This window comes from Cyprinodon tularosa, unplaced genomic scaffold, assembly GCF_016077235.1.
Source record: "Cyprinodon tularosa strain WSP-4 unplaced genomic scaffold, ASM1607723v1 ctg151, whole genome shotgun sequence".
NCBI classification, from domain to species: domain Eukaryota; kingdom Metazoa; phylum Chordata; class Actinopteri; order Cyprinodontiformes; family Cyprinodontidae; genus Cyprinodon; species Cyprinodon tularosa.
In genome coordinates this window covers 1,062,631-1,123,578 of record NW_024038343.1, presented here as the reverse complement: position 1 = coordinate 1,123,578, position 60,948 = coordinate 1,062,631, and the positions used below count along the sequence as shown (strand labels likewise).

Below are 60,948 nucleotides of genomic sequence, written 5' to 3'. Positions count from 1 at the left end.
GAAAGCTATAAGACAGCAGCAAAGATAATTGTGTTTTCATTATTAACTTTTTTTGAACTTTTTAATATAAATATTAAAAAGAAAGACAAAAAAGTTATAAAACTTAAACGAAATCTTTAAGTTCAAATCTACAAGTTTAAGTTTATATGTTTATATATTTATATTATATCATATTATATTATTATTATTTATTTTATATTATCTTGTGTGGTTTGTTGTATATATATCTATAAAAAATGTTTGCATCTGGAGAGGTAACAAGTAATTTCCCTCTGGGATTATGAAAGTATTTCCGATTCTCAACTCCTCCCGACCAGTAAGTGGAGCACTAGTTCTGTACTTTATTTACCAGGCGGTTGCCAGGTCCTAGAAGATGTGTGCACGAGGAATATGGAGTGATTTTTCTGCCAAAACGTTGTACAAAAATGCATGTTGCGCACACACATAAAGCATGTTGCAAATGCGTAAAGCATGTTTCACACAAACAAATCTTATCAGTCACAAATAAACATGTTGCACTCAAATAAATGTTATTGTTCACAAATAAAACTTGTTTTACAAACTCTCCTCAAATGTCACACACAAATAAAACTTTTTTTCCAAACTGTCCTTAAATGTTGCACACACACAAAAATTTGTTTTACAAACAAATTTTGGGGAAACGCAGCTTGACGTACTGTAACACCGACACGTTTCAGTTGTTTCGATTGTATGGCGTCTCCTGCTGTCGGTTAGTCAGAATGACAATTCTCCATGTATCACATGACTTCTGGCAGAAACTTACCGCGGATGTGAAGAATTGTCTCGTACGCGAGGAGAAGCTGTTTTGCATGCGAGCAGAGATCATTTTGTACTCGAGGACAATTTACAAATTATATTTGCAGTGCAATGTTAGAGTCCGGTTTGTAAAACAAATGTTTGTGTGTGTGCAACATTTAAGGACAGTTTAAAAAAAAAAGTTTTATTTGTGTGTGACATTAGAGGAGAGTTTGTAACACAAATTTTATTTGTGAACAATAACAGTTATTTGAGTGCAACATGTTTATTTGTGAGTGATAAGATTTGTTTGCTTTATGCATTTGCAGCATGCTTTATGTGTGTGCTTTATGTTTGTACACAACGTTTTGGCAGAAAAATCACTCCATACAGGAACAAGTAAAAGAATAAACCTGCTTTCTGTAAAATGCTTTCTGTAGTTTCGTTATTTATTTCATAAACTTTCCATCTGGCACCAATAACATATTTTTGAACTGAAATGATTTTTTATGCATGTGTCTATCAGAAGCTGTTGATGCTGTTAAATATAGAATAGTTTATGTGCTTTGTGCAGGATTGAACACCATATTATCCTTGCCAAGAATTAAGGTTTCTTGCATGCAAATTAATGTTAGGAGTTGTAGGGAGAGGTAGAGGCTTTTCCAGGGCACCACACTTTATTTGCTTAAGTTGCAAAAAACAAATAAAAAATCTGTCCCAATAGACCTCAATTAAATCCGAGTTGATGTTGTGTAAATTTATAAAGCAATCTATAATTATAAGTTAGTTTTCTTCATGTAAAAAAGCTTTTCCCCATAGGCTACATCTTTCTGTTAGGAAATGTTGTTCTTGATCCTTCGAAGAGATTTAAGTGTGACCTGTGCGTTACTTCCAGGTCAGTGCCTTCTGCAAGTCTTCAGCGCCCAACAATGTATCCCTTTACATGAGAGGGAAGAGCTGGCGCTTAAGCAAGTCCCTCTGGAGGCTCTTCAAAACACCGTTACCATGGTCACAAACTTGACCGAATAGAGAAGTGAGTGGCGCGTTTGTGTGTACACACTGTATCTGAATGGAACCCAGGAGGGAATGAAGACAGGACTGTGTGTGAGATGAAAGGAGAGGAGAGGAGAGGAGTGCAGGTGGACTATGTCTGAGTGTTTTGAATATTATCAAACAATGATGCAAAGTTATTATAGATCATTTAAGAGGCCATACTCACTGATACTGAGCCTACCCGTGCGCACCGCCTGCATCCGGGCGTGATTGACTGCCCGCAGCTATCTGATCCACTGAAAGGCATTGACAACCAATAGGAAGCAGAGCGCCGCTTGTTTCCATGGGAGGCCCCGGGAGGCGATGCCAAGCCGCCCAGAACAAGCACAGAGAGCGGGGAGACACTCAGACAGCAGCCGGGACCGGTGCAGATCCTGCCGGCGGCTCCGTGGCTTTCTGTGCCTGGATGAAAACGACGCGAAGGCGCCAGGTGGGTGCATATCCCCCCCCCCCTTCCTTCTTCACCTCTCATCCACTGAAGTTTATATTGAATTAGGAGGCATTTTGGTGCGCCCTCTATAGCTCCGTGCGCTCCTTTTTACGCGCTGTTTGTTGTCTGACAACTTTAGTTTGTTACAGTATTACATCGTGAAGAAAACTGCGTTTTAGAGTAGAGTTAATGTAATTCATAATATATATTTCTTTTGGTTTCTATGCTCTCCTTTTACAGCGCCTGAAAGGAGTGGGACAGGATACAGACTGGAGGTCTTGGAAAATGGATGGAAATCATGACCAGCAGGTGCCTTATTGTAACTCCATAGTGAGTAATCACAACTTCACCCAAAACAGTTTATATAAAAAGAATTTCCTTTGTCTACTAATTCAAACAGTTAATTAACGCAATCTTGACTTATTATTTGAATCTGTCTTTTATAGTTTACATTGGATTTATGATCTTTTGATTTCTTTTTGATTGCTGTGTAATCTATCATGGATTAAACTTTCTTTTAAAACTTTTATTTCTTAACAAAATAAAGCTATATGCTATCTATGCTTATGGTAATAAGCAGGTTTTTATTTCAGTTAGAATTTCAGCTGCACTTTATCAAAGAAAAACGACAATCAACAACAATAATGATTAAAAAAACCTAATTATTTCCACACATGTCTTGTCACCTTAAAAGTAGAAATCTAAAACTGGAAGAAATTGTTTTTATTTACATAGAAATGTAAAGATGGATTGGGTTTTTCTATAATAAACAGTTTTTATACTTTTACAATGCATTGTTATGGGGAGACTGTATTGGTCACTGCAGCATTGTTTCAATCTAATCAATGCAACACTTTCTTACTGCATTTTCATTGTAATCTTAGAAAATATTTCATAGATTTGCACTTAGACATAGAAATATGCAAATTAAATGCAGCCCATTTGTTTAGGAGGGAAAGTTAGCAAATTATAAAACATCACTATAAGTGATATCAGAATATCATAATGGTAAACTGCAATAAATGTTATCCTTTCAATCCCACTAAGCAATGATAATCATGGGATTTCAGGAATGGTCAAAACATAAACAATTGTGATTTTTCTTTTCCCCTCATTTGTCAGCTTTAGAAGTAAGTGGAGCTGCAATGAATGGCCTATTCAGCTCCACTGGTGATAGAGCCTGTGTTTTTGCACAGAATAGAAAGAACGATATTTTTTTTTCCCCCCAGAAGCTGCAAAGGAAGACATCGAGCTATGGAAGTCCAGCAAACGAAAGAAAAAGAAAATTCATTAAGTCCGACCTGGCTCTGGACACTGAAGGTAGGTGCAGGACGGAGGGAGAAGTTAATTTCACGGCTTCTAAACATTTAGCAAAATTCAATTGGCTTGTGGCCACCTGCACTGCTAACTACAGAATCTCAATTACAGCACAGCGGCCTGTGATGATCCTCACAAGCCTCTGTCAGTGGTCAGAGACACAAATTGACTTGTTATTAGCAGCACACTCGGAGCTCTAGCAGTATATCAGCCAGTCATAATGAACCAAGTTGTTTCTGACTCTTCTCTTTGGCTTTGAATGTTTTTCTTTTGTAATTCTTTTTACCATTTCTCCTCTCAGAGCTCTTCCAAGACCTCAGTCAGCTGCAGGAGACTTGGTTGGCAGAAGGTGAGATTTTTTTTTTTATCTCAAGTAAAAGAATGAACGATGGTTAAGAGAATGGGAGAGGTTGTGCAGTGGTGGTGGTGATAAGGGGGAGGAAAGCAGCTTGGAGTTACATGCTTTGCGTTGCAGTCCAATTAAAAGCCTGTGTGGAAGAGGCACCTTGTGTGTCATGCATACATTAGAGACTGTGAGCGAGGGGTCTTGAGGGAGACCAAGGAGGCTCTACCCAGAGAGTGTCATCACAGATTACCAGGAGAAAGCTCTCCGACGCTCACTGTCGCTCCTGTTTTTGGCAGCAGCCAACACGCTGCGCGCCAGCCGCCACCAGAGCTCCGCTGCAGCCCACCAACTCTCTCCTTCTCTCTCTTTCTCTCTCAACCCTCTCTCTCTCTCCTCTGCCCTCCCCTCTTCTCTCCCGGTTGCTTCCTCTCAGCACTTGTCTCTTTATCTTCTACAGCTGTACTTTACTATCACCTTGTCTTCTTGAATTTCATTTCTTGGTGGAAAAAAAAAATGGATCTATAATTTTTTTTTCTTGAAAACTTCCAAAACAATCCAATCTCGCTGAGAAACGACAAGTTTTTATGCTTTTTACTTCCACCCATTTCTTTTCTTTTTGAATACTTTTTTTCTGATGGCAAGACTTGCTCACTGTGGTCTAACTGAGACGGGATGCTTCAGGATTTAAGCGCGAGCGTCCTCTTTCCATCGTGTCTGCAGCACAGAACTTTTGGTAAAAATGTCTTTCTCCCTGTGTTTAATGTTAGTTTTTCTCTCTCCTCTTTAATGCAACTTCCTTTACTCTTCCATGTAATGCAAAAGTTTAAGACAAAGTTTGGTTTTTAAAACTTAAACTGTAAAAATAATTTGTAGTATGAGAGTTTTAGTTCTTGGCTAAAGCCAACAGTTTTTTTGTAAAAAAAAAAAAAATGGCAAAACATTTTTATAAAAAAATTTAAGCTGTTCTTCAGCAATATTTCTCCTACAGTACATAAAAAAAATGTTTTTTTTTTAGATTGTGTCATACTATGTAATTTATCGCATTCAAAGTTAAAATACATTAATATGGATATTTGTAACTTAAAAATGTTATTTAAAAAATGACAAAAGAAACGTTCAATTCTAAAAATGTTTCTCAGGTTTAAATTAATTTAAAGTGATTAAGACTATATAACATGTGTATATAACATGTTAATATAGAATGTTATATACTAAGCTTACTATTTAAATATGCCTTTAGCTTTGATATTTTTTAAAGTTACGTGGATTTAATTGTATTTGTATATTTGAACTTTATAAAATACCAAGTTAACCTCAAAGCTTTGTTTCGGGACAGTTTTCGTCTCCTGACAAAAGGGACTCAATCATTTATGGACACCATCTATTCTTCAACACCTTCCAAATCACTCACCGCCAGAGTAGTCTGAATCTTTTAAAAAATGGGAAATATTCTTTTGTTACAGATCCGGGAATATTTAAACAACTCTGAACGGCCGTGAAGCGCAATAAGGTGTTATGAGTAAAAATGTAAAAGAAGTGTTTTAAATATTTTAGTATCTAAAGTGATGAAAAAGGAGACAGTGGCTGGGGGGATTCCTCTTTTAAGGATTACAGTTCTGCCTGTCATGGATCAATGTGATGATGTACGATTCAAGATTGTGGATTTAATGAATGACTTCCTGTCCATTAAGATGAAAAGGAATACCTTCTCATTTCTGAGATTTATTGGTTCAGGTAATTGGACGAAGAGGAAGAATTATTTGAGACAGGTTAAATTTCCGACTCCAAAGACGGAGATGTTGAAGGTTTGTCAAATGACGGCTAAATGTCTTATCCCCACCCCCCACCCCACCTGGTCCAAACTATTGTAGACGGCCTCTTTAACACATTTAGGTGCCTTTTATTAGAAAGAAATAATTATATCAAAAACTACATTTTACAGTTTTAAATTCTAAAAGATTCTTCTAACTAAAATTAGTTTAAGTTAATTCTCCCTAGGTTTAAAAACTCAAAAAATTGTTTGAGGATTCACTTTTTTAGAAATTTGTAGCCCTTTTCTTGCTCTGTGGCGATTTGGTTTTGTGAATGGCAGCAGATTTCCAGCTCTGCCGTTCTCCCCGGGAGTTTGTTGCTAGGATCAGCTGGCCCATTCACAGACTGGGGCCGCTGACTCACCCATTCTGTACTTCCTTTAAAACCGGAGACAGCACCACCTGCTTTTGCCCTTTTTTATGTGGTTTTAGATTCTTTAATCTGTGTCTCAAGTCTTCTTCTAAGCCCTAAAGCTTTTGATTAATGTGTTATTTGATGCTGGTTTGAGAGTCTATTGGCGTTTAAATAATCAAACTGAAAACCTTTTGACTGAATAGGGTATATTTTTTTTAAGAAAGGGGACAAAGATTTTTCTCCATCTATAATTTTTTTCCTTTATTTTTAAATTTGTGGAGCAATTTGTAATCTTTATCCGTTAATTGTTTACTCTCTTTGATTCGCACCTCTGATGAGAGGAAAAAACACACCCCTGACCAAATCAAGAGTGATAAAAGTCTAGAAATCTTTCATTTTTATTCAGAAAACCTCTAGACACGTCAAGACAAGTTATTGGTCTTGTGATAATGAGGATTCACCTCTTTGTGTGTATAAATAGAAGTGCTAATGACACATTTATTATGTCTTTTTTGCTGTGGAGAGTCCAACTTGAGGGATGTAGAGAAGCTGTCACAGAGTGTAAATACGCTGGAGATAGATATGTGCATGCCTAATTGGACCTGGAGTGGAGCAGGCTTCATTATTTTAGTATTAGTCCGGGTGCAGGGGGGGGGGTGTTTGAAGTGCAGGTGAGGCATTCGGTGGTTTGGAACAGACCTAACTCGGTAGGTACAGGTGGATTCACCAGTAGGGAGGAAGCCAATTAGATACTGTTAACAATGGGTGATTGGCTGCTAGCAAACAGTAAAAACCCGAGGATATGGGGCAGTCAATGGACGGGGTGTCCTCTGGAAGAGGAATCAGGAGGTTGAGAATGAGCCAGATGAAAAAAAAGTAAAAATCCTTTCGTAAGAATGTATGTGTAGGTTAAATTTAATAATCAACAACATTTACACAGAAGTTTGGAAAAATTACTTTTAAAATGATTTCTTTAAAAAAGGCACATCTTTAAAAAAAAATTATAATAATAATTTAAACTATAATATTTTAGAAGAAAATCAAATTCTGTTATTAAGTAAAATTGATTATATTGTATTATAATAAATACTGAATTTTTAAGAAAAGAAAAAAAAAACTCATAATTTATTCTTTGATTTTGATAAAACAATATTCTTTTACTGTTCTCTAAACAATTATTATGGCCAAAATAAATAAAACTGCAATTAAATAATTTATTTTGGTGTTTTTCAGTGAGTCAGAAGTTACTTCTTAAAAAAAAACACGGATTAAATGTGGATTTATGAGGATTTAGACACAGTTAAAAAAAAAAACTGTCAACAGGGTGGAAAATGTATCTTGAAAAGATAAAAACATTTATTTTAAAAATTTGCAAAGAAAATTAAATTCTATGAGAAATCAGGCAACCAGTTCTAACTTTTTTTTTAGAAAAAAAAACCTCATGAAGTGGTGACACACATGCACAACATGCGAGGATAAAATATTTGTTTCTGTACAGATTGGTGTATGAGACTGAACAAAAAATCTCTCTGCTTCTTGTTTTCCGTTTGTTTCTTCAGCTCAAGTTCCAGACAATGATGAGCAGTTTGTTCCAGACTTCCAGACAGAAAACTGTAAGTAAAAGACCTCAATGCTTTGTCTTTTTGTGACTTTTTAACGTCTGTTCAAATCTGTCTCTTCTTGGCGTTGTCTCTCTTCACTTTTGCTTTTAAATACAATCAATCTATGGAGATCTGCTGTAGCCTTGCAGGTCTACAGACAGGTGTATGGAAACCAGTTTATCATGATTTGTTTACCTCGCTTTCTTAGTCCTCGTGAGCCTCTCTTTGCTGCTGTTATTTATTTGCATAAGGAAAACATCAAAATACCGAAGCAGACTTTTTTAGCTGATATTTTTATCTCCAACTGGTCTGAACGCCTTTTAAGTGATGATTTCTGTTTTTTAAATCTCCCACTGTAACCTTTCCTCAAAGGGCTTCTGCATAAACCATCCAGTGTGGTTACATTTTCTAAATCAGGCAGTGTAAAATTAGTTTCTACATTTATCTTTTTTAGTGGAGGGTCGGTTTGTGTTGCACACCCACTCGCTCTCTTCAACAGAATAAAGACAGCCGTTACCCTTTTTTTTTTCCTGTTTACATAATTTATCCAACAGAATATACATTTATGTTTCTAATAATAGGGCAGAAATGTTGTTAATGTCTGAGCTGAGCTTGGTTCTCATATACAGTCTTAAGGAGAATAGAGGATGTTATATATGTTACCTGGTTGTGAACATCGGTTGCACATGGTGGCTGGTGACTTGGCACGGTCTGTCTCTGGAGGAAGTAAAGCCAAGGTGGGGACAGAAATTGAGTGAGTGGAGCTCAGTGGGACTCGGATTGAGCACATGTCTTTCAGATGAGCCAAAATACACATGAAACTGTGAGGAAAAAACACAAAAGTGTGTGTCCACGCCATGGTTTTCATCACCCTTTAACCTCAAGTGCAACAGCTGAACAAAAGCTAGAATGCTCTCAGATGAACATGCAGCAGACAGAAGACATGTAGCGTCTGGTCAAAGGTTTAGATCATGGTTAAGTAGGACCATAATGGAAATAAACAGTAAGAAAGATTTGGAAAATATTTTTGTTAAGTTCTTTATTTAAGATTGAAATAAATGGCCACTTTAAACTTTGTTTTGTATAATGATTTGCATAAAAATGTAAAGAAATCGCGAAAAACAGATTAAATTGCATTATGGTAATTTATGATTGCCCTCACACAAATTACTACTAGTCAGGTCAGCATTTGTGAATTAAGCAGCTTTACTTAAAAAATAAATACATCTAAATAGTGTGTCTAAATAAGCCAGTGATGAATTCCACTGTGAAGAAGCTGTGATGTTTAGAAAAGCCCAGAACCAGAGGTCACTAAGACTGTCCCGTTGTCCTTCAGAGGTAGCCGGGGTGGGTGGTCATCATGGCAGGAGGCTGCTGACCATCTGAATTGTCCTGTTGGCAAACCTGCAGCAGACTGGAGAGGCACTAACAGATGGCTGGAGGGTGAGGGCACTGTGGTTGGGCGCTTGAGTAGGCATCCCAGCCGGCAGCGCTCCCATATGGGTTTCACCGATCTGAGAGACGAAGGCACGGTCGCTGAGGTAGAGGTGGTAGTAGGAGAGGAGCTAAATACAGGAAACTATAGGAGAAAACATATTTTCATTGACATTATTAGATTCCTGCCTTATCCAAATATACCAAAAGACTTTTTTGCATGATTGTTTTTTTTCTTTCCCCATCTTCATTTTGATTTAATTAGCATATTTTATATTTTCTATAATCCAACATTAACAGTAACAAAGTTGTGTTCAAAAACGCATTGCTTTTTTAATACTTATTAAGAACGTTAAATAAAAAAGCGGTTTAAAGGTAAGAGATAAATAGCAGTCTGTATACGTCACTTTATTATCTTTAAACAAGGTTGCAGCGTTTCTAAAGCTGTTTCGAGGAAGCAATTCAGTGTGATTGTCCCAAATTACGCTAACTTTGGTGAGTCGGGCCTGAAAAAGGCAATAAAGCATCAACTTTAACCATAAATAGATGTCAAGTGCTTGAACTATTAAGGTACAAAATGCTTATTCAAAAATAAAGAAGAAATAGTTTTATATTGATTTAAGCAAGATTTAATTATCTCTGTCTCCGAGGTTAAAGTTTTCTCCTTTAAATATGTTTTCACAAAAGTTTTAACTATTTATCTTAAACAAAGCTTAAATTTAATGTGTCTTGAATTAAAAAGTCATCAGCAGAATTGTAATATTCAGTTGGTAAATGAACCGATTATTTGGTTTAGCATATATGGTTTCTTAGCCCTTCACAAAGCATAATCAAACTGTGAATAGATTTAATAGTTTAAATGGAATATTTAAAATCCTTGAATCTAAGTTATACGGACATTGGTACTCCGACAATAGTTTGCTTAGGATCACCTTCCCTAGTTTGAAACATAAAGAAAATACTGCTACTCTCTAAGGGGGGAAAAAGGGTTATAATAAAAAATCTGCCAGCTTTTTTTTTGTTATTTTTAAATGTTTTCTATTTTGGTTTTGCCTTCTTCATACATTCAAAATTAGTAGCTAATGCTATTTATCTTTGCTAGTGTGTTTTTAAAGTTTTTACTTAACCTGCTACATGGCTTAAAGCACATTAGCGATCCTAAGGGAAAGAAAAGGTTATCTTGGCTGAGGAAAAAGACTAATTTTTCATTGTTTTTTTTTACATTTTACATTCAAGGCTGAGCATATTCATCATAAAACAGAAATCTTTGAAAAAAAAACAAAGTAAAAAAATTTTTTTTACATTTTAGCATACATAACAATTCTGTTTTTTTATGTCTAATGAGGCAAAGGTTAAATGTGTCTTTTATCTGTGGAAACAGATATGACTTAACCCCTTCTCATTAAATTTTTTAAAAATGAACTAAAATGTTAACAATTCAGCTTTGTTTTCGACATACGTATTAAGTCGTGTTAAATGTATAGTGGAGGAGGTTCTATTTCTGGCTAATTCATAAAAATATGTGGTCCTCCTAATTGTCAATCGTTCTGGTGATATGTTTACATAAGGCCGTCCTACCTGCTCGTCCCCATTTTGACTTACCAGTGGTGAGTCTGACATGCTGGAAAAATTCCAAATCTTCTTTTGAAAAGTAAGCTTGTATGAGCGACGCTAACAGCAATTTTTAAACAGAGCGTGCACGAGGAGAAATGGGCTCGTGCACGATCTTGCACGCGTTTAATAAGCGTTCCCTCTCGGGAGCAGGTACAGGGTGCATTTTTTGTGGAGAGGGCGGGTCTTTTAAAAATTATGCGAAAATTCTCCATTATACCTTTAAGCTTTCACCTTGTCAAAAGCACTGGTAAAGCAATGAAAATATATAGAGAGGGATAACACCACTTTGAAAGTTGCGACTTTCAAAGTGGTGCTTACATGCAGAACACAATCCACTTATATCTTTAATTGTTATAGAACAGTTATGAAAAGCATTAAGTGTATTGTCAAGAAATATTTATATCACAATGGATACATTTTGCAGTAAAGCAAAACGTAACTGGACGACTTACAAAAGAAAAAAAATAGCTGCATTGACACTGCATACTAAACTTATATAATGCATGTAAAATTTTAGTTGTGTTGGTGTTTTTTTTAACCTCTAATTTCATGTCCTAACCTCCCATGAATAACCGGGACAGCTTTCCTCAATGTCAACTTTCTGCTCTCCACCGATTAAGCAGCATGTGTAGATTGTCATAAGGCTGAAGGAGAATAAGGAGACATTTCTTTGTCTCAAACTCCAACACAGATGCTTACTATTAGCATAACTTAGCAGGGAATGAAGGAGTAGAGGAGGTGTAAAATGAGGCCACACGTTACCAGCAGATCTAAGCTTCCATCATTTAACAGCAAAGGCGAGCACCTACAGTAGGTGAAAATGGAATGGAAGGGTTTTTGCTGTTGCCAAAAGACCTGTATTTTTTTATGAATGGACTGGAGAAATATCTGCCAAATGTAGGCTCTTTATCTGCCAAAATTCACAATTTGTTCTTAAGAGTTCACAGCACATTGGGCCAACAGATCTTTGGCTGTGTTTAGAAAAAAAGAAAATGCACAAGTTTTCTCTATATGAACAATAACTGGGATTTTTAATTTGAATATTTTTTTTCCACAATCGTTATGCGACTAGCTGTACAGCAAAGACTACTTAATGTTTAAGTCAATGGCACAAAAACATTTGCATTAAAAATAGACCTGATAATTGCTCTAACTACCTCTTCTTAACAGCCCTCCATCTTGATTAATCAATACGGAGATAATGAGAGCAATCAAGCCATGATGGGCATGACATTCTGGACTAAAAAGGAAGTCTCTGTTTTAGTCAGAGGCAATGCCCTAGCTATTGATTTGTGTACCTTGGCACCCAACTGACGAAATCTATTGTGACATTTCCATTTCTAATTTAAGACGCTGCGCTGCTGCACATGTGAAGCCAATGTTAAGACCTGGTGTGACACTTAAAGTCAAACGTTTCCTTAGGGACTTTTACGCATTAAATGAGTAACTTAGGCACTTAATTTTAAATCAGTGTGAAATAAAGAAATGAAAACTATATTTTTGCTTCTGCTGAATTGCAATAAGGTTTTTTTTCTAACTTAAAAAAAGACATTTTTATTGTAGTTAGTAATAGATAAGATCAACTCGCTCAAGTAGTTGCCCCTTGTCACATGATTCACTTCTTATTTTGGGTGAAGCACAAGTGATACATTAAAAAGGGGCCACTAAAACTGAGAGGGTGTTTGACACAATATGAACACACATTGTTTTTGCTTAAAAATATCATGTCAGACAACATAAATAATGATACAACGTCACTACTGTCAGATGAGTGACGCTGAATAGTAAACCTGTGAAGGATTGAGACCAAAGCTTCTTCTTTCTCTGCTAAAATGGACAAAAAGTATAAAAAAATAGACCAAGATTTTATAGCAGAAGATCAATAAAACCTTAGAGTATCCGCAAAATCCATCTCGATTATAACCCTTTGATTGTTTACTATTGTAGGTGGTTTACTACGCTTTTAGCATGGATATACTTGATGTCACATCTGCAGAAACAGAGCAGGAATTAAGTCAGCATTAGGGAAAATTATGTTTTCATCGTAGAGTCAGATAAAAAAGCTAATTTACAAATATTTACATAATTTCTCTTTAAATGATCAAGATTTACGTATTAGGTCAGTGTTTTGTTCAATCATCAAATATGTTATTTTTTTCTTTTTCATTTTATAACAATTATGTTTGTTATTTTGCTATGTAATTTATTCAGAAATTTTTTTATATATATTGTTGTTTTTATTAATTAAACCATGTGTTAATTGTGTCAATTTTTTTCAAGCCTTTACAGCTCATGTGGAGCTATTTTGTTTATCCACTTTATCAGAGCAATGCTCAACTGGCATCTTATGTTTCCTAATTTAAAGTTTAAAGTTTGGCTTTTATCTGTCCTTTTCATGATGTTTGGACTCCTTAAACCTTAAGGTGGAGGCCTTTGTGGGAGAACGAAGTGGCGTATTGAAAATGAAAGGTTAGTTAGTGTTGGATAAAAGCTAAAGTGTCTAAAAATCTCTTTGATCAGATTCCAGAAAATGTTTTCTGAACATTACTGTTTGGCAATCCCCTCCCCCAACTGTTGCTACACACTGTTTATCAGCTGCATCCTGTGTTTAAGAAAGTCAAATTTAGCAGTTAAGAAATATATTAGGTCACAAAAATATAATCAGTAATTGTGTGGAAGCCAAAGGTCTTCCACTAAGTGAATTATGTCTTTGTTGCATTTTTTCTAGGCTAATATTGTGAAATTATAATGTTTGTTAGTAATGTTATCATAGTCTGGGAATCTCAAACAGATCTAATCGTGGTTGCTAATCAACGTAGCAATGACTTTAGTCTTGACATGGGGGCTAAGATGTTGTTTGGACTCCAGAGGGTCTAAACAAGCCTCTGCTTTGCCTGTAGCGTCAAAGGTCTCCCCTCAGGAAGTGTCTTTTTGACCTCCAATCGATGACCTGGAAAGGTCAGGCCCCCAGCGAGGGCTGCGAACAACCCCTGAGGCCTGCCATGCGATGCCCGTGTGCCCTGGCCCCCAGGGGCCAGTGAAGTGTTGGCTGATAGCAGATGTCAGTCAGTTGTAAGCAAACCTGAAACAGCTGCCAGATTCCAGTCTTTTATATGGGGCAAACATTTTAGTTCTGCAGCTTCACCGACTGTTGACAAACTGTCTCTGTCTCTTTGTATTTATGGCTTCTGATGAATTTCCTTTTAACTCAGGGATCCGCCATCTCAGTCTGAAACATCAGTGAAAAATGACCTCTAAACTGGGCCAGGCGGCTCTGATAGAGCACCGTGGGAAGGCTGTGCTGCTGCTTTGTGTTCAGCCGCGGTGAGACGGCGATCGGCCGGGCAACCTGAGCCTGACTTCATTCTGACTGACTGGCTTTTCTTCAGAGACGCAGTCAATTAGATTAGCGTTGATCATGACTCGAGATGATGGGATGTTAATCAGGACTGATAAGGCACTTAACAGCCTCTCAGATGCACCGAGCTCACGGCGAGGGCCATAGGTAGCAGGCTCATCCCCACCCCACCCAGCCCTTTGGATCAATGATCCCGTTGTTGTCGTCTGGAACGTATTGACAGCCTCCTGAAAGCTGATAAAGTATTTATAGGAGCTTGCTGCACACCCAGTTTTATGATTGTCATATTTCACTTACAGAGCCCCCACCAGGAAAAAGCCCAACAAATGAGATTTTAAGTGAGTTGTTTGTGTAAGCGATGGCCTGAGATGTCAAATGGAAGACAGATAGAATCGGTGTTGGTGCACATTCAGGCTGATGTCTACATTTCTTGAACTGTTTATCTACACCTAAGCAGCAGTCAATTTATTGTTTTATTTAATTCCGGGTTTTGTTTTTTTGTATGGAGCCTTTAATTTGCAAACACCTATGAGCGTTTATTTTTATCTGAATTGAGAATTTATTATGAGAATTGATTTACTTTAATATAAAGTAATAATTAAAAAAGAATTTGTTGAAAAATATTTGAAATGATCGTTAGACTCCAAGATAATCCAGGGATCTTCTTCTCTTTGTCTTGATGACACAGTGGCTTTCCACGGACTGCAGCTGAAGATCAAGAGGGAGCTGCATAGCCCATGCTCAGAGCTGAGCTCCAACTGCAGTCAGGAGCGGCCCTTCAAGCTCCAGTATGGAGAGAAGTGCCCGTACAGCATCAGGTGGCTGGTCTTTTTTCCACACTTAAATTATTCTTTGGGAAAACTTATTTCTTTGCAGTATTCTTACATCAAGATCCCAGTACCTAAAGACAAAGAAACAACAAAAAATAAAAAAAATGTTATAATTTCTATATATCAAGTTAGGCAACAATGAGGCATTGCCAGGTAACATATATACAAAACAGATATTTAAAAGTTACAGTAGCTTCAGCTTTGCAAAACATTTATTTCTTACTAATCCATAAGTTTATAGTCTAATAATGACGTCGAAAAAAATACAAATGACAGGAATTTTTATTGATTGAATGAGAAACAGGATGTTCTCTTTAAGTAGCTACACACTGCTGGTCAGGTGGCTGAAAGAAACCTACTCCTCCCTCACTTATTAGCATTAATTTGTCTTATAAGTATTTTAATGCACAAAAATGCGATAGTCCCAACTTTTAAACTAAATAAATGACCATGTTTATCTCTAAATGAATGCTACTTAAAAATGTCAGCTAGCAGGTGAAACCAGCCTGCCTGTTAATCAGAAAACCTGAGCCAGTTAAAGCTAATGTCAGCCTATAAAGTATAATTTACCCTGTAGAGTATATAGGTATAGTAGTATATATAATAGAAAATTATATTGTACACAATAAAAACATATTTAAAAAGTAAAGAATAAAGAAAAATATGATATACCGCTATTTTGAATTTTGTATCACATTGTTTTTATTTAATCATTCATTGTTTTTTTTATGTTGTTTTTTTTTAATCTTAGCTCTGGCTTTAATTTCCCTTGATGTTTTGTGTTTTTTAAAGACACTTTTTCTGTACATCTAAATATTACTGCTTAAAACTGTAATGTGAAAATGTGGATATTTTATTCATAAATAAATAAATATAATAAAAAAATATCTTTGGAGTTCTTGAATCTGTTATCTAATGACTGATTCATTTGTTGCTGTAGTGCCTATGAGCAGAAGCACCACACAGGAATGAAGCCCTCCAGCCCAGTGACGCCCCCCTGCAGCACCCCTGTGTCCCCTCTTCACCATGGTTCGCCCACGTTGGCCCCCACGCCCAAACCGGACCGGACTTACGCCCACATGCCGCCCTCACAGCCTCTCCCTGACAGCGCCTACTCCATGGACCACAGGTACTGCACCAACATCCTATTTACATGTGTGACACACTGCTCCATTCAAAATGAATGATATACCAGAGTCACGCAAGTTTAAACACTTGTGTGAAGCAAGAATGTGGCAGAACGGAAAACCAACAAAAAGAAAATTTAACTTTTTAAAGATTTAAAGATTTCATAGCATGTTTCTTTCTAGAGTCCGAAAACATATATAAGTGAAGTCTTTTAAACCCTTTAAAAAAATCTTGAATTACTTTTTGTTCCATTTTTTCACTCTATTAAGTATGAAACGGTACCAGAAACAGAATCAGGTTGATAAGAAGTCATATTTTTGATACAGCACACAGCCAATTGTTGGGAAGCGACAACACGCTTCAGTTTTACTACATCTTCACTGGTTATGTAGCGTAGTGCTCAGTGAATTTGGAAAACAGTACGTCAAATATGAATGCCTACAGCGCATGTTCAGCCTCACAGGCACTCAGCAGAGTCCTGCTGTGCCCCCAAAGATCGAATATAAGTCAGCCTTTAAGCTGATGCTTGTAGGAATGCAATGGCCCTCCCGTGTTTTGCCTTTTGTTGCATTATTTTATAACTGGCTAAAGAAGATAATTTCAGTTTCAGAACCATTTAAATCGTCTGTTATAAAATACCTACTGTTTAATCTCTTTTTAATGAGATTCCACATAACTTGCATTAGAGACATTCCCTGGCATTGGTGGTTGTTTGAAGCCTTGGGTAGCCCAGTGCTGACTCCACTAACTGTTGCTCTAGATTGGTAGTCCGGCCCATTGAAATGAGGGTGCTGCTTATTTTTCAGACTTAAAATCAACAAGATGTTTATGGCGCTAAAATAACTCAAAATTGGATTTTTAACATCAAACTTAATAAACGGTAGAAAAGTCTGATAATGTATCTTGTGAATTTTCCCTTCAGATTTAGACGTCAGCTCTCTGAGCCGTGCCACTCATTCCCCTCCCCACCGACGATGGCTCGGGACAGTCGGCCCATCTACCACAGGCAGCTGTCAGAGCCCAGCATCCCCTTCCCTCCACAAGGCTTCAAGCAAGAGTACCCTGACCCCCTGTTCGAGCACCCAGCCATGATGGGGGCACCGCTTCCTCACGGGTACCCGGCCAGCATGATGATCAAGCAGGAGCCGAGGGACTTCACCTACGACTCAGGTGAGAAAATTGAAAAGTTACTGCTGTATAGATTTTACTTTATTTCACTGGAAGCAGATTCATTTTAGGAATGAGAGGAGACTCGATGGGAGGGGCTGTCGTTTATTGAGTTTACCCATTATTAGGGCAGGGGTTCTGGTCAGGCTGGGTGTCTGTGCCGTTCACCATTTCCTGTTGAGCTCTAATAGAAAAGAGGAGAGGCTGCTGTGTGGGGGGGGGTTTGGTCACAGTCCAGAAGCTGCCCTCCCACGCATGTTTTCTCCCTTTGGTTAGAGACTAAAGGGACCTAATCAGGAGGCTCCAAGGAGCCCGAGGCTACACCAGAACATGAATGAACATCCGTCGGACTCTGGGGTTCATTCACAAGGTAACGAAGAAAGGACCCAGAGGAGATAGAGCTGTATAGGATCAAGTGTGACCAGTCGGAAGGAAAAAAGAAAAAAGCAACTACCTCCTGGGTGATGAGTTTAAGAAAAAAACTCTGGGGCCCCAATCATGTCTCTTATGCTGCATAATAGTTTGTGTGTGTTAGCCAAACAGCTTCTCTTGTTTAGTTTTTTGTGTGTCTGTTTTTGTGTGTTTTGTTGTTTTTTTTTTTTGTCATTGAAAACCAGATAACTGTGAATTTTGGTGTTTTCTCGCTCTTTCGTACGGTAGATGTGCTCACCAGGTTTCACAACTGTGTGGCTTCTAAATGCCAATTAACACCACTGGATTATGCCAGAAGAAACATGTGGGTTTCAGTGCTAAGACATCTTATTTCTCAACAGACAGTCACTTAGTAGCTACTTGGTTGTTATCCCTCCGTTATCAAGTCAGTGATTCTCACAACCAGCCAGTCTGACTCTTTGAATCTTTTCTTTCAAAGAAAATTACAAACAAATAAAAGGAGATTGCAATCCAGCTTCATTTATGAGTAGGAAAACCTACCAATAAAGTTTTTAATTGAAAAAAATCTAAATAAATGTTTTATTATTCAGTCAGGCAATGGTAAACATTAAAAGAAGGATAAGAATAAATAAGTAGAAATTATACAGAGTTAAGGTTAAAAAATGTCATACCAATTGTTCTGCACAAGTAAGATGGAGCATGAGGGTGTATTTATTAGCAGTTACTGTGAAGCATAATGACAGGAGCAGGCCTGTCGGAGAGGATGGGAGGGGAGTCGTAATTTCATTAGGAGCAATTTCCTCTACAAGCCCATTACTTTGATGAAGCTCAGAGAAATGTTTATGGGCCTAAATGAAGGACTCTACTGTGTTTATTGAATATTCACTTGGTAACCTGTTTGCTTGCGTTTTTCATCAGAGCATCAAGTTCTGAGAGGTTTAAGCATAGGAAGAAAATTGATATATTAGTTAGAACACTTTCCAAACTGGACAACTTACCGGATACAGAAAAGTGAAGGAGTTTGAGAAAATTTGTGAGCTTTGTCATCGGCAAATGAGATTCCAAAATGAAATAGTTTTTATTTGAATTTTTATTATTTTTTCTTGTCATTTTTGTTTTTGGTGGTTCCTCGTTAAATCTGTAGGACCTGTAAGGATATCTGGTATTATATTTAAATAGTTTTAATAGATGAAAATGTTGGAAAATTACTTTCAGAAGTCAACACGATCTGCTGACGCTACTGTGTTTCTTTTTACTACCTTTTAAAACTGACTCAACCAAAACAAGCAGCTTTTTGGCGAGACGGAGTGAACGGCATCCCAATGTTTTTGTAACGTTTTTGATTTCCAGGTTCATTCAAAATCTTTTTGTTCTGTTAACATCAAAGTTATCTTAAACATTCTTAGCTTTTAGCTAAAGCATGGGCTTCATAAGATTATCCACCTGCACAAGAAATACGTAGAACATGTTTGTATAAAAACAATATACTTGGCAGCGTTTACTGGCACCAAGTACTGAACAAGAAAAATGGCTACTGGCTCTTCTAAAAGTCACTAGACAGCATCATTGACTAATTTGCATATTTGGATGTAGATTTTAGGATTATCAATCTTGAAAGACAAAAGCTGATTACAAGAACACTTAACACATAAAATACTAACTAACTTTATGAAATAAACTTGGGTACAATTTATCGATTGGGTGATTTGATAATTTAACATAATTTATTTATATAGAGTGGGTTTAGGTAAAAAAAGATATCTACCTTTTTTAAACTTAATCCAGCTTTGCACATGTGATTCATTAACAATAAGGACTTGGGGGAGGAGCAGATGTCCTCTCTGATGCTACATTGATACCTGTCAGTCCATGGGAAGAGGGAGGATCTCACTGCAGTAGACAAACAGGACAAACAGCTAAATGATTAGTGCTTACATGTTACATCGCCATTGAAAAACAAGGAAAATGGTGGTTGGGTGTGTCGCTAGTGAAAAAGCCACTCTAGGGCTGTAAAAACTTGTAAAATATAGGGACAAAGTTGCTTAGGTGGCAAAAGAGCCCATTAAAAGAAATCAACTTATTCTTGTAGTTCTGATGAAATTGTATTAATATCGTTTATAGCTATGTGTACTTGCACAAAATTCCTTGACTGGATTAAATGTATTCAGATTAAAAGAAATTAAAAACTTTAATCGGGATAAATCTTTACTATGTGCACAAAATGAAATATTTTAATGGTTATTCAACGCTTCCAATCTCAATGATATTATCAAATTTTTTTAGATGGATATGATGGGATTATGGATCTGCATAACCCCCTATTGAGCAACCAAATCACAATATTCCAATTAGGTTTATGATCGATTTTAATCCCATTTGCCCTTTGTTAGCTAGTGATAATATTATAAAGAAAATAGTACAGATTTCAATTTTTTTAAATCTAATTTAAAAATGGTGAATCCCAGTTGGATTACCTTTTGTTTAGCACTTGTTTTGCCAAAGTAAAATATCTTGCAAAGTATAATAAATGCCAGAAGATGATCTACTTTTTTTGTAAAATAAAGACTCTAGCACCTGAACATCAGATTTCATCAACAATAAGTGTCATGGCATTTTCATATCCCTGCGTTGTGAAAAGGTTACATCATATCAACATGTGTTTTCATATTCTGTGATTAATCTTACTCTCAGTGGAGAGGCCTGGGGCCAGTCTTAACTGTGTGATACAGTGCGTTCGCCTGTGGCTGCAAGACATTACAATGAAGATCCTGGAGGGCATTTTCTTTAATCAGAGCCGCTGGTGCATTGATTGAACACACTGTGGCTGTTCACAGATAGCTGAGGTAGTGTTCCTAATGCCGCCTTCAGGCCCTTTAACACCCACTCTCATTCTTGCCTGGGTTTCAGCAGAAGTGCCTAGCTGCCATTCTGTCTACTTACGACAAGACGGCTATCTGGCTCACACTAACAGGACTGAAGGTACTAACGCAGACACGTGCGGATGTAGTAATGGTGGTGAATGGGGTTTTTTAATCCATAATATATAAAAGAGGTCCTTTTTTTCTCTTTTTTAAGGTTGTATGTTTGACAAAGTGCAGAGGCATTTCTACGATGATACCTGTGTGGTACCTGAAAAGGTTGAAGGTGAGTTATCCCTTAGAGTTTAAAACATTGATAGATTGTGCTTAGGCTGAGGTGATTCAAAATAATTCCCTAATTCTTTTTTTGTGTAGGTGATATCAAGCAGGAGGCAGCCCTGTACCGGGAGGGTCCATCATATCAGCGCCGAGGCTCATTGCAACTCTGGCAGTTCCTGGTGGCTCTTCTTGATGATCCGTCCAACTCCCACTTTATCGCCTGGACCGGCCGTGGCATGGAGTTTAAACTTATCGAGCCTGAAGAGGTAAGGGCCTCCAACATCATACGTATTTATGCCCATAGTTTTACTTAACTTAAAAGTTTAAAAAAATAAAGCAGCAAAGATCTGTTATGAATGGCCCCTCAAAGGAAGCCCACCCTGATTGGGCCAAATCAGACACTTCTCATTTTAATAACAAAAGCTCCATTAACATTAGCAATTATAAATTTGTTTTTGCATTTCTGTGGGAGAGAAAATCCACTGTAACTGTAAATTCTCTGGCCTCTTGCAACTATTGTAAACTTTCGAAATGGCCAAACTTATTGTGTTCTTTTTTTCAAAGCTGATGTTTTCTTATGATCGTTTTGTCTTTTTTATGATATCTTTGTTCAGACGTACAATTTAAGACTATCTTGACATAATCTGCAGAAGGAGACATCAGCATAATTTCCTATCCCTTCAATTAAATTAAATAAGCTTTTTTCCTGGTTTCTGTCACTTAAGATTAAAGAATAAAATTAACACATATTTCCGTAGTGGCAGCAAAATACCTTCTGTACTTCTACTACAGCCTTTATACTTGAAAACTAGATCAGTTTGCTCAGATTTGTATATTTCAATTTTTTTCCTTTAAACCTGATAACTGCAAGAAAAAAAAGCATTTATTGGTTTTACATTTGATGTTAAACTGACTGTTTTTCCATGGTCCAGCATTTGCTATTGAACAAATTAATGAAATGATTTGAACCCTTTAAAGAACTTCTTGTATAGTGACTATAACACTAACTCTATAGAAACACAGAGACCTTAAAATTCCTCTAATCTTCTAGTGAACAGAAACAAAACAGACACTTTAACTCAACCATAATCTCCCTTTATACTGTAAGTCAAACAAAGACATCTTCTTGGTTCCTCCTAAGATACAAAATCAGCCTCGACAGCCCAACCTCTGCACAGAGCTGTTTGATATTCATTCTGCTGATCAGATTAACTGCTCCTCATGATTAATAAAAATGTTCCTCCGTTTTTGTTCTTTTTTTTTATATAACTAAGAGAATTAAAACAGAATAACTGCTGCCTAAAGCATTTTTCTGTAATTTCATAAGTTCAAAATAAGAATTAAAAAGGAAAATCAGATGTTAAATTATAAATCAGTTAATTTTAAGAAGATTTTTTTTCCCCCTAAAATTGAGTCCCCTCAAATACAAAATGAGCCTGGATCTGTTTATACCCAATCCACTGAATGACTTGGCGTGGGGCGGGGGTGGGGGGGTCTATCAGCGGGTGGGAGTGTAGGAAGCAGGAGACAGATGAGCAGGTGGCAGCGGTCCATGGAGCCCGACGGTGTGTGGAAGTGTGGGCCAGCCACAGCTTTCAGGGGGTCCATTCATACCATCAGGTGACATAGCAGACAAATGTTAGCTAACGGCACCTGGCTTTACAGGTGTACGGTACGGCACATATGTGGTAATATAGAAAGTACAACCTGTGAGAGAGAGAGCAGTAAATAGGAATCAGGAGTAGAAGAGTCAGTGAGGGGAAGATGGAGAGAGCTGTTGTAAGTTTGGAGTGCGAGGCTGGGTGGTGGGAGGTCTGCTAGACAGGTGCTGCAACATCTGCTGCCTCCTCAGCTGGCTCTGTTGACAGGCTGCTAATGAACACATCCTGGTCAGGTCTGCTTAGTCTGGACGCAGCCTAATTACTGGTATTAAGGCAATATAGATGCATAAGTTTGTTTAAGATTTCAGCCGCTGGTGCCATCTTTTGCTGGAAGGGAAATCATCTCAGCTGTCAACGTCTATGAATGTCTTCACCTTTGCATTTCTGTTTTCTGACTGCTTATCGGAGTTTGTCTTTGCTTTGTTAAGGTGGCACGTCGATGGGGGATACAGAAGAACCGGCCAGCCATGAATTATGACAAACTCAGCAGGTCGCTTCGTTACTACTACGAAAAGGGAATCATGCAGAAGGTAAAAGTGAATATAAAAATAAAACATTGTAAAAGTAAAGAAGTTTTGCAACCTATTCAGAACGTTTTTATCTTTGCTCAGAGGGGAAGACAGAATATTAAACAGCACGTTTCACATTTATCACCACCCCTACTAATTATGTGTAAATCCACTAAAAAGATTATTCTATTACTGCAAGAGTAGAAATTTAAACTGAAAAACTATGATCCAGTAAACATATTTATTAACTGGGGAAATAATAGCTTATTAAGAAATACATATTTTTTGCTTTTTGTGGACTGAAATATGTTAGTTTTTTCATACCACTTCTCTAAATATTTGAAAACTTGCTGTCATTGAAATCTCTCTTACTAATCAGAGAAAGATAAATCTTTAAACATCCCCATAGATCCCCCATAGTCCTGGTTTCTCTCTCAACCTCCTTTTTCTACAAAGTCCCCCAAGCTGATCTCTAAAGGATTTAGTTTGAGGATCATAGATGAACAGAAAAGACAATAACTTTTATAGCTGCTTTTGATTTGGCCTTTGACTTTATCTTTTAGCAGAGACAGCACATGCATATAGTATATGACATCAATGTGACAGGCCCTAGGAAGTAAAATAGGTCCACAGCATGATAGATCTTCACCATACTTAACCATGTATAATAGCTTATTTTCCACTTATTAATGGTTCATTTTACCTCAAACACACAGGATATGGCCACTAGCAAAAAAAAAAAAACTCATCTGACCAAAGCTCATAGTTATACTTAAAGTAGAATGTAGGGTAACTGTTAAAGTAAAAAAAAAAAAATTATGAGTTACTGTATTATTTAATTGCCCTGTGGGATTAATTAAGTATTTTTGAATTAAGGATAGAAAAATTCCTGGTCAATAAACCCATTAAAATGATTGTTATGGAGGCTTTATGAGCCCAAAGTCCCGCTATTTAGGTCTACAGCAAACCTCTGAGATTTACCTTACCTTCTTTTCTATGCTTTGCCAAGCCATGCCTGTTATAGTTGCAGTGTTTTCATTTGTGTTGAAATGAATGAGATTTTGTGTGCGGGAGTGTGTGTGTGTGTCTGTTGGTGTGGTTTGGCTCCATTCCTTAAGGATTTTCGTATAAGCAGGTAAAGAAAAAAGAAAAGTATTTGTGTTTTTCCTGTTCAAAAATAAACTGGATCCTTTAACAGTGGAAGCTTTGCAACGTTGAGCTAATGAGCTGTAATTTTTTTATTTTTTGATAAAGTCAAAAAACCAAACGTAAAAACTGAAGCCATAGAAGTCATAAAAATGTTGTTTTTTTTGTTTTTTTTGTAAAAGTTGTCTGTCTCCAACTAATTTCTCACATTTAAACTAGGTTTTATACCCAAAATGCTCAAACCTGACCTCACCTGAAGACTTTATTATTTACTCATTTATAAGAAGAGGTTGAAGAACTATAAGCATTTATCTCAACATCAAATAAAGACAAAATATTTAAATTTTTTCTCTCAGGTCGCTGGGGAGAGATACGTCTACAAGTTTGTCTGTGACCCCGAGGCCTTGTTCTCCATGGCGTTCCCCGACAACCAGCGACCGGTGTTAAAGACGGACATGGAGCGGCAGATCAACGAGGAGGACACGGTGCCGCTGTCGCACTTTGACGAGAACATGGCGTACGTTCAAGAGGGGCCCTACTGCCAACCTCATCCCTACAGCGAAGGCTACGTTTATTAACAACACACACCTTCGCTCGCTGTGCTGCCCCGCTTCCTCCGTACACCTGAGACTGCCATGTCCTCTGATTCACAGTCGCTCCGGGAAAAAACTGAACCCACCCACATGCAGACACACAAGCACACACGTGGATACACACAAACACACACAGTGACACTTCTCTCAGTATGTCTGACATACACACACTCATTCAACCCCTTTTTTTCTGCTCTTGAGTTTCTGACGTCCAGAGAGTGCACTTTATGGACAGGAACAGCACCAGAGTGTGTGTTTGGCTTTTTTTAAATGTTTGTGCATTAATGCTGAAAGCATTCTGCCTATTTTTCTTTATAAACGTCATCATTTTTAGCATGTGCTGCCCTGATTAGACTGGATTCAGCAGCTTAAACGTTGGTTTCCTGCAAAAAGGACTTTTCTTTACAGACAAGTGAAGCAGATACAAGGAATAAATTTAATTTTGTCTTAATGCAAATATCTTCTGGAAATGTAACAGTACTTCCACAATGAAGAGAAGGTTCTTTAAAAGACTGATGTGACGGGGGAAAAAGTGACATTTGAACTGAGTAGATCACTACTTCCTCTCCTCGAGGCTGGCCAATGTTCTCTGCCATGACTTCAACCAAACTGTGGGTCTCGTCATGTTCGTGTTTTTTCTGTAACACCATAACCTCCACCGGATCATTTCCTTATCAGTGCAAAAAAAAAAGACAAAATGTGTGGGTCCCAATTCGTCCCACTGTGAGAATGCACTGGAGAACAAACGGCCTGTGTTTAGGATAATCACCAGAGAAAATAACTCAGTCGCTGTGTAAAAAGAAAAAAAAAACGGATTTGTATTCATTTTTCATTCAGGTGTTCAGTTTTTCAGTGAAAAACAGGTGACGTCTATGTACAGTTAAAATTATTTCAGAATACCTATTGCATCCCCAAATAAAAAAAAGGAGACTTTCAACAGCAAAAATGATAAAAAAATCTTGAAAAAAAATATTTTTCTTTCAATTCTTTTCAGTTCTGTTCCAGGTGAACGCAGTGTATGTTTTTTTTTTTTTGAGAAGTCTTTGCAAACATTTCTTTGTTTGCTTTTTGGTAAAACAAAAAGAAATATGTAGAAGTTTATAATGTGGTGAATCAAAGAAAGTCGTGTTATATTATAATGTTGTATAATCAGGTACATTTTGTTGCTGCTTCAAATTGTAAGTGTATTTTCTAGTCTCAAGATAAAAGGATATCAAAAAACTGAAAGCATTTGGCAACTTTTGCCTGCTGCTTTGGATTTCCGTTCATGTTTTTTCTTTTATTTTCTTTTTTCAATGCATAAAGAAAAACAAGAATCTGGGCTGTCTGGGTTGTTTTTGGAGGTTAATATGTGTGGGATGATGGGAATGGCAATAGGAACGTTCTGTAATAAAATAGTAAAAAAAAAAACTAAATGATGTCCACTTGTCAATGCTTACATCATTAAACAATCACATGAAAGGTTTTGTCAAAATATGTTTTTTTCCCGCTTTGTTTGATGATCAACCTTTTTTCTAGTTTTAATGTATGTTACTTAAAAAAGTATGAATCCAATACAGCTTCCAACTCATTTTAATTTAAAGGGTTTCTTGGTCTCCCCCCTCCCCTCCCTGCACTGTTGCTGTTTGGTTTACTGACCTAATCAATGGACTTCACCTGTTTACCCTCTCTTCCTCATTTAAACAAATTAGTTTCTTAAAAAAGTTTAATTTAAGCAAATTAAAAGGGAAATTTGTTGCTTGAAACTCTAAAGTGCACAATTTTACTCCTCTATTTAAGAAACGGTATCCAGAAGAGAAATACTTGCAACAATATATTGTGTGACTGGAAAATGGACAGGGGACTGCAGGATTTCATAGGAAGCTTTAAACAGAACCTGTCTTCATAAAAGATTTTTATTCTACATAATATTTTACTCTTTATTAGTGTTATGACAATAGGTGCATTGTTCTTGTCTGAACTGTTCAAAACACAAAGTTTTCATTTCATCAACCCTAAAAACAGAACAACACAAGTTTTCCACCATATTTCCACCATTATTTAAGTGATTTTATCAAGAAGCCACTGAGAATCATGGGTTTTCCCTGGCTTCCCATCCCCCACATGGGACCAACATCCATTAGTTAAATCGGGGAATTCCACAAAGTTGATTGTTTTGGCAACTTTCCCTTAAATGATCCCATATTCCTTGTTTCATTTTAAATTGTTCAGGTCCTTTACAAAAAGCAATCAGAAGAAAGAGCTGATAATGAATTGTGTTGACATAGATAGATAGACAGATACAACTCCTTTTTTCAATTTGGAAAATATGAGATGCAGACATGTTGGTATGATGATAAAAAAAAAATCCTTTCCAATTTGTAAATTATTCTGGTAGAACAAAAAGCACAAAGTACTTAACCAGCATGACACCTGAGGAAAAATCAATGCCTAATTTAAGACACCACTTTTTCTTGTAGGTACATTGTCTCCGATCTTTTGTTTCTCTTGTTCCACACAAAACAAACACACTCAAATAACACTCTCTTAAACTTATTGTTTCCTTCTTGAAAGTGTCACTATTGCTAAAAAATCAATGACTAATTTAAGGAAGCATTGTTTAATTGCTTCCACTGATGGAAAAAATGAAAACGGATGTGTAAGTAATGAAAAAAAAAAAAACCCTACTTGCCTTAATTTGTCAGAGCAGGTTACAAGCCAACCCCATTACAGTCCCTTCTCTTGGACTTATTTATTGATTGTCTGTAGTGTAGGGAATTGGCCTTAACTTAAACACCTGATTGCTTCCCTGAGGATATTTAACAACATCTAATCTGACATATACGCTGAAAAAGGTACACAGTTAGTGATAAGATGAATGAAAACCAAAATCTGTCTTTGCTCTATTATAATTCTGTTCACAGCTGCCTTCTGAAATATACATAGTTTAAATATATCAAAAGGAAGAAGATAAATCACTGAAATTTTGTAACAATTCTTTAAATAAGAATTATGTTTTTGGGTAGTGTTTTCTATATAAAATTTTTTTCCAAAATGTCATGTTAGTTAATGTTTTTTTTTTCAATGAGTATAAACAAGCTTTACGATTAATTAAATATAATTATTAACAGTAACATTGTTAACTTACATGTAATCAGCTATTATCAAATATTTCAACAGTATCTACACCACTGCAAAGCTCTCAGTAGGTTTTCCACAAAGTACAGTATTTTATAAAAGCCCTTAACTAAATAAAAAAATATACATATACATATATATATATATATATATATATATATATATATATATATATATATATATATATATATATATATATATATATATATATACATATATATACATATATAAAAGGATTTATCTGATCTACCTTTCTTTGTATAGTTCAAAAACTGTTTTACATTGCATAATTTTTAATTCAAGCTTCCCTTCAAAGGTCTGTGTCTTTTGTCTTTTTTTACTCTATATTTAGCCTTGTAATGTTTTCAATATAGCCAGTGAGACATCCAGTTGTCTTTAAAACGAAAAAAAATTTCTGGATGTAAATACATTCTGTCTCCAAATTAATAAGACTTGTAGTGTGTTTGTTTTTTTTTATGATTTTTTTTTGTTAGTAAAATGATAAATCAGAAGTTTAGGTTTACAGGTGGATCTTTCACTGTTTTCCTCAGAGGCTTGCCTGTGGTTTGACATCTGATGTTTAAATGAGCTTCACCGTTTCGGACTACACACAAATGACTGTGGTATGTATTCAAATGCCCATCATTGAAATTTAATGCAAATATCTCGGTGCTTTAAATATGTGGTTGGTTTTCCACCCAAGCCGTGTGAGCTGCTGATGGGACGACAGATTTGCAGCCCCTTTCACGTCTGTGTGGTGAACATTCTGAAGGTCACTCGCAGGATTACTTGTCTTACACCTTTTAAAGGCGCTCTGTGGCTGAGTCCGAAAATCACCATGCAAATCCTGTTATCTGGCCCCTGCTCAGGGCCTCATCCTTCAACATATTTACCATTTATGGACATATGTTTTACATCCTGTGCCACCAGCCAAACCATCCCCTCCTCTGCTGCACTACTAGCTAATATTCTGTGTATCTGTAACTGTGAATTATGGTCCTCCCCCACTGTAGCAAACAGATGGCCACTCGATTCTTGAGTCATCACAAACCCATTACGAGAGTGACTTGTCCTCCGCCAGGCCGCCTTGATTCGTGCCCGATGGCTCTCGCCAGTGTTTGCTCAGGCTCCTAAGTCATCCTCTTGCTTTGTGACACACTCTGTTTGCTTGGGTTAAATGGCTTGAGTTGGCCACTGTGTTCCCTGATTGGCTGTGACACCACAGTGTTTGACAAGCAAAATGACACCAATGGCCCCTGTTGCAGCAAATGTGTTTGGCTGTTTAAAACAAGTCGCCTTTTTAAGCAGCGTGTTTACTCACCAAAGAGCCCTAAGTGTGTTTCTATCTGTGTTGCTGGGGTTTATCAGTGGCTGGCCCAGTGAGCATAAATCATTCAAAGGTAACTCAGAGGAACAACATTGGTTCCAGCAGGAAAAAGCAGGGAAATTATAAAGCTTTGATAATGGAGGCTCCTATTACTGCTGCTGCTCCAGTTGGCGAGGTGAATGGTTTTTATAATCTACAAGGATCTATTTGGGGGAAATTTGACAAAATTTACCTCTGTTATGAAAATCTTTCTGACATTTATTTGCTTTTTCTTTCATGCATTTTCTAGATAAAAGTCAACATTTTCCTTCTTTATTATTTCAGGGCGGAAACATTGTGCCATGCCTTATAAAGCAGGCCCAGGTCAGCTTTCTCTTAAAAAGTATTGCAGAAACTGCGGAACATTTTAACTGCCGTTAAGCCCAAAAATATTAAACTTAAAGTGAGATTTAAATATTGCAGAAATGTTTCTCCCAATGTGACGTTATCTTAACATTTTGCAGAGCCTTAGCTTGGACCTGACAGAGAATCATCAGGCAGTGCTGAAGTATAAAGATATGGTAGAACATCATAAAACAGATTAAAATTGAAAAGTTAGGGTTCTTCTACATGATCTTCTTACCTTTTGAGGACTAGCTCACTCTCTATCATGAAAAAAAATAATTTACATTTAAATCTTCCAGGGTTATGGATTTTTTTTAAAGATAGCAGTGCCTAATATTCTAACTCTAAACCTTTATTTTATTGATCTTACTATCAAAATAGTTTTATAGACAGAAAATCCAACTCCATACTTTTCAACACTAAGACAGTGACAGTAATAAATAGCCTCCATGATTCAGGTTTAGAAAGCTGTGAAATTGGATATTGGGACACTTTCTGGAGTGTTGGGTTGAGAGTAGCTTCAGACTAGACTGTGGGAATCATCTAATCCGATCATGGGGAATGTTAGACGGGCTAATCGCCTAACAGGCTGGGTCTCCTCTATGGGCCGTTGGAGGCAGGGAACTGAGGCCAAGCTCTTTTTTGAATGGGTTCCTTGGGAAATCTTAGGTTACACCACTCATAGTATAATACTAAAGTCTGTAATGCTTTTACATCTGAGGAATAAATATTAAAATGCAATGCACATAAATAAAAAATAACACACTTCAAAAATGTTATAATACTGTCTTTATATAACCTTGTTTAGTACTGAGAGGTACAAAAGCACCAATCTTTACCCCTTAAAGGGTGCAGACTGCCAGCCATAAGACACAGCTCTGCACACAGTTTAAAATCTATAATTCCATTTATTCAACTAAACTTGCAATGCACCTACTCTTTCTGTCTCTTTTGGAGCATTAGATAAAGGTTGTTTGCATTAAAGATTTTGAACTCACTGGTTGTGTAATGGTTTGGTGTAAATACATATTAGATATTAAAAATGCCTGATTACAGTCTAATATTTAGCCCAGAATTACATTTTTAATTACCAAATAAGTGTTTGCTGTGTTGCACTGTTTTCTCAATTGTTTTCTCAATTGTACTAATTTTAATTGGAAATCTACTAAAATCATGCTCTTATTATTCTTGAGTAAGACTCATTTGAAAAGTTGTGTATGTAAATAGTAAAAGCTTTTAAAACCCTCTAGCTTGTAAGCTGGGCTGTTTTTCTTTTGAGCAGATACTGTACAGAAGCGTGACTAAAACATTGACGTTAGTATTTTTAAAAGATATTTTTATTCCACTAATGCATTTACTGTTGTTCTGTTAGACTCCTGCCTCCTGTCTAGGTAATATTTTGCCCGCTGGTTCTTTCATAAGAAATACATCTAGGGCTCATCTCTTATACTAGACCCGTTTAAAGGTTTAGTATATGCCTCTTATATTACTCAGCCATTCTTTTCCACGGATTAAGTCACTTCTTTGTTAATTTTTTAATGAATGTTTGGATTAAGAGTGGGCTTCGTGTTAAGCTTTCTAAATATTTTGTGTCAGAATGGACTGCCATTTAGAAGTGTTAATATTTTCATCAACCTTAGTAAAAACTGAAGCATCTTGTTAGAAAAACTAACCCCATTTATTGATGCCGCTTGTATGGGTATGATGTTTAGCTTTCTAGTCTATAAATTGTGTCACACTTTTCTTTGATTGTAACATAAGTCTGTAGTTTGGTTTCATCAGTGTACAATACATTCTCCCAAAAGTTTTAAGCGATTTCAGCCTGGCTTAAATGTTTTCTATGGAATAAGATGATAATGTCTAACATCTTTTCCTGATTAATACATTTGTAAAATACTTTGGAATATGTTTCACCTTCTCTCCTAAATGTCTTTACCTTAAACATACTGTATAACTAAATAAATACTCCAACATCTAATCTTACTTAAATCAGATTCTGTCTTAGAGATTTGAGGTCTGCAGCCAAGAAGGCTGAAATCAGCTGTGTGAAAAATGTTTTGGAATGATTTATTGTCCTTTTTTAAATCATAAATCAGCTTAATTGCAGCATTAAGCAAATGTCCCATAACTAGTTTTGTTGTCTGGGACGCAAACACTCAAGCCGCCTCTTCACCTTCCACAATTTAGTTTGATCTCTCTAGTTGATGTAAGCTCAGCCTTACGACAGACCTCGTAGCCACAGCCGCCCAGAGAGGAGGCCAACCATCTGTCATGGGAGCCTAGAGACCTGGTGTGGAAAATGAGGGCCCAACCCCATCCTATCCACCCAGCCCTTCAACCCCCTATCAGAGCCCATTAGCTCTCCCTAATGCAGCCAACGTTGCTCCAATGGGGTCCCACACAGGCACAAAATGGACCCCTACTTATCCTACTTAATTCCCAAATGAGTTCTCTTTAGCATATATACATAATTTATTTGTCACTTACAGCTTTGCAAATACTTGAGTTTATGTGCAGCCCTTTCATGTTTGTGAAACAGAATGCTGTTCCTTAAGTTATATTAAAGGATTATAGTGGATAAGGAGAAAATGCAAAGAAAAGGGAAAGAAAAGCAGATGAAGCTGGATTTCAGGGGTTTAAATAAGAAGCCTGGAAAAGTATACCAATGTAGATGAAGACAGATATCATAGGGTAATTTTAGACCACCTCACATTCATAATACCTAATGCCCTTTAAATAGGCTTAAGAAGAAGACTAGAAATAGTCTCTAATAATTAATTACTTGCAATAGCTTCTCTTCTTCTTGCTTTCCTTTCCACAGGCGTATTCATTATTTCTCTGTGAATATGTGGCAGCCATGTCAAATCTACTAAATAATGCACCTGTTAAAATACACCTTAATTTCTTTGAAAAAGAGGGGTTCAGACGTTTTTGCAGGTTTGTTTAAAATGGACATTCACATTTTTCATATCATTCTTTCCTTGGATTGTTTCTTTTATTGAGATGTTTTCCTTATCATATGTCTCCCTACAGATGTAAGTAAGGTTTTCAAGTCAGTGAAATTATGTATTTGTGTTTAAATTATCTCTAACTTAGGCCAGACATAATGTGGAGGGTCATCAGATTGGGGAGTTTTAACCATTAATTCATTTATTCAGAAATGTTCTGGTTGCTTATGAATTTTCAAGGTTATGGTTTCTGTATGTTAAATTTATGGTTGTTTTTCTAAACTGTGATTTCCATTCTAAACTATAAGTTAAAAAAATTGCCTTGAAGTTGAGGATTTCTAACCAACAATGGTGTTAAAATTGAATATGGTGGAAATGTCGATGTTTGCTTTTTATTAGATAGCGCTTATGTTTCCTGTCTTTTTTTTCAAGATTTAAATTCCAAAAAATTATTTTGATTGTAAATTTCTAATATTTGTTATCCTAGTGAATAAGAATGAGTAAATACCACTCCTTTTCCTAAATTGTCACAAAATGTATTTGGTGTAAATTTTAAGTTCTGCAATATCTACAAATTAATTAGCTTTTTTTAAAGAAATGTAGATTATGTACCCATAGTATTCCCTAAATATTTACAGTTGTGTTGTTCTAATAAAAAACAAAGAAAAATACATGAATTAGCTCATAGATTTAGGCTAAAAACATATGATAACCAAAATATTTTGTCAAAATAATGTATGACACAAATTAAGTGTATACATATTTTTCTTTATCTGTGACCCTGTACAAGACTATGGGCTGTAGCTGTACTCATACAAACTTATTTATCCAAAAAGTAGAGTATCATAAAAAAAGACATTCAATATTTAAAGAGGTATTACAAGGTTTTCTAATAATACTGCCACCTGTGGCAAATACACAGAACTGCAGCACCCCTGTGCTAGTTCTCCCAGCTCAGGCATGCACTTGACAAGATTTCTTTTTTATAAACTTTTTTTCCCATTATGTGGAGTTACCATTGGTGTCTGAGTGGAGCTGGATGCTGGAGTATCGACAAAATCCATTTGGAATATTGCGCTCTGATAGTTTGTTAGGTTGGACCCATTTGACATCACATCCACAGAACAGCACGGGAACTTCTGACCTGAAGTAAATTAAGGGAAAATGTAACACTGATGTGTCAATCTGCCCATCTAACAATGTTTTAGTCATAATGGGTCAAATAAAAAGGCTATTTTCAAGATGTTTTTCGGTAAAAAACTTATAAAAAGTATCTGAACTGCTTATAAAAGTGGAGTATGTGTGCAAGAGATAATGAGGTAGGCCTTAATTTTACATATCTTTCAAGAATTTTACATGGTATAAGGTAAGACTTCAAGGAATAGTTCAGGTTATTGGACATGAAGTTCAGTCTGAAGCTGAGATGTAAAAATATCCCCACCAAATCTCATAAAATCTCCTGCATTGGCCGGTAATGTACTTGGGTAAAAGTAGTTCAGGTGCTAAACGGGGGCACAAATAATCAAGGGTTTTTAAGCTAGAAAAACTATACATGTGTTTTGTTACCATTTCATGATGAGAAGTCTGTCAAGATAGGAGGTGATACCAAAGATATGTACAATGCCCCAAGCTTATTGCTCAATAAAGAAAAGAAATATAAAAGAAGTTCATAGTTAATTAATCATCACTTTTCAACACAGTGACAACATCAATCAAAGGCAGCAATAGGAGATACAAGATGAGTTGTGGTGATATATTCATTTGATGATGTACTCATATCATTCAACTTCTGGCAAAGATTTGTCTCAACTTGTCTCAACTTTGAGCTAAATGATTGTGCTCTGCCTCACATCACCACTCGCTGATCAAAGAAAAAGGCTATGTTGTTTACTGGGAAAGTGCAGTGTGGTCAAGGTAGGTCGTTTCTGGAGGGGGTAATTAATCTACATCTTAACAGTGATGACAACTCTTTTTCCAGTGCAAGCAGGGGCCACTACTCGGAATGTAGAATTCATTATATAATAAACTTGATTCTGATTCTGATTAGAAATATTCAAATGTGCAAGAGTCTAACCACAATGTTGGGCATGACTTTGATATAGGAATGGTGTTATAACTAATTTAAAGATCAAAAAAAATTTTTTTGCATTATATAGGCATTTGAATGTCTTGCAGTTGAGCTCAGAGAGTCATCTTCTTGTCCCGTGGTTTTATTATATCTAGAACATTTCTGAAGTAATGCAATGAAAACCCAACTCCAGTGTTGGTGGGCAACAAACTTAACATAGACAAAGAGGATGTTTTGCAGTTTAAACAAAGCGCAGGTGTTTGACCATGTAATAAAAAAGTTTTAGTAATTAGTAATGGAAGAGCAACATGTAAAAATTTCTCACAGCAAAATCCTGTAAATGTTGCCAGAAATACCTTTATTATTAATGACTTGAGGAAGTGACTGCCATGATTACAAGTCATGGCAGACATTATCATTGAAATCTTTAGACCTAGCTTAGACAAACTTTGTCACTTTGTATACACAGATTATATACTAAACAAAATTTTGTTTTCGTACAGCTCTCATGACGTTTCCATTTCTTAAAGTGCTGCAATGACTTAGCCTGATAAACCAGACTAAATGTGAGATTACATGTGTAATTTAGTCTGGCCCTGATGAATGAGAAATCGGAAGATTGTTGATGAGAACAACCAGTTGTTTTTCAAACCGCTGTCTGTGCCTATTGGCCAACGCTCTGACCAATGAGCGCAACTGAATGTGACGTAGGAAGCATGACAGAAAGTTGGTGGGGGAGTGTAAACAAACAGCCGGTCGGTAAAACAGCGAATACGTCCTTCTTAAACATGAATGAGCGTAGAGCTTCTTCCGGCTCACATTTCAACTAGAACCCCAAGTCTAATCCTTCCAAAACTTATTCCAAAGCTGAGTCAAATGAGAACTGTTCAATATGTTGTGCTTTCTCCAGCTTTGTCATTAACCCATCTCTGCGTTGTGATTGGCCCGTCAGTTCTAGGGCCTGGGGCATTGATCAGGCTAGACCAACTCGCAGGCAAAAATGATTTTGGCTGCCGGCGGGTGGGGCTAGTTTACTAGGCTAGCAATGACGAAATGTAAACATTGGGAGAAAAAAACATGGTGCAAAAAAACCCATTGATATAGTCAGTTTGATGCAGAGGCTGTAATATGATGTACAGTTATTTCAAAATCCAGCTTTTTTTCAGTTTTTTTAACATTCTGCTGTCTGATGGCGGTGGGGAAGAAGCTGTTTTGGAATCTGCTGGACCTGCCCTGAATGCTGCAAAGCATTTTCCCACAGGGCAGCAGGGAGAACAGTCCATGGTGGGGTGTGAGGGGTCATTTATAATGCTACGAGCTCGGGACACACAGCACTGAGATGAAATGTGTTTAATGGAGGGAATAGGAGCCCGATGATCTTCTCTGCAGTATGGAGTATGAGCGGAAATAAAAATAACCAATCAAGAGTCTGTCTTACTGAAACATGGTGAAAACTCCCACAGTCTTCAGAGAAGCCCGTAAATGCTAAGAGGAAGAGAGAAGTCACCCAGTTAGTTTTGATTGCTAACTTTAGATTATTAGCATTAATATGGAACAGTTACTTTTTAATGTTGAACAAATAAACATAGCAGCAGACACAATGAGAAGCCACAACTTACACTTGTAACACTACGTTTCACACTTTCTAAGATGAAGTTTTGGATTCTGGCTAAAAAAATTGGATCATAACAGTTAAACATACTGTATGTACGTCCTCCTGTGCTGCCATGTTTATTTAGGTTTGACAATAGTCTCAGCACCACAGCTTCATCATAGCTTTATGTCCCACATTAAACCATTATACTACAACAGCACTAACTGACTCGTTTTGGATCAGTCTGGAATGCAGGGCTGCCCAGGTTCATGCATTGAGTGTGACAGTCATGCAATTTGACCCATTTTCATGCACTACACCACACATGATATTTCTCACACATATTTCCTCACTACTTGATCCTGACCTGTTCTGCCTCTCGACCTCTGAGCCTGCCTGTTCTGTTCTGACATTCATTATGACTTTTTTACTTTTTTCGTAGCAAAAACTCAGATTGACCGACCGAGATAACCACTCCCAGATTAATTCATCAGTCCTTCGTGCCTAAATCTAACCTAACGCAGAAGGCACCACACAATATAAACCAATCAGAAACACCGTAACGCGTGTTTCAGCATCCTAACTGCATCAACATTTAAAACCCACTAGTTGTTCACTGTTTATTTGACATTTCTCCTTAAGTACTGTAGTATTATTTCCTTCATTAAGAGATCGGGACATTTTATCCACCTTCTCTTGCCCAGTTCACAATTGAAAGCGGCACTCATATTTGTCTCATTTTGTGTTTGTGTACTATTTACACACAAGTATCCCAGTGGTTTTGGCATTGAGCTTGGATCCCAGAGGTTCTGAGTTCAAGCCTTACTGCCACAGACTGCCACTCTGGGTCCCTGAGCAAGACCCTTAACCTCCACACTGCAAAATGGCAGCCCGCTGGGCAGTACTGCTCCCCAAGGGGATGGGTTACATGCAGAGAGTAAATTCCAGTGAAACATTGCTTATTTTTAGTGCGGACAAAAACTGAAATGCGCCAGTTAAAAATGAAAAGAGGAAAATTGCATTTAGGAAATGTCCTTGAGAGTCAGGATGGGAATGAGGGAGGATCATCTGCTGGCTCTGGTAGCAACGAGGAAACTGTCACAGTAAGCTGCATGTCAGCTGCACACCTGTCAGCAGCTGTGTTCCATGCTGACATTTCTCAAACTTTCGTGTGCCTTTGGTAAAATATAAATTTTTTGTTTGCCTTAAACTGAGAATTTCCAAAATTTTCCAATGAAATTAAGGTAGCTTGTTAAGTCTTAATATTTTCATGCAAGGACAGCAAAAATCATTTCCAAATGGAAAGCTATTGCATACACTTAAAACACATTAGCATATTGCTAATTGTACAAAGAAACATTGAGTTTTTATTCAAATTTCATTAAAAAACCAGCAATATAAAAAATGAGTTCTAAAAATGTTTTATCTAGAAGGAATAAACAGCTCTTTTGTGGTAAATATTCATACTTAGGGATTAGTTTAAAAACAAGTCATAAATAGGAGTGTCAAAGATATCATTGGTTATCGCAAGACCTGCAAAACACACAAAACAAGCGCACCCTTCTTCCCCTAAGCTTCTTGGGAAACAAAGGCGTAGTGTGATAGCACAAATGGCTCACTTCCAGGATTCCCTGCAAAAAGCCGAGGAAATGCAGTAGGCTTGGAGCCCTTGGAGAACAGACACAAAGGCTGCAGGGTCAGGCTGCAGCAACAAGCTGACCATTACCAAACTGTTCATGTGAGAAGAGATCCAGTCTGAACCCCTGGTGCCTTGTTTTGGCAAACAAAGAGCAGGGAGAGTGAGTGCTGAGCCAGGACAATATGTTTTTTCAAATATCCCTCGGCCAATATTTATTTAGCTACAAGTTGGCATGTCTGGGGAGCAAGGTGCAGCCAAGACAGAACACACATGCATGGTTTTCAAGATGTCGCAAACATCAGGGTCCAATATGACGCTGACCTTGCTAATATCCAATAAATCACAAATGAGTTGTCTGTCTCTGTAATGACTGCTGCATTGCCACTTTTGATGAAGCATTATGAGCTGGTAGTCAGAGCAAAAAACAAATCAACAGGTTTATTATTTACCAGGGAAACTGATGAAATAAAATAGTTTTCTGAAATGAGAAATTGGTTACTTTTCCATTTAGTCTCAATTTGAAAGGCCAATAAAGCCTAGTAGAGATTGAGTGTAGTCACAGCAGTAATTTTGCTTGCTAGCTGTAGATTGCAAATGATGGCAAGTAAGGTGAAAGATAATAGTGGAGCACTATATTGAAGACCTGTGGTACAAAGAGTAAGTGGGGGAGAGAAAAACAGGGCGAGTGGAAAAAAAAGGGGGGGGGCTCTTTATTTGTTTCTTTCTGGCTCTTTAAAACAGATGGTTCCTTATGTGCTGAGCGGAAGTGTCTGTTAACTCAGTTGGCGCACTACTGGTGGCTGCTGGCCAATGACAACAACGGGATTGGGGAGTGTGAGCAACAGTGCAGTTTGCCTTCTTCAGTTGCTCTGTGAACAGAAGGATGGCAGCCTTTAAATACTGTTGCACGGGCACCCAAACGTGGCAGTACCAGCACCCATCACACCTCGGTGGCAGCGGCCTGCTCTCTTCCTTGCTATGTACAGGACACGCTGAGATCTAAGTTGTAATTCGGAGTTATAAGGTTATTTTGCCAATCCTGTACACTGTTAAACTCTAACTGGGAGCTTACTGTATGAAATTATTTTAGAAAATAAAATAAACTTTTATGCCTCTTTTGGCTGATCTGGAATAGAGATGCAAGAATCAAAAAGAAATGAATAATGTCTGCATCAAACATCAGTCTTAGCAGCACTTTGAAATATAAATTGTGTTACTATATTTTGAATTAAATGTAACTTTATATCACATTGGGAACAAATTGTGTGCAGAAGTTTTGGGTCATATGTAAAGATATTGATATTCTGCATGCTAAAACTGCTTTCCTCCAATTACCTTGAAATTGTACAGGCGGGTTTAAAAGCATGTGACACCTGATCAAAGTGTATAGAACATTTCACGGTGAAAAAATGAAATATATGCACAGCTCTAGAGCACGTTTGCACGGTATGACTGCTAGTTACAGCTGGGTACAGAATGCATGGGCTGGGGTTCTTTTTCTTTCACCTTTTCTCACTCATTGCACTCTCTTAATTTTCTGTCTTCCTTTTCCTTATTCGTCTGCTTCTTCCCTGTGGTCCACACAATCACAAGCACACGGTTTGATGCTACCTGGGTCTAGGTATAGCTATTTATTCAGAGGCATGTACTTTTCATCTTCTCACTCACACCTAGGGGTGTAAATCACATCCATCATGGCGATTCGATTCAGTATCGATTTCCTGACCCAACGATTCGATTATTTTCGATACTTAAGAATACACCACGATTCGATTCGATTCGATTCGATTAATCGACTAATCGGTTAATTTTTTTTTTATTATTATTATTTTTTTTTTTTTACACCTTACAGGCTAAACAAAGTTTCAAGTTAGAAATAAATCAATGAAAGCTGTAATATCGTTATGCATTTTCTTTAGAAACAACAGCAAATAACAGAAGTAGAAAAGCTGCATCAAAAAATACTGTAAAAATACTGCACAATATCAGTGTAATTAGTTCAATGCAATACCTCGGCTCCAAAGAAACTGTCCAACATATTTTTTTAGAATTTAATAAATATACTCAGGAAAGAGAGATGTTGTGTAGAGAGTTAGACAGGAATAAAAGTAAACTAGATATAAGGGAATTGTTTCAAAGGTCATCTGGGGATGTAGTTTTTGGTAGTATTTTTAATTTTCTAAGAAGAACGGGTATTTTAGGGAGAGAATATAATAGTTTGTCTGGTCCATACTCCATTCTGGAAGGTGGCGGTAATGCACCTATAAGTTGTTTGCCAACCGCCATTAAAAAAAAGAAGAAGAAGAAGGCTCCAGAGTGTTGACGTCACCGACCCCTTGAGAGACGCTCTGCTGCTCCTCTCCCAGATTGTAGCTGACCGCAAACAGTGCACCAGACAGGAGGGCGGCTTGTTTTGTTTTTATGACCGAAATTGCGGAAAACAACTCGTGAAGTTTGACCCGCTAGAAGAGCGAGGGGCGCGAGAACGCTGGGAGCCTTTTTCCAGCTGAATCTCCGCTCTTTTTGCCCCATTGTCCCTCCGTCGTCGGACTAAACTCGCCCCCACTTCCTCGCCGCCTCGGCCGTATCTAGACCCACAGCGTGTAGCTCAGACCACGCTGCAATATTGAGCATAATTTAAAAATGTCTGTGTGAAGCTTGCTGCAACAAACTGCTGTAAGAGTATAACCAGGAAGCGCGGTAGGAGGGCAAAATAAGTTTAGCGGCACCGCAGGGAGGGAGGAGAGTTACGCCCAGGAGAAAATGGATAAAAATAGACCGGAGGGAAAAAAAAAAAACATTAATCGATTATCTTGCGGACGTGTCGATGCATCGGATCGTCGGCTTTTGGATCGATGCATCGATACAAAACGATTATTATTTACACCCCTACTCACACCTATGGTGAATGTAAGGTTTGTGACATGGAATGTGCATGGTGCTGGCACCAGAGAGAAACAGCTTAAGATTTTTAACCAGCTTAAAAGATTAAATGCAGATGTTGTCTTATTGCAAGAAACCATAAATCAGCGGCATCTATAAGTGATCTTAACTCCCCTGAGTTCCCTGATGTGTTTGCAGCCTACTATAACTCTAGACAGAGAGGGGTAGCAATTTTAATCCACAAAAACCTCAGTTTTACTTTATTAGACAAAATTATAGATCCTGAAGGCAGATTCATCATAATTAAAATATCTATTTATAACCAAAAGTTGTGTATTGTCAGCATATATGGTCCAAATGTTGACGACCCCTCATTCTTCCACAAAGTTTTTCATGCACTTTCAAAGCACGGGGATTGTTCTCTAATTATTGGGGGTGACCTCAACTTTGGTCTAAATAGAGAAATGGACAGGTTGAGTACAACAGGGACTCAGCGCAGTTGGCAATCATTAAATGTAGTCAAACAATACATGAGTGATTTTGGTCTTTGCGATGCATGGCGATCTCTTCATCCTAACAGTAAGGATTACACTTTCTTTTCCAATGTCCGTCATTCCTACTCTCGTCTGGACTATTTCCTAATCAGCAGCTCGCTGCTGTCTGATGTCTCAGATGCTGTAATCCATCCTATTGCTGTCAGTGATCATGCTCCTGTTACTTTAACCCTAATAAATAAAAAAATAGCCCCACAAAACAAGAGCTGGAGATTAAATACATCACTGCTTAAAGATGAAGAGTTTCTCAAATTTTTCAAGGAAGAGTGGGCATCATACTTGGTGTGCAATGATTTACCAGGAACATCAGCATCTATACTATGGGGAGCAGCGAAAGCAGTGATGAGAGGTAAAATTATTTCATTCTCATCTCATAAAAAAAAAGTTAGAACAAAAAAAGATCCAGGAATTAGAGGGAAAAATAAAGTTACTAGAAAGCTCGCTAGATGAGGAAAAGTTAGGGGAAATCCGTAAAATAAAACTAGAACTAAACGAATTTATTGAAAAACAAAATAAATTTTTAATTCAAAGACTTCGAATTGACAACTTTGAACATAGCAATAAGTCAGGAAGCTTCTTAGCTAACCAGCTAAAAATAAACGAAGAAAAAACGACTATATTTGCATTTACAGATTCAATTGGTAATACATTACAGGATCCGGAGGATATTAACAATGCCTTCCGAGATTTCTATAAATCTTTATACACATCACAGTTAAATCCATCAGATAATGATATCAAGCGATTTCTGGATAAAATAACTCTTCCTAAATTATCAGAGAGTCAAAGAGCGACCTTGGACTCACCGCTGTCTACAGCTGAAGTTCAGGAAGCATTAAAAAACATGCCAAATAATAATGCGCCAGGTCCAGACGGGTTCCCTACTGAGTTCTATAAAGAGTTCTGGGACATTCTGGCCCCAACGTTCCACAGAATACTGCAGGAAACTCTAGATAATGGCAAATTTCCAGTTAATATGAATTCTGCCACCATTAGTCTCCTGCTTAAACCAGGCAAAGATCCTATGTTTCCGACCAGCTATCGTCCCATATCCTTAATTAATGTGGATATTAAAATAATCTGTAAAGCTTTAGCAAAACGATTAGATAAAGTCACTCCTCTCATAATCCACCCAGATCAAACTGGTTTCATTAAAGGGAGGCAGTCAGCTGCTAACACACGCAGACTGCTGAATTTAATAGATTATTCCTACAGCAAAAATCTTAAATCCTATATATTGTCCTTAGATGCAGAAAAAGCATTCGATAGAGTAAACTGGAAATTTTTATTTGCTACTCTACATAAATTTGGCTTTGGCAATTCCTTTATAAATTGGTTAAAAATATTATATAGCTTCCCAACAGCCTGTGTCAGGACAAACAATCAAACATCTTCCAGCTTTTGTCTCCAGAGGGGCACCAGACAGGGATGCCCACTCTCCCCCTCACTTTTTGCTATTTTTATTGAGCTTCTGGCTGCTACAATCAGACAAACAAATATGATTAAAGGTATAAAAGGCATGAAAATGGAGCATAAAATTAGTCTTTACGCAGATGATGTATTACTTTATCTCCAGCACTCAAACACTTGCCTCTCTCAAGTGATTAGTTCACTAGAATCTTTCTCAAAAGTCTCAGAATACTCTATAAATTGGTCTAAATCTGTAATACTACCAATTAATTGCTCTCTACAGAATCCCTCAGGTCTACAATTGCAATCAGGAAATATCAAATATTTGGGAATTACTGTGTCATCTAAACTAGCTGAGTTACCAAAACTCAACCACATCCCTCTTTTAAAGAAAATAGAAGAGGACCTAGAAAGATGGAAATCGCTTCCGATCTCCCTTATGGGTCGGGTAGCCTCAATTAAAATGATGGTCTTACCCAGAATTAACTACCTATTTTCAATGATCCCAAATAAACCATCAACCGAATGGTTTAAATCTCTAGATTCTTCCATCTCTAAATTTCTTTGGAAGGACAAACCCCCTCGTATCAGCTTAAAAACACTACAGAAAACTAAAGACAGAGGGGGACTAGATTTACCTAACTTCCAACACTACTATTTAGCAAATAGATTACAATACATCTCTAAATGGATAAAACATAATCCCTTAGATGAGCCCTGGATAGACACAGAACAGGATATATGCAGTAATACAATAATCTCAGATTTGCCGTTTATTAGCTCTAAGATCAAACGGCACCCATGTTTCAAAAATATTAACATCAGCTCTTCTCTGACAGCATGGTGGGAATTTCTAAAAATAACGAAGTCATCACTTATCCCGTGCAGTCGTACACCCATCTGGAATAACCCTGACATTTTACAAAACAATAATGTGATAAACTTTCCGTACTGGAAGAATAAAGGTATTACATATCTGGATCATTTGTTTGAAGGTACGGAGTATATCACATTCGCTAGATTAAACTTGCAATATGGCATTAACAAAAATAAATTCTTAGAATATGAGCAAATCAAAGCTATAATTAGAAATAAATTTAAGCATATTGATGGAGGTTTAATAATTCCAAGTAAAATATCAGAGTTTCTAGAGTTAACCCCCCCAAACTACTGTCTAAGTTATACAGGACACTGACTAAACTGGATGATACAATATCTCTTCCTATTACTAAATGGGAGGAGGATTTATCAGTCAGCTTTGAACAAAACATCTGGGCTCAGATATGTCTAAGAACTTTTAACATGACTAGAAACCCCAATTTACAATTAATACAATACAAAATCCTCCACAGAGTGCACTATACAGGTCAAAGATTATTCAAGATGGGTTTTGCGCAATCTAACATCTGTCCACAGTGCACAGGCAATCAACTTGATAATTATTTTCACGTGTTATGGTTATGCACGCCGGTTCAGAGATTCTGGGTACAGGTATGTAAGGATCTATCACTGTGCCTGGGTTGTAAAATCCCAATTTCCCCTTCAGTTTGCTTGCTGGGTGACTTTGAGGGAAGCTCTATGGGAAAAAAATCGGTTTGCTTGGCATTCACTGCATTATGTATCGCAAAGAAAACTATCCTCATGAATTGGAAAAGTAAGGATAAACTCAACATCAATCAGTACAGTCTGGGGCGCCACTGGGGGGTCCTGCGGCGGCCGCGTGCGGTGCTCTTGGGGGGTTCCGTGGTGGCGGACGTGGGCTACTGGCCTGGTGGCTGTGCTGCTGCTGGGTGGGGCTGGGCGCCGGGCATCGGTTCTTTTGTGGTGCTGGCCGGGGTGCTTCTGCTCTGCGGGGCGTTGGGGCGTGCCTCGTCTTCCGGTGCCGGCTTTCGGTGGTTGGCCGTGGCGCTTGCCGTGGTTGCGTCATCCGGGGGGATGCGTGGGTGGTCGCGCCTGTGGCCGGGGTTCATGTGTGTCTGTTGTGGGCTGGTTGCGGGCGTCGGGGGTCCCTTTGGAGTGCCCCCGGGTCGGGGTGTGGCTTTGCTCTGTTGGGGCGGGTGCCGGTGGCGCGTGGTGCGGTGCATCGTGCGCGGTTTGGGAGTGGAGGGTTGCTCGGTGTTTGGCGGCGGGAGGGGGACGGGCCGTGGCCGGCGTGGCCGTCCTCCTCTCGGCGGCCTGTGGGCGGTGCGGGGCCGGAGCGGGGTGGGTCGTGCTGCTTTCGCGCCGGGCGCGGCGGGAGTGGTGGGGTTGCGTCTGCTGCTTTCTTTTTGCTGCTTGTGCCGGCTTCTGTCGGCTGGGGCGGCCTTGCTGCTCTGGCTCTCTGGCGTGCGCCGGGTGGGGCTGCTCTGTCCTTTGGGTGGGGGAGTCCGCCTGGGGGCTTGGTTGGTGCCGTCGGTTCGTCCATGTCGGCCTTCCGGTGTTGTTTCTGTTGGGGCTGCTCGGGCCCCCGCATGCCGGCGGTGCGCTGCCGGGGGGGTTCCTGTTCGGCGGGCTTGCTTGTCTCCTGGGAGGGCAGGCATGTTGACTTTTCTGGGGAGGAGCATCTGGGTGGAGGGGTCCTCGTGGTGTGGCGGTGGGTGTTGGGCACTGGCTTGTTTGCGGCCGTTCTTCTCCAGTGAGGGGGAGATTATTATAATTATTATTATTATTTTTTTTTTTTTGTGTGGGAGGGGGGGTGGGGGCGGGGAGATCGGGGCTTGGAGTGGGGCTCGGATTTGCGCTTTGCTGTGTTGTGTGGCTTTCTTCTTCTTCGGATTGGTGCTGTGGGACCGGTGTTGGGGGGGAGTCATTCGGGGGCTGGGGTCGGGGTGGGGGCGCGGGCGCCGGGGGTTTTTGGGCATTGCCCGGCCCTACTGCGGGGTGGGTCTGGGGTGGGTCCTGGGGTCTGGGATCCCTGGGGCGCATTGCCCTTGGGCGGGGGCCCCGGTGGGGATTCGGGGGTTCGGGTTCTGTGGGGAGTGCTGCTTGGGTTCTGGGCTGGTGTACGCCCGGCTGTCTGCCCCTGCTGCCATGGCCTCTGGTGTGCCGGGGTGCCTCGGGGCCTGCTGGGCTGGGGGGGGGGCATGGACATTAATACCTATGGCAAGTGCTTACCCCCTCACGGGTTTGCACTCTGTAAGTGGGGGAAGGGGAGGGAGGGGAGTAGGTATGATCTCGGCCTGGATGTCTTCTGTCGCTTGTGTGGTGAGTAGCTTGATTGTTATTGTAGGGGAGGGATTACATCTCCGGAGGGGGGGTGGGGGGTGGTGATAGTGGGAAGAAGATCTTGGAAGGGCTTCGGGTCTGGCTCCCTGTCTTGGTCCTGGTCCGTGCTGCCCCCTGGTGGGGCTTCGTCCGGGGTGGGGGCTCTGCGTGTTGCGCGTGGGCTGGCCGGCTGGGGTTGTCCCCCCCCTTATTCATTTATTTATTTATTATTATTATTTTTTTCTTTCTCCCTTTTATATATATATATTTTTTTTTTTTTTTTTTTTTGGATGGACAGGACGGGGGGAGGGTGGTGGTGTCGGCTCCGTGCCCGGCTGGCTGGTGGGTCCTGCTGCCGGTCCCGTGCCCCCGGGCTATGGTGGTGAAACTGGTGGGGCCCCCTTCTCTGGGGGGGCTCTCGGCTCTCGGGGAACAGGGGTGCCTATTGGACTCAGCGGGGGAGCTGGCTCCCTGGGAGTGCAGCAAGCACCCCAGTCCTTTGCTCCCCATCCCCGAAATCCTCCCTCTGCCTGCTCCATCACTCTGCCACACATGTAGGTTTTTGGGGAGGGGGTCGTTACTGGAGGGCCACACCTTCTGATGACGTCCCCCACACCAATTTTATTTTGCATTTTAGACACTTCCATCTACATCATTTTCACAACACACATCTATGTAGGGCATTTTCGGGGGGTGGGGGTCAGGGCCACCGGGGGGGGGGGCTTATTTTATGGGCCTCACCACGGTCGGCTTCCTCCATCCCCTCTCGCATCTAGACATTGAGGGTTCAGGGTTGTCGAAGGGGGGGGTGTGCTGGCACCGTCTATCTCCTGGAGAGGGGGTGGAGTGTGCCGGACACCCCCTCTTGGTACTCCCAGTTTTAATTGCATCTGAGAGCAACACGCAACAACACCACATTCGAGCGGGCGCAGTGAGGATCGGGGTCTTCTCACACCCCTGTTCTCCGGCTGCCGCCTGGAGTCTGGGGCCTGGTGGAAGAGCAGGCCACCTGGTCCGTGGTCCGGGGCCGGGCTTGAAGAAGCAGGAAAGAGATGGGTTGGTGTGGCGGTGTCGCCGCTCCCCTCCCCTCATAACCGAATTTAAGGTTCACTTATGGGGTCATCCGATAGTCCCGGGACCAACCACCAGTGTCGCCGGGTTTTTGGTCCTGGTATTATTGGATGTAAGTGTTATGTGTGAGTGTGTGTCCGCGTTGTTATTTTCTTTATTTATTATTATTATTATTATTTTATTCAATTATTTTATTTTTTTTATTTTTTTTTCTGTGGTACGAGTGGGGGCACTAGGGAGGGAAGGCATGATTGAGATGGAGTGTTTTTTTATTTTATTTTTTTTTTTTTTTTATTTATTTATTTATTTTTATTTTATTTTTTCTCCCAGGTTGGGGTCTCAACCGCACCCTCTCCCAAATACATCTCAAGTCTCCGCTAAGTGCGGAGCCCATTCCCCTCGTCCTGCTCTCCCTTCGCTGGCTGGCGTCGGGGCTCACCGGTTCGCTGGTGGAGCTCGGGGTCTGGGGGTGGATGCCCGGGGGACTGCTGGCTCATTCCTGGCGGCCTCTCCGCTGGCCCCGGCCGGCCGGGGCTTTGCTGGGGCTCCTGTCTGGGGATCGGGTGCCCTTGGGGCCTCGGATCCCTGGGGCCTGGGACTGGATCCGCTTCGGGGTGGGGCTGGCTGTTGTTCGGGGATTTTCGGGGTCGGTGCCGGTGCCTTCGCTACGATGCCGGTTCCTGGGCGGTGTTTCTTTCCTATGCCGGTTCTGTGGTATCGGTTCGGGGGGGGGAGCTGCACGGCATGGTGGGGTGCGGGTCTTGGGTCCTGTTTTGGGCTCCAGTTTTTCCGCTCGCACTTCTCCTCTTGCATATTTATTTTAATTGTAATTAGTTATTTATTAATAAATTAATTCATTTACCTATTTATTTATTTATTTTGTATTTATTTATTTATGTTTTTATTTTCTTTTTTTCTCTTCCTCGGTGGGGGGAGCGGTTGCGGGCGGGTCGGTGTCTGGTGTCCGCTGTCGCATTGTGGGGGCTCCTTTTTTTTTTTTTTTTTTTTTTTTTTTTTGGGGGGGGTTTGGCATGTCTGTTTTCTCGGGGGGCGGGCGGGCCTGCTGGGTGGGGGTCCTGCTGGCGGCGCGCCGCTGGTGTGTGGGGGTCCAGGCGGCTCCGGCGGGGGTGGTGTTGGGGGGCCGGTTTGGGCGGGCTGGCTGCGCTGGCTGGGTATTCGGGTGGGTTTTCCCTCTTGGAGGCATGGCGGAGCTGCTCTGTTCCCGCTGATCGCGGCGGGTGGGGCTGCGGGGCGGGTGGGGGCTTGGAGTGGCTATGGCCGGCGCGTGTTGGGGGGCCGGGGCGGCGGAGCTGCTCTGGCCACGTGTCAGGGCCTGGTGCGGGCGGCGGGGGGGGGGCGGCGGACGTGGCTGTGCTGCTTTGGCTTCGTCCGGTGGGGGAGCGGCGTGGTTCGCTCTGCTCTGGCTTTGTGCTGCCCCTCGGGCTGCTGGGGGGGGGGTGGTTGCGCCGGCTGCGGTCTGCTCTTCTTGCGGTTTTGCGCCGGGCGGCTTTTCTGCTCTCGGGCTGATTCTGTGCGCGGTGTGTTTCGTTGCGCGCTGTTGGCATCGGTCTTGGTGGGGTGGGGCTAAGCTTTTGGCCGGGGGGGCGTTTTGGGGGGTCCCGCGGCGCTCGCGGCCGGTTCGTGGCGGATGCGCTAAGGATGCGCCTGAGTGTTTTTCCTGGGTGGTGCGGTCGCGGTGGGTGTTGCGGCCGGTCGCCGGGGCTTGGTGCCGGGGGGCGGGGCGTGTTTCGGTGCTCTGTGGGGCCGGGGCGTTTCGGTCGGCGCCGTGGGGGGGCTGGTGTTCGGTGCCCGGCCCTACTTCGGGGTGGCCGGCTTCCGGCGGGGCCCGCGGACTCGTCCCCGCGGCTCCCCGGGGCGCCGGCATGGCGGTGGCTGGGGGGCTTCTTCGTGGCTGTCTCTCCTCCTCCCTAGGTGGGGGTCTGGTTTCCGGGGCTGGCCCCTCCTTGGTGCCTTCGCTTCTGGGGTCCCTTTGGGTGCCTGGGGCTTTGGGTCTCCCGGCGCTGGACTCAGTGCTCTGGGGGGTGTGCCTCTCCGGCTCTCCACAACCACTATTGAGCATTTTTTCTATGGTTAAAACTTTACATGCACAAGTTCACCCTCACAAACAACTACAGGTGCTAGGCTTCAGGTACTTAGAGATTCACTTCCAAACAGAAACCCCACATTCATATCTTCAGGTAACACAGAGTACATGTCAGACTTAATAATATTACTTTAGCGATAGTTTCAAGGTGTTTGCTTTATTGTATATCTCGTACCATGTCTTTTGGTTGTGCTGTTCTTTTTTTTCATCTCATTGCAGGTGATGAAGCAGACTGAAAATGTTTTGTCATTGTCTCCTTCCTATCTCCTCTTTCTTTCATCTTTTGTCCTTTTTTTTTCTTTTTCTTTTTCCTTCTTCTTCTTCTGTTTTTCTGCTCTACTTACATTGCAGTGTCCATATGAACTGTAAAACTCCCTGCATAATTATAATAAAGCAATTTATATACATGAAACAAGTGGAGCAGTATGGCAATTGCCATACCGCTACACTTGTGAAAGTAAAATCTGTTGGGCTCCTTTTGGCATCAAGACAATTATTCTTATTGCCACCTTGCCAGACAGGACACTGTAAAAAAAAAAAAAAAAAAAAAAAAAAAAATTGTACTTCAAGTTTATCCAGACCTTCTTAGATTAGCAAAGTCAGCAAAAGTAAATAATCTGACTTGTGTATTTTTGGGGTTTGAAAAAGTATAGAAAAGGAAATGAGTATCGAAAAAAAAATTGTTTTAAGACTTTATATCTCATTGTCAAAATGTAGATTTATTTATTTTTTGCTTCACTTCACATCATGTATTCTTTCTTCCATTCTCCTTGTATGTTCTTGTTTCACCCTCTCTTTCTTCCTTTCCCCTTCTTTTCTAAATTGTATACCTCTGGCCAAGGGCGTAGGAATATGTTTACAATTGCGGGGGACACATGTTGGAAATCTGAGATTCGTAAATATTCAACAGAAACATATCTTAAGGACGCTACTTAAAAAAAGGCTATTTAATCTTTTACTTTATTCCTTTATAAATGTGTTTGCAAAAATAATGCATTTAAAATTAACATAATGCATTTGTTCATAAGATGTGAGCATATCACCAAACAAAATGACTGGAGTCTTTTATTAAGCAAAGGGAGATGTCTTTCAAGGGCTACAGCCCTTGGCATATTTAGTGTCCGCTTACGCACTAGAAAATCAAAACAATTCAGTAGGCCACACAAGTGCAAAGTTTGATATGTTTTATTTTGTCAAACTTGCAATAATGGTCAAAAATGAATTCATATAGGTTGACTGACAGAGGGAGCTGACAGTGTGTTAAAGAATTATGGACAGGGCGCTTTGAAGCATCTGGTTCAAAAACGCATTATCAACCTTTGGTAGAAATCCATCTATCCTTCCATTTTCTGTACACCCTGTCCCTTAGTGGGGTCAGGAGGTGCTGGTGCGGGGTCCACCCTAGACAGGTGGCCAGTCTGTCCAGACCTTTGGTAGAAATGGCGCCTTTAATTCCAATTTGCAGTACAGAACAGAGAAAACTAAAGAGTTGTCAATGTTGTGTTAATCTGTTTATAGTGTAAAAAGAGGAGCCAGCAGTTTATTTGAGGAAATAAAGATGCAGAAGTTAATTAGTTGGTTAATTAGTGGTTGTGCAGCAGTCCGCTGCACGACCAATGCGGCCGCCGCTGCTAAGAATTAGAATTAATTCTCCCTGTGGTTTTAACTAACGATCAGGAGCGCGACAGGTATAACATCTGTCCATTTCGGCAAATCAAAACCATGCAAAAAATAAAAAATCCTCGTAAAACGCACGCCCAGACCGGGCTAATTTCAACACAAGTTGTGTTAGGTGACTGTTACTCACACTGACGTTTCAATTTAAAAAAAATCTGAGTAAGTCCTACTGCTGTTTCAGCCTTTTAGTTGGTGGTGGCATTGTACTGAAATGAGATATAAAAAAAAAAATATAAAAAAAACATTTTGGCTAGCTTGGCAAACGTCTAGAGAAAGTTAGCAGTTAAATATTGGATGAGTGATCAGCCCAAGACTACGGAAGAGGATTAGGGCCACTGGAAAAAAAAAAAAAAGTTACGTGATTTTTACATTTTATTTCAGTTTAATACGGGAAAAAAGTCAGAATTCTGACTTTTATTTTCAGAATTAAGACTTTTTTTTCCTCAGAATTCTGACTTTAATCTCAGAATTCTGACTTTTTTTCTCAGAATTTTGGATCTTAATGTAGATGGGCACCATGAAGGCAGAGATGTGGAGCACTCAGCTTCACTGACAAAGATGTGAGTTGTTTGAGAGAGCCAGTGACACATTGGTGGAAAATTACAGAATTAGGCAACTTTTTACGTACCCGAGGGGTCCCCTCATTAATGGAGGAGCAGAAGGTCATTAAAACAAGAGAGCTAGGCTCTAAAAGAGACATGGCTATGGCTTGATGCTAACATGTTTGTTGTTAAACATACTTTTGTTATATTACATTTGTGTTGTCTTTTCCAAATAGTGTAGAAAATTAATGGTGGGTTTATAATGTTTACCTTTTATGAGCAGGACAGGAAGCAGAGAAGTGTAGCATTACCTCCAACTAGTTAAACTCATAATTATGAAGTTATTCAACAAATTCCTCAAGTAAAAAAGTGCAACTTTTATTTTTTATTTATTTATTTTTTTTACCAGATTTGTTGATTAATTTCAGAATTATGTATTCCTTCCAAATTTCCAAATCTGAAGAATTTTTTTAAACCAATATCTACATTATTTAACATTTAGTTTGTTTTAGCAGTACTTCCTGTTATATTTCTTTATACGTATATTTTACATTTTCTTGCACAGCAAGCTCAGCAGATTTGAAATTGTGTGCTTGTGTAAACACAAGTAGTCAATCTTTACTCTAAACATATATTCTGGTTATTTTTTAGTTAGACCTTCTTGTTTTTATATATCTGTATAGTACCCCCCCCCCCCCCCCCCCCCAACCACCAAAAAAAAAAACTGTAAATTGATTAGAAATATTAATCATCTGTCAGATATCTGAGAAAAAAGTCAGAATTCTGAGATCAAAGTCAGAATTCTGAGAAAAGTCAGAATTCTGACTTTTCCCCCCATGTTAAACTAAAAAACAAAATGTAAAAATCAGGTAACTTTTTTCAGTGGCCCTAATCCTCTTCCTTCTAGGCCACCGTAAAGATGCCTAAACCAAAAAGATTCAGTTTCTATATATGAAAGTGAACTGACAACAAGACGTTATAAATAAGCACTATTCATAGCAGCATTCCCGACAGACCATTTTACCTCATTAACAAGTTTCTGACTTCCTGTATCGCTGTTTCCCTCCCGTCTGAGTGCTCAAACACTCAACAGTTCACAGAGGGGAGGGGGAGTACAGTGACGTAACGCTATGTTGCGCCTTCAAAATAAAAGCACGATAGTTAAAAAATTGTCAAAATCGAATATTTTGCGGTACAATTTTTGGGGGGGGACATATCCACCTGGCTTTTATATTGGGGGGGACATGTCCCCCCCGTCCCCCCCGCTTCCTACGCCGCTGCCTCTGGCCTTTCTTCTGTCTTTGTGTCCTTCTTTCAACAATTCTACACTTTCTTGTAAGTTTCCATTTTCACTGTCTCCCTCTTTCCTCTTGTATTAATTTATATATTTCACTTCTCTTTTCTAACATTTCATGTGTCCTGCTTTCTTCACATACTTCATTATGACCTTCCTTTTTGAGTTATTACAATTTATAAAGTGCAGCACTTATCAATGTAGGAGAAAAAAAATGCAAAATAAATATGGTGCAAAATGCAGTAGAACATTGAGTTGTGTCCTATTTAAAGGATTATAAAAGTTCAGCGTTTGGTAGTGCAAAATAATGTGTGCACTGTGATGCAGATACCAGTTTAGAGTTCAAAGTTAAACATTCTGATGGCAGCGGGAAAAAAGCTGTTGCAGAACCTGCTGGACCTGCAGCGCAACATCAAATCGTACCTGAAACTGCTGGCTAAGGAATAAGTTAAATGAATTAAGATTATTATGCATTCTGGCAGTTATGACAACTGGTTATGCCAATCGAAGGTCACTAAAATTGTGATTGTATTGGTGAATTGACTCTGTAAAGTGACTTGATGTGACATGTGTTTTGAAATGTTAATTTTTTAATATACTGAATGGCAAAGTGGTTAGCTCAGCAAGAAGGTTTAATTCCCAGCCCGGGTTCTTCCATGCATGTTGTCCCCGTATATGTATGGGTGTTCTCTGGATACTCCAGCTTCCCCCCACTTGCCAAAAATATGACTTTTAGGGTATTGGCTCCTCTAAGTTCTCCTTAGGTGTGAGTGTGTACATGAATGGTTGTTTGTCCAGTTTGTCTCTGTGTTCCCCTGCGATAGACTGGCAACCTGTCCAGGGTGTACCCTGCCTATTGCCCATTGACAGGTAGAGATAGGCACCAGCACCCCTTGCAACCCCAGCAGGGATAAGCATGACAGAAAATGGATGGATGGATGAATTGAAAACAGTATTAATAAATAAACATTTACTAAATTATAAAATTGTAAAATAAAATGTTGATTTTTAAATTTTCATAAAAAAATAATTCTAAAAAAAAAAGCTCCTAGACATATTAAATTACCTTCCTCATGAACATGAACCAACATACCTGTCAAAAGGTGCAGTAGTCCCACTGAACATTTCCTGAACCTTGAAGAAAACACCTGATCACAGCCTCAAAGTGTTTCTCAGCAAGATTTTTTTGCTCAGGAGTTCCATCAGGCTTGTTTACTTGTTTTATTTAATGATATATTCATATGTACACTGCCTGGCCCAAAAAAAAGTCGGCAACAAAAAAAAGGTAATTCACTCTAATACTTTGTTGGAGGCTTTTAGCTTTGATTACAGCACACATTCGCTGTGGCATTGTTTCGATAAGCTTCTGCAATGTCAAAAGATTTATCTCCATCCAGTGTTGCAGTAATTTTTCACCAAGATCTTGCATTGATGATGGTAGAGTCTGACCGCTGCGTAAAGCCCTCACTAGCAAATCCCAAAGATTCTCAATGGAATTGAGGTCTGGACTCTGAGGTGGCCAATCCATGTGTGAAAATGATGTGTCATGCTCCCTGAACCAGTCTTTCACAATTTGAGCCTGATTAATCCTGGCACTGTCATCTTGGAATATGCCTGTGTCATAAGGGAAGAAAAAGTCCATTGATGGAATAACCTGGTCATTCAGTATATTCAGGTAGTCAGTTGACCTCATTCTTTGAGCACATACTGTTGCTGAACCTAGACCTGACCAAGCAGCAACCCCAGATCATAACACCGCCCCCACAGGCTTGTACAGTAGGCACTAGGCATGGTGGGTGCATCATTTCACCTGCCTCTCTTCTTACCCTGATTCGCCCATCACTCTGGAACAGGGTAAATCTGGACTCATCAGACCACATGACCTTCTTCCATTGCTCCACAGTCCAATCTTTATGCTCCCTAGCAAATTGAAGCCTTTTTTTCTGGTTAGTCTCACTGATTAGTGGTTTTCTTACGGCTACAAAGCTGTTCAGTCCCAAACCCTTGAGTTCCCTTCGCATTGTGCGTATGGAAATGCTCTTACTTTCAGTATTAAACATAGCCCTGAGTTCTACTGTTGTTTTTCTTCGATTTGATCTCACCACACGTTTAAGTGATCGCCGATCACAATCATTCAGGATTTTTTCTTCGGCCACATTTCTTCCTTGAAGATGATGGGTCCCCACTATCCTTCCAGTTTTTAATAATGCGTTGGACAGTTCTTAACCCAATTTTAGTAGTTTCTGCAATCTCTTTAGATGTTTTCTCTGCTTGATGCATGCCAATGATTTGACCCTCTTTTCCATGACCACGGGATACATCTTTCGACATGGTTGTTTAGGAAATCAGAAGCAAGTCATTGCACCAGTTGGGGTTAGATGACTTGTTGCAAGCTGAAAGATAATCGTCCATGCAGTAATTATCCAATAGGAGGCTCGTACCTATTTGCTTAGCCGAATCCAGATGGCGACTTTTTTTTTTTGGCCAGGCAGTGTATCTAAATGTACATATTCAAAATCGATTCATGATTTAGATGTTTTATTATTTTTATTTAGTCATACCTTTGTCAATTTCAAAAATGTTTACTGGCAGCTGATTTTTTTTCTGTCTTTAATGCCGGGCATAAACAGATTTTTTCTATCAGTTTATGCCTGATCTTTTCTACACTGTACGAAAAAACCCTGCGGTTTCATCATACAGAGTGAGCTGTACATACAGAGGGAGCTGTACATACATGTGAGCGATGTATGTCCAGCATGACGCTCTCATGCGATCTACCTGCTCACACTGTACGACTAAAAAGCACATCTGACTCAGCCCACGCAGTGAGATTGAGCTTCTCTGACTCGTCTATCTGGAAGCCAAACAAATAGAAGGGGAATATTAAGATAGCTAGAGGGAAACGCGCTGCCTTCGCAATTTGTGCAAATTTGTGCTGAACGCCCTAAAAAGAAAAGGCGACCACATATTTGGTAAAAGACATGGCTGAGCAAACGTGACTACTACAGTCTGTCAATTTCACAGATAGAACTCCATTTAACTCATTGCATCCCTGCCATGCTGCTATGTATGTATATCTGAGAGGAAGAAGAAAAAGAAGAATCCTTGTTTGCACATAATCCCTTGAGTCCCTTTGCCCACGACAGTCGGGAGAAAATGAAACATGTCTGATTTTCTCCCGACCTCACGATTCCTGATCAGGAGGTGGTCGTGAGAGGCTGATCACCCCTCGTTACCCCCTGTACACAACACGACGTACGACACATGATCAGGCTGAAAGTCAGCCCGATCGAAAGATTCTCGCACGACTGGAAAATAGCCCCGAAAATCGCACAGTGTACTTAATGCCTAATCTTTGAGTTCTGAGAAGCCGCTATGTTTTTGTGGTCACATCTTAAACCTGCACCAAGCTTTGGTTGCAGGAAATTTATTGTTGTAGTGGTCTCGAGCACTTCCATCATGCAGTGCTAGATTGCAGCTTTTTTAAAGTTGCAGTTGTTTTTGCTAATCGCAGCCTTTTGCCTGTGCATCTGATTGTGTGTTAGTCTAAATGTTGTGTTTGCTAGTCTCACAGTTGAGTTTGATGTTAATTTATCTATGTACCAAATAAGGGTAAGTTGAGGTATATATCTTCTTCAGAGGGAATTTTCTAATTGACTATAATCATTATTTACCTGCAGAAAATGTGATATTCCTACATTGTTTTTGACATCATGAGGTAATGTGATTCACACAAATTGTACCAAGATTGTTTTTGTACTAATCTAGATCTCACTCTACATTACTGCTCTGTTGCTTAAGAAAGACAAAATAAAATAAATAATATATACATTCACACACCTAATTAAAACCAAGCTGTGGAGACTTAAAACTCCTATATGCCATCCTTATCAGCTATTTAATGCTTTGCTTTGGTGTGCAACTGCCATAAATTGGGACAGTTGGACCCAGTATTCAAGGTGAGACAGTCAGTAGGAAAGTTCAAAACCTTTATTAAAACAAAACAGAACTTAAACAGAATAGAAACAGGCTGCTATGGATCTGTGGACCTGCAGCGACTGCGGGGAAAGGAGCACAGCCCAATCACTGACAATCTCTGGAGGGAAAAACACAGGTAAGAGACCACGATCATCTGACAGGAGATGATTATCAGAATGAGTCACTTACCTGGTTTAACAGTTCAGTCTATTCTCTGCATGGAAGACAGGATCCATCCTATGAACGGCCGAACAGGATCCAGCACAGAGCCGTCCAGGGTGTCCCTGATCAATGCAACAACCACAGAGAGCTGACAGAACCGGACAGGTCTGAGATCCAGGAGTCCTCAGCTAGATTAGTAGTTCCGGTCCACACAGGAAAAGACAGGAATCTACAGAGTGTTCAGGCTGGTTCAGCGATCCAGAGAGTCCAGCAACTAACTCACAGACATGCTGAGTTGCAGACAGGCGGGCTGCAGATGCAGATTGGTTGAGGAATAGAGACAAGACGTGGTACCGGGATTACTGCAGGAAACTTTAAACTGGTCTCCCCCTAGGAGCCAGGCTTACGGGATTGAAACTGATCCTCTCCGCGTTCCGAGCCAAAACCATGAGGGCTTCCCAGAGAAGGACCAAGGCATGATCAGGAGACAGGACGGACACAAAAACCTTCACCATCCACTGGTCGCCAGGAACCAGGACATAAACTAAAGTAACTATACAGACAGCAAACAAACATCAAACAATGATCTGGCCTCGATTTTCTTTAGGGATACATTTTTAAGGATACCTATCTGACTGTGTGTGTCTGTATGAATGTCTAATGGAACAATATATATTGAAACATGTAGCTTATAAGGGCAGACTCTTAAATGTAAAAATCTATTGTGATTTTTTGTCTTAATTGTAATACATTATTCTTATATTTATCAATATATACACATATATGGTCTATGCTTATATTGCCATATATTAGAAAATACAAATACTAAATATCATATATGGGAACATATTTACTCATGTATTGCATGATATTTAGCAGTATATTGCAATATATTCTTGTTTCATAAGGGATAGCTGGGCTGGACTGAATATAAAGCAGAACCTACAGGTGGATGAGATCAGAGATGATCAGAGACTTGGCAGAATAAAGCAATTGAATGACATGAACAATTAAGGCCAGCTATCAGGGCAGATCATGAAAGCAACTCTTTACATTACTTTTCATTTACAAATTTCTCTCATGGTATTCAACAAATAAGGAATACAAGTATGTTTGCATTTTCCTCTGGTGGAGAGTGCTAAACACCAGTGATAAAATATATAGTATTTTCTTTTTTGGCTTAAATCTGATAAATGTTACCCCATCAAGAAGCCATTTATCTGCACTATCATGGAGCTACTATCTGGCTATGGTTGGGCTTCATCTCACCTGACTTGAACTTACTATTCCTATTGGTGCAGAATACTTTGGTGTTAAAGTTTTTAGAAATTTATATATCGCTGGCCTGTCTTTTTTAGAAGAGAAGTATCATAACTTTAGGTGAAAAAGCTTACTTTCTTTATCTTTTTCTAAACATTTAGACCTTGATGTTTTATGCCTTCAAAAACTGTTTGGCCAAAATGGAAAATTTAATTGGTAACATTAAAGCACACACTGTAAGAGACAGAAATGTATTTTGAATACTTTCACTGTTTTAGAATAAAAGATGCAATAACTTCTTTTATGACCAATTGACACAACTGAAATTAGGCAGACTATATACACAATTATATGAGACGTGCAAGACAATCAAGATGACTGATTTGATTGCTTAGTTCATTAGTCCAATACTTTTTTGTCCCCTTTTCTCTTCTTGTGTATCTTTTTGAACAGCATGACTGAGTGAGTGAGACTTCTGTTAAACAATATTTTTTTTAAATGATACCTTCCCTTGTATGAGGGATTAATTAAATTACTAATGCACTCTATATGTCTTCACACCAAGAGGTCCAGGAGGCATAATAAGTCTATAGGAAATTTGTCTAATTAACCAGCTGATGAATCAGTATGCTAATGAAACCATATTGATACAGTTCCGTGGATCTGATTTGGGTCTAGTATGTAATGAGATCAAATCAGAGCATAGGGACAGTTGCTGTGCTAAAATGATGTCTGACAATATGTTCCTTCTCATACAGAAAAAAAAACAACAACAAACACTTCTCTGTCTATCCATATGGCTACACTTGTAGTGCATCTGGCTCAGCATGCAGTATACAGTTACCAACTTATATTTCCAGTTGTATTCGCACCTCACAATACCGCGTGCAAAGTGAAAATTAAAGGCAGAAGGCTTGTGTGACGGGATTAATTAGACGGAGGCCAAGTGAAGTCACACTCCTCGTGACAAACGTGTTCCAACCCTCAATTACTCACAGTGAACAAAGCAATTAAAAGGTCTGTCCTATGGAGTTACCTGGGACTGGATTGTGAGCTGTCTGCAGTGAAACCCCAAGGGGCCAACAAAGCTCCACTGGCCAGGTCTACAGGTAGGTGATTACTATTGATCAACTGGCATGAGAGCATGTGAAACAACATTGTTATTTTTGCCTGCTCTCTGTTTTAGGTGGCCACCTCAACAGCAGGATTAGACTGTTTTTTGTGCATAGATAGATAGATAGATAGATAGATAGATAGATAGATAGATAGATAGATAGATAGATAGATAGATAGATAGATAGATAGATAGATAGATAGATAGATAGATAGATAGATAGATAGATAGATAGATAGATAGATAGATAGATAGATAGATAGATAGATAGATAGATAGATAGATAGATAGATAGATAGATAGATAGATAGATAGATAGATAGATAGATAGATAGATGCATGCAAGGACGGACAGACGGACGGACAGCAAAAAGGAAAGAGAGAAAGAAAAACAAGCGAGGAAGAGACAAATAAATCCCCGTAATTATTACACTGTACCTTTAACATGTGGCCTAACTCGAACTCTTCATAATTAAAGTTGATTTCCATTTTAAATCTTGATGATTCATTTAAGTCCGTCTAGTACAGATGCAACCTTTATAGCTCTTACAAATGTAATGCTTCAACTTTCTATAGTGATCTTTCCATATGTGGGCTTGTCTGTTGAGCAAGTTGAATTTTCTCTTTCAGATTTAATTGACACGGAGTGTCCACCAAAACATTCACTGGATGTTTAACATCTAAACAATGCTCTTTTACCTAGTCTCCAGCTGACTGTCCTTCAATGCACTCATTCACACTTACACTGGTATAGATATACATGGGGGCCAAGGGCAGGGATCTCGGGGCAGGGTACATCCAGTCACTGAATGGTTATTGCACATTACTGACTGCACACCAACATTGATACAAAGCTGCCTTCGGACGCCCGAATGATTTAGATTGATTGCCCCCGTGTTGTTTTTTGTCCCAAGCCATACTGAGTCACAGGCGTATTGCATGGATGATGGTGTGACTCTCTGAAAGAGTCACTGTATTATTCAAACGCCCTGCCATCAAATTTCCTCTTCTTTATTCATCTCTTGCTTTGATTTATGTTTTCTTCAGGTTTTTCTTCTGCTCCCAAACAAAAATCCTTACGGGAACAATGAGTGGAATACAGGCTAGTGCCTCAAACACTGAAGTCCTGTAGAGCGGTGGTCTTCAACAGGCGGTCCGTGACCCCCATGGGGTCCACAGAGGTACTGCACAGGGGTCGCGAAAGTTTTGATGTATTAGACTTTTTTATATTCCACAAATTGAAATGTCTTTAAATCCACATTAACATGAATTCAACACACTGCAGTAAGGAGATAAATGGAGGAAGAAGATGTCTTTCAGTCATCAGTGCACACATTCAGCGGCACACAGGAGCTCTTTCAAGCTGGGCACCGTTTCATTCACAACACCCGTCCCATCAACGAGGAATAGAATCAGAATCTATATCAGAAGACTGTAGGACCAACATATATGGAAAAGGCTGGACTGAAGGACAGCACAGAGGCACTAATCATGGCAGCACAAGAACAGGCACTCAGTACAAGATCAATAGAGGCCGGGGTCTACCACACCAGGCAGGACCCCCGATGCAGACTGTGCAAAGATGCCTCTGAAACAATACAGCACATAACAGCAGGGTGTAAAATGCAGGCAGGAAGTGCATACATGGAACGCCACAACCAGGTAGCTGTCATAGTGTACAGAAACATCTGCCATGAATATGGGCTGGAAGTCCCAAGGTCAAAACGGAAAACACCTCCTAAGGTAGTTGAGAATGACCGAGCTAAGATCCTATGGGACTTCAAGATCGAGACTGACAAACAGTCGTCGTCGTCGTCGTCTCCCGCTTTATCCGGAACCGGGTCGCGGGGGCAGCAGACTAAGCAGAGACTCCCAGACTTCCCTCTCTGCAGACACCTCCTCCAGCTCTGTCGGGGGAAACCCTAGGCGCTCCCAGGCCAGCCGAGAAACATAGTCTCTCCAGCGTGTCCTGGGTCGTCCCCTGGGCCTCCTCCCGGTGG

The 60,948-nt window shown here is 39.5% G+C and overlaps 2 protein-coding genes across 5 annotated transcripts; one reads left to right on the top strand and one right to left on the bottom strand.

The window, feature by feature from the left end:
- The first annotated feature begins 1,866 nt into the window (after nt 1-1,866).
- On the top strand, nt 1,867-25,490 carry etv1 (ETS variant transcription factor 1). 4 transcript variants are annotated; one of them, XM_038279580.1, is made up of 13 exons: nt 1,867-2,239; nt 2,480-2,569; nt 3,469-3,559; nt 3,858-3,905; nt 7,628-7,681; nt 14,764-14,893; nt 15,846-16,034; nt 16,956-17,203; nt 20,501-20,572; nt 20,669-20,737; nt 20,827-20,996; nt 22,820-22,921; nt 24,403-25,490. In XM_038279580.1, exons 1-13 carry the CDS (start codon nt 2,093-2,095, stop codon nt 24,622-24,624), a joined length of 1,632 nt encoding a protein of 543 aa, XP_038135508.1. In that variant the 5' UTR covers nt 1,867-2,092; the 3' UTR covers nt 24,625-25,490. The 4 variants fall into 4 exon arrangements, with proteins under 4 accessions (XP_038135508.1, XP_038135509.1, XP_038135510.1 ...); XM_038279581.1 differs by having other exon boundaries at nt 1,869-2,239; nt 20,504-20,572; XM_038279582.1 differs by lacking the exons at nt 1,867-2,239; nt 2,480-2,569; nt 3,469-3,559; nt 3,858-3,905 and adding an exon at nt 4,100-4,635.
- An 18,996-nt stretch (nt 25,491-44,486) lies between these two features.
- Nucleotides 44,487-45,574, bottom strand: LOC119779792 (extensin-like). Its single transcript, XM_038279579.1, has 3 exons — nt 45,417-45,574; nt 44,953-45,169; nt 44,487-44,738 (listed from the first exon to the last, which is right to left on the bottom strand). Exons 1-3 carry the CDS (start codon nt 45,572-45,574, stop codon nt 44,487-44,489), a joined length of 627 nt encoding a protein of 208 aa, XP_038135507.1.
- Between the last annotated feature and the right edge of the window lie 15,374 nt (nt 45,575-60,948).

Bases quoted from the DNA above. Each gene is read 5' to 3' on its own strand.
- etv1 (XM_038279580.1), top strand. From the start codon at position 2,093: ATGGGAGGCCCCGGGAGGCGATGCCAAGCCGCCCAGAACAAGCACAGA. The intron at 2,240-2,479 runs GTGGGTGCATAT...CTCCTTTTACAG, and splicing joins AAACGACGCGAAGGCGCCAG to CGCCTGAAAGGAGTGGGACA. The intron at 3,906-7,627 runs GTGAGATTTTTT...TTGTTTCTTCAG, and splicing joins GGAGACTTGGTTGGCAGAAG to CTCAAGTTCCAGACAATGAT.
- LOC119779792 (XM_038279579.1), bottom strand. From the start codon at position 45,574: ATGGCAGCAGGGGCAGACAGCCGGGCGTACACCAGCCCAGAACCCAAG. The intron at 45,170-45,416 runs GTAGGGCCGGGC...TCACTGGAGAAG, and splicing joins CACCCCAGACCCACCCCGCA to AACGGCCGCAAACAAGCCAG. The intron at 44,739-44,952 runs GCACCAACCAAG...CACCGCCCACAG, and splicing joins CCGACATGGACGAACCGACG to GCCGCCGAGAGGAGGACGGC.